At 34.6% G+C, this 72,089-nt stretch overlaps 2 protein-coding genes across 5 annotated transcripts; one reads left to right on the forward strand and one right to left on the reverse strand.

Annotated features, from left to right (window-relative positions):
- The first annotated feature begins 986 nt into the window (after positions 1-986).
- LOC149536771 (UBP1-associated protein 2B-like) lies at positions 987-18,671 on the forward strand. 3 transcript variants are annotated; one of them, XM_089803721.1, is made up of 2 exons: positions 987-2,287; positions 17,693-18,671. In XM_089803721.1, the coding sequence occupies exon 1, from the start codon at positions 1,073-1,075 to the stop codon at positions 2,285-2,287; it is 1,215 nt and encodes a 404-aa protein (XP_089659847.1). In that variant the 5' UTR covers positions 987-1,072; the 3' UTR covers positions 17,693-18,671. The 3 variants fall into 3 exon arrangements, with proteins under 3 accessions (XP_089659847.1, XP_089659845.1, XP_089659846.1); XM_089803719.1 differs by lacking the exon at positions 17,693-18,671 and adding an exon at positions 16,217-16,875; XM_089803720.1 differs by lacking the exon at positions 17,693-18,671 and adding an exon at positions 6,907-7,384.
- A 6,873-nt stretch (positions 18,672-25,544) lies between these two features.
- On the reverse strand, positions 25,545-28,226 carry LOC149536772 (uncharacterized). 2 transcript variants are annotated; one of them, XM_089803723.1, is made up of 4 exons: positions 28,125-28,226; positions 27,389-28,004; positions 26,779-27,250; positions 25,545-26,300 (listed from the first exon to the last, which is right to left on the reverse strand). In XM_089803723.1, the coding sequence occupies exons 2-4, from the start codon at positions 27,917-27,919 to the stop codon at positions 25,744-25,746; spliced, it is 1,560 nt and encodes a 519-aa protein (XP_089659849.1). In that variant the 5' UTR covers positions 27,920-28,004; positions 28,125-28,226; the 3' UTR covers positions 25,545-25,743. The 2 variants fall into 2 exon arrangements, with proteins under 2 accessions (XP_089659849.1, XP_089659848.1); XM_089803722.1 differs by having other exon boundaries at positions 26,779-28,004.
- Between the last annotated feature and the right edge of the window lie 43,863 nt (positions 28,227-72,089).

Below are 72,089 nucleotides of genomic sequence, written 5' to 3' on the forward strand. Positions count from 1 at the left end.
AAATAATCTTTAATAAAATTTTAAAAATATTTATATAACTTAATATATTCATTATTTAAAAACTTATTTTGGTGTTGCTTTTAGCATGTTCTAGACCATCATACACATTGAGGTTAAGTGGCTTGAGGTGGACCCTTTGTCAAGATGCCAACAAACTTAATTGAAGGTCCTTCATGCTATAGAGACAAACATTGTGCAAGTGATTAGCACACCATGCAACTTGATTAACTTCTAATATTTTTTAAATCAATGATTTGGAATCACTCTTTGTAATTCCTAAGAGAATGAACATGTTGAAAAAAATAACTCTAAACTTTAAATATAATGAATTAGGAAATATAATTCAATATAATTGGTAATAAAATCATTTTACACAATCATATCCAAAAGTTAATCAAGATAATTAAAATAGACAAAATATTACTAGTAAAATTATTTTACACAATAATATCATAAGTTAATCAAGAAAATATTTGATAGCATTACATCACTTGTAAAAAAAATGCTACAAACTCACTTAAATAATATATTCATGAGTATGAAATATATTTCACAATGTTGACAAACAATTCATCATGAGATATAATTTAAAATATTGATTAAAAATTCTTACATCGAAGTTGAACATGCATAACTTGAGGAGTTGAAAAATATTTGTGAAGCACTTAGGACTACCCTAACCATTATAATTTCGTGACAAAAAACTCTCATCAATCACACTTAAAATCTATGGAATCTTTTAGTAATCTATATAATGTGAAGCAAGGATTTTCAACATTGTATTAGACTGATAAAATCCATAAAATACTTATCGACTTGTCCCTTGAACTTCTTACAAGTGCGAGTGCTAGTGCTAGTGCTACTTGGAGAAAGGATAAGTTTACCCATTTCTATAACTTTGCCCTAATCACTCCTAATGCCGCACATATATTAAGTCGTTCAAAATTCAGCAAACATATATATGCAAACCTATCGTTGTTTCAAATGAGTCTTACATAGTTCAGCGTCATCAGAAACAGTACTAGTGGAGGGCTTCTAGGGTTTGTATAATTAACCAGTAGAAGAAGCAGCCATGGCGAAGAAGCGCAAGGTTCAAGAGCAAGCGGCAGTGAAAGTCGAAGCACAAGAAAGCGAACAGAACAACAATGGCGACGAGGGGGAGGAAGAGGTTACAAAGCTGCTGGAGCCCTTTAGCAAAGACCAGCTCATCGCCATACTCTGCGAGGCCGCCATGAAGAAACCCAACACGCTGAAAAGCATTCGAAAGCTCGCGGACAAAGACCTTGCGCACAGAAAGATCTTTGTCCACGGCCTGGGCTGGGAAGCCACATCCGATATCGTGAAAGCGGCCTTTGCCGAACACGGCGAGATTGAGGACTGCACAGTTATCAGCGACAAAGCCACCGGGAAATGTAAAGGCTACGGCTTTGTTACCTTTAAGCATATGGATGCCGCACAGAGGTCATTGAAGGAGCCTACCAAGAAAATCGGCAGCCGGATGGTCAACTGCCAGATGGCCTGTACCGGCCCGACGCAACCCCAACCAGTGAAGGAGTTCGTTGGACGGAAAATTTATGTGAGTCCCGTTCCAGCTGATGTAACTGCTGATAAGCTTCTGAAGCATTTTGTGAAGTATGGAGAAATAGAAGAAGGTCCGCTAGGGTTTGATAAGCAGTCCGGAAAATCCAAGGGTTATGCTCTTTTTATTTATAAGACTGCAGAAGGTGCCAGAAAGGCTCTAGAGGAGCCCAACAAGACTATTGAAGGGCATGCGATGACTTGCAAGCGAGCCACGGAGAATAAAAAACAGAAGAGCAATGTGCCGTCTCTGGTTACTGGACCTCTGGACCCTAATGATCTTGCTTTGACCCACGGTAAGGGTTCGATTCTAGGGTCCGCTGCGGCGGCTCAAGGTTTACTGGGAGGGGGATTTCAGTTTAATCAGGGGTTTAATGCAGCCTTTTTGGCTAGTCAAAATCAGAACTTCGGTGCCTTGAATGCTGGGCTTGTTGGTTCCATTAATCCTTCCCTGGTGGCGTCCTTGAATCAGGCTTCACTGGGTTCTGGCAGTGGTTATGGAACCCACCCAAGTATTGGGGGATATGGCGCTGGAGAGGGCAGTGTTAATGCCGGGGTACACGGGCTTTATGGTTCGCAGGCAGGAGCTATGCAAGGTGGATTGACTGGCTATCAAAATTCGCAGTTGAGCCAATCTGCCGCTTTGCCTAGAACTTCGCAAGGAGGAGGCAGCTCGTTGGGAGGAATGCCATCATACCTACCGTATTAGGTTGGCCTTACCTATTTGATTTCATTTTATTTATGCGTCTAATGTATTTTGACGATAAAACCACTTTTAACTACATTGCTTCTATGTGCTCTGCTCTCATTTGGCAACACTTTTTAATCTATTTGCTTGCGTTTTGTCGTTAAAAATCTATAATTCTCTCTCTTGTATAATCACTGTTCAGTCCTATCTGATATTTTTTTGTTGGCGGCCCTTGAGATAGAATGCATGCACTAAAAGTCAACTTTTTTTTTCAGATCTTTGAAAATACAGTGATTTTTTCAAAATCATACTGTTTTGATTTTTTGATTTTTGGTACAAGGTAGGTGCATTTTGTCTGGAGGATAGCCACATCTTTTTTTTGTTTCCCTACATTTTAATAATTTATAAAAATTTATAAATACGGATGAGTAGATCGTGGGGAATGTTGTATAAATAATTATGATTTGATTTGACTCTATGATCTGCACTCAATTGCCACCATTATATTTTTTACCTGTTATATTGGTGCATTATTTACTAGTTTTTTAATTACTACTTTTGAATTTTTAAATATTTCTCATTGATGTCCATTACTAGTTGATTTCATAAAATCAGTTTTGACTATATTGGTCTGTATTTCGTTGTTGACTTGCTTCACTGTTTTTATGGTTGGATTTATGTACTTTGTTATGGATCTGCAAAATCGGTTACAATGTTTTAGTGCCTTTTATATTTCACTATATCTTGATTTTTTTAATGTTAAGCATATAAACTTCTAAATGGCTATGACATGTTAAATCTCGATGTGATTCCATGACTTAGTTATCATTTTTGGTTAGTTCTTTTGGTGTTATGCTTCTTTTTTGATTTTATGATTTTATATTCATTGTCCAGTTCTATTTGATTCAGTTTTTTCATCATTGTTCTCACTTTATTAACTTCTTGTCAGTTATATCGTTTTCATGTATTTTGTTGCTTATTGATTGTATGAGCTTAGCAACTTAAGGATGTGGACTACAATGGTTCTATGAACCTCATCATTTATTTGTTTTGTCACAAATCTGTAAGTATTGTTCACATTCAGTCTTATTGAAATGGTTTTTTTAATCATACTGAACTATTGTTATGATTGTTCTTTTTGGCGTTATGCCACTTGTGTTGTCCCAAAAATTGTATCAGTTTTTTGGTTCTGCCAGAACCCTTGACGAGTTTATATTGGGTTGGGTCTTGCCTGAGTGCGTTAGGGCAGGGTAAAATAAAAAATAAAAAATATAGGTTTTTCAAATTTAAATTGTTAAACATCTTAAAGGCCTGTCAAGTTTAGATTGTGTCAGGTCTTGCCTGAATAAGGCCAAGGAAAAAAATTAAAAAACAATGTTTTTTTTAAAGTCAAGTGGTTTTAAGATGTTGAAATCCTTTTTCATAATTTTTGACATAGCTCATTAATTTTCCAAATTAGATGTATTAATATTACTGATATTTTTTAGAATTTTGGTATCTGCAAAAAAAAATATTTCCAAATTTTCAGATTGCTGTTGATTTCCAGCCAGCCAGCCTGTCAATGATTTTAGTGTATTTGTGGAATAACAGCTTAGTGCTGGTTTTTAATGTTAGCCCGAGGCCCTGAATATCAGCTTGTGGAGGTTGTATGTGTTGTTTATGATCTGCTGAGTCAGTACTTGTGGTTTCTAGCCAGTCAGATGGTGAGTAGAATTCATATTTGATTTTTGGGACACAATATATGAGCGGATTTGGTTAGCTGATCATTAAATGAGAAATCTCTTAAACACAAATAAATCACAAAAACTATTGAAAGGGGAAATACAATTGGTATCAAAGCATTGATTATTCCAGCTTGCTAGGTAAAACTGCCATTTTGGCTGTAGCCACGTGGATGGATTTGAAGACCTACCAGAAGTTTCGGTTAACTATCAATTGGAACAAATGTAGTGGATGGATTTGAAGACCTACCAGAAGTTATAGGTTAACTGTCAATTGGGACAAGCATATGGACAGTCGTTGATCACATATGATTGAAAGATAGAGATAACCAATAGATGACTTTGGTGCTTCTTAAGGAGACATCTTTTGAATTCTTTTGCAACATGAAAATATGAGATCCCCATTAAGGAGAAGATTTCAATAAAATCAAATCAACAAGAATCTCCAAATATAGAGGAAAGAGTTGGAGAGATTTTTCTGTCTTATATTATAGCCCAAAACAATTAGGCAAGAACACAAGGGACTTAACATGCAAGTTCAAGATAAAAATTCTTTGGTGATGAATTTATCGTTGATTTCTAATGGTTGGGTGCCTCATCAAAATAATGAGGGTGCCAAGGATCAAAAGGTTAGTATACCATTTCCTCCTCGAGCGACCCCAAGTTCCAATCTAATTTGTCTTTAATGCAAGTTAGGATGGGGTTCTTGAAGGCTTCACTATGCTGAACTAAAAGTGAATTTCAAATTTTCTCAATTTGAGTATGGTATTGCCACAAATTTGAATTGTACTATAGACTCTCCTCTAACAATATGGCAAAAAGAATTTGAATTGGGTTTGTTCCTATCATCTGTAGAATATTGGTACTGCAAATGCAAATGTTTCAACTTCTCCAAACCTAGGCAACTCTTGGCATTGATGACCATCAATAGTTGATCTCTTTTGATCACTACTTTTATTTTATCTAAATATTATTAATACTATATTATACTTATTATATTAGTAATAAAAATTAAGCATTGACAAATTATCTATGTATTTTGTATATTATACATATGCTAGAAATTGCACCTTTGTGTGTTATCAGTATGTCAAGGGACTAGCGATAGATTTTATTAAAAATAAACATGCATCTACTTTCACCAATCCAATTGTAACTAAGCCATACCTTTAAATTAGGATAGATGATAATGTTCTTTATATAGATAGAATATATGTATAGAAAGAGAAAAGAGGGGGGATGAGAGCTAATAGAGAGAGATTGGGGGAGATGAAAGGGAGGGGGAGAGAGATAATAAACATAGCTAGAAATAGGGAGAGGGAGAAGTAGAGAGTTTGTGTGTGTGTGAGAGAGAGATAGAGAGGGTGAGATAGGGTAGGAGAAATAGGATATATGTACAAGTGAGAGAGATAGGGAGATAGATATAAAGAGGGAGAGGGATTACATAAATAGATAGTGAGGAGGGAGAAAAATAAAGAGAGAATAGAGACAAAGATATTAAAAGAGAGTGCTAGGAGAGGGGGACATATACAAAAAGAGATAGATAAATAAATTCAACAAGAAGTGGGGGAGGGGAGGGGAGGGGAGAGGGAGGGAGGGAGAGAGAGATTTTATGCTACCTTAGGTATACAACCCTAAATTTTTGGCATGAAATGAATAATCAAAATATAATTTCTTAGTCAAAATTTTAATGTACATTTTAAATTGAAATTTAGTTTATCAAATAGATTTAAAAAATATTAATTAAGTTAATAATATTGTAATAAGACAAAAATTATAAATTGAATTAAGACAAATTATAAATTGAATTAATTTTAGTATCATTTGATTATCATATGTAATTGCATAAGAAGATGTCAATACTTGAATAATTTTTTTAAAACTTAATTAAAAATAATCTTGAGAGGAGAAGAAATAGAATAAATAAGAAACAAAGTATAATATCCTAATATGTTATATAGATTAGAAGCTCTATAATTATTAATTTATTCTACGTATCTTAAATAAATAATTATAAATTGAATAATATCTAACATCTTTGAGTTATTATTTGTAATTTTGGGAATCTGATTGGCCTTAAGGCGTTTTGGCATTGCAACATGCCTGAGTAACAAATCAAGCAATAGTGTGCTGCTATGGTATGGGTGGGTAGATTTACCCTTTGAACACTGTAACTCCAGATATCCTACCCAAAAATTTCTATTGGCAAGGCCATTGGCCCTTCCTAAACAAGGATGACCACAGTGCCCTCCAGTAAGAATATGCTAAAAAATTGATTCTTAAAAGATGAAAATTATGATAATGTTTTTCAAAATAATATAAAATCAAGATCAAACATCTTAATAAAAATGATTATTTAGAAGATATTCTTAGTAGACAAGATAATATTTCTTGTTAACATTGGATAATTTTGCAAGATAGTTTTTTCCTTTTTCTAATTAAAAATAATGAATTATATGTACTTTGGTCTTTTTTAATCATATATATTTTAAGATAAATGTAGTCATGATGGTTAAAACTAAGTCTATAGTGCAACATCCCTCTCAATTATAAACCATTCATTTCAAAAGGTAGGTCATTCACTTCATATATAAACCATTATTTATATTCGTGTTTGATTCTTTAATTTCTCTATGATGTCTCATCATCAATAATTGGTTTACTTTATTTGTAGAGGTGTATTGTGGTTGCATTCATTGTGTTGATGATTGTGAATTTTTAGGTCAATATTCAACTTCACTACCAAGAATGTTGTATTGATTTTTGAAGTGAATCCTATCAAAGTGAGATCTCTTGGTTATGTTTTGTATGAATCGACAAGGCGTAGACTTTGTATTATTGATTCATCCATCTTCTCTACCTAGCTAGAGATGTTTTGCGGCTTCCTATTCATTGGTCTAACTGTTCTCTTGTGAACAGGTTTTCTTTCATGTATTATTCTTGAAGAATGGAATGAGATGATATAGCATCGTGGTTCTTCCTTGAGTTGGATGTCACGCGTTTATGGTCTGCATGGATACACATGGCATCTTTATTGTCGATGGTTTGCTGTAGTAATGATGACGATTGCTCAATTTTGATCTCTTATTCAAGCATTACCAGTTCTATTCTCTTAATTCTATATTCTTGAAATGATGGCTTTGTATGATGTGGCTTTTGTTGTTTTTCTTGTTCTCGATGATATGGGTGTGTACTCATGGGTAAGGCCCAAGTGGATTGTGAGTATGATTAGTGATGAGAACTTTATTAGTGGCAGTTTATTTGATGTAATAGATGATCATTTTTATTTCATTGGAACAAGTCTCTTCAAACACAAAATGTATAAATCATATGCCATGTAGTGGGTTGGTGGATTATCAAAGGTGATATGTTTCAATGAGACAATAATTATTGAGCATCTCTTGTTAGGCCGTATTGTAGTTTCTCTTGGTTTCGCCGTGTGTAAAAGATTACCGTGCATGAATAGTCCATTGTGCGTGATACTTTTCTTTAGAATCCCTTTGTTGCTTATGTGATGTTCTGTGACTTCATTATTTGTAGAATTTGCATATAATCTTCCACTATGTGTACAAGATATGTTGGATAACTATTTTTTGTTTTTGATCTCTATTTAATTGATTAATGCTTTAACCATAGTCCAACATATTGTTATCGACAACGAGGGGGAAAAAAGCATTGAAAACTATCGAAGATAAGTCTAAAACTTCTCAAGAAAAGATTAGGTACTAAAAAATAATCCTGATGTAGCCTTCTTTCTTATCTTTGCCCTTCCTTACTCCCCAAATTCGTTTTTCCAATCAAAATTTTTTTTGGGGCCATTCCCCGCCTATTACAAAGTTGTGACCAAAAGTTTTCTCGTCATTGCGAGAAAAAAAAGAAATATCAATGACATTTTACCAAATTCTTTGCATTATTTGAAACTTAATCTGCAAAAACTTATCCAAGATTAGTTGATGTTACTTCTCAGGAGCCAACAAATATCAGAATAAGTAGCCTTATTGTAGATATATATAATCTATATTAAGATATTTTGAATTATGAATGGTAACTGTATTGGTAAGGTAATACTTATTGATTTTTAACAATCATAAGTGAAACTTCTTGTATTATTTTTGAGAGCTTAATTAAGGAACTTTTTTGGGTGTGGTTGGGTTTTCCCCTCGAGTAGGAGGGTTTTCCGAAGGTAAATATGTGTATGTTTTTTGCATTTATATATTCTAGTTCAAAAATCTAACACCTATAGGGAATGTCTGTGATACAATAATATATAATATAAATTATTTTTTGGGTTGGTCATTGCTTTTGGATAGAGCTTTAAGCTAGTGGCGTCACAATGGGGGGGGGGACTCTCATCCTTGTGGTGATGTCACAACTTTTTGACGCATTAGCAGCTCTACTAGATTTGTCTCAACCAAAGAACCAAAACTCGGAATCGGCAAGGCCAACTCAAGTTGTAAATCCGATTGGAATTGGCTATGCATCGGCAAAAGTGAAAAAACCCTTGAAATTTAGAGATTTTAACGATTTAAAACTTATTTCATACAACCTTTATTGAATATAACTTAAAACCACTATAACATCATCCAATAGAAGCTAACATACATAAACGAAGAATATAATGATAAACCCATCACCCATGTAAAATGTGAATTGTAGCTGAACTAAATAGAAAACATAGGATCATATGACATAGATATATGGAATCATAAATGTATGTAAGATGAAGACTCATAAAACCAATGACATTAGTTTATAAATGTATCTCAGAGGACGATCCATGAAATGTATGTCTATTTGTATACAAAATGAAAAAACAAGTCTTTAGTTGCCGTGTGATTGATTTGTTGAGCGATTTTTGGTTGTTTCTGAAGAAATCACCTAAACTGGCGATTCAAGCCAAAAAATTGGCGATCTGATTCACCGAGTCAGGTCATCCATTGACCTTGCACTTGGTAACTCTTGAATCCTCATTCACCCTCCACGCCCAACCACTTTAACCACTATTGACTAAGTTGTGATAATCTTAGTTACCAGTTTGAGTTCGATTTGAAATACGGGTTCGAAGAACCGGTTCGCTGGGTACAACAAAATTTTGGAAAAGGGTTTGATTTCAATTGGGTTTCTTTGTACAAAACATGTATTATGTATATATATTAATATATTAATGAAGCCTAGAAGCATAAGTTAAAATTAGAATGTCACATAGTGATGCAGGAGCATCTTGCATGGGAAAAAAAAAAAAAAAAAAAAAAAAATTGTGGAGGAGAGAGAAAGTGACGAAAATTAGAGGAGAAATAATAAAAAATAAAAAGGAGAAAAGAAAGGAAAAGAGGATTTTTATTTTCGAGGTGCATAGGTGGCATAAATAGAAAAAAAAAAAAAAATAGTTGTCATTACATTAATCGAGGTCTGTAGGTGGCATCTTAGAAGCTTGTGGAAAGTTTCTTAAGTCTTGCATTTAATATTTGTTGTGATCCATAAAGGAAATGTAATTTTCTAATTGGGCCACATGGTGGTGCTTAGTTGTAATTCTAGAAGGCTATGGAAGTTTTAGAAGGTTGTGGATATTGTGTAGGAGGAATTCTAGAAGGTTTTGGATAAATCATGTATTTAATATTTGTTGGGTGCTTAGTTGTATTTGGGTGGGAATTTAATATTTACCTTTTATCCCACATTGGTTGTGTTTGTAATGTCTTGGGTTAGAAGTGCCTATTTAAGCAAGGCTTATTATCATTTGTAATCAAGTTCAAGAAATAGAAGCTCGAGGAGTAGAAGCTTGAGAAGTAGAAGTTGTGGAAGGAGAAGCTTGATATCATCTTGTGGGTGTTGTAAGGATCTTCAAGTATAATAAAATTTCTTGTGAAGCATTTTTTTTAAATTTCTCTTGGTCTCCATATGTTGCTTTCTTGATTGTGAGTGGGTAAGGGTGGTGTGGCCCTTTATCAGATAGCATCATAAAATCATATGATTTAATCATATAAACAACAAAAACACCATAAACTTTAAACTTGTAATCATAGCATCATTACAAAGCATTGTCCGATTGATTGGCCTATCTTAGGCCTTGCTAGACAAGTTGAATGCAAATAAGAGAGCTACTTTGTCAAAAGCTCTGTTTATTACAACAGGCATATAGCAAGCTGAGCTTGGAAACAAGTGTATCATGTTATAAAAGAAACAGAGTTATACCTGCAGCATTGTTCTATCCCTTAATGGTGGATTTATCTTGTTCATGTCTTACCATTGGATAAGCTCATCGACTCCACATTCATGATCTAGTCTAGTCCATTTTGTGCAATTAAAAAATTTCTATGTCAAAGATGCAACCTGGGATGCCTATACGATAACATCTTGCAGGAAAATCATGGAGCTGTTGATACACAACTTTTTTTTTGATACCTAGGCAAATTTTTGATGAATTGGACCCGAATTTGGTACTGGTTCTAACCCAGACCTAATTCGGAGGCCATACCAATGAACCTGGGTAACTAAGGTGATAATTAATGCTGCTGTCATCACCATTATCAGCCACAACTTTATTTCAGTTGCACCCATACAAGTTGGTATGCAGGTGTTTCCAGTCATGTGAGTGTCTTTCACTTTGTGGCTGCTTATATAGAATTTGCTTCTCACAAGGCTGTTTTTATAGCCTTGACATTGCTAACATTTTTTTTGTGTATTGAAAAGGTTCATCTTAAGAGTGAGTTACGTTTTTTTATCATATTATTTGGGATGATCTCTCTTTGAAATCTTATCACATGACTTTCTAGGGTTTATACTGTGGATCATACACTTGGTGGCCAATTTTTTCCAGAGTGTCTAAGGTTGCATACAACTATATCGTGGATCATTGCACACTTGTTGGCCAAATTGTTTCCCAAGAGTCCAAGTTGCTCACTTGACAGTTGTGATTTTTTTTTTAAAACTTTTATTTGACAAGTGCAAGATGCAGATGCATCGGTTTATTGGAATGTGGTCTAGGCTCTATGGACATTACAGCATGATTCATCAGATTGGTATGGTGTTCCTGATATTTTTTTGTGGCCGATAGTCATTAGTTGGATAATAGTTGAAAATTGGGTATCTAAATTTGGCTAACAGTTCAAGCTATAAGGTGACTTGAATCGCCACATCTTATAAAGTTTTAGTTTGATTTAGCATTTGCCACAATATCTGATAGATGTTCAGATTAGATTGTCTAAAATTTACAAGATATTGTAGAAATGTAAATTTGCTAACAGTATATCATGATTATTAGTTACTTTAGCAACTTATTGCTGATATTGGATTGTCATCTTAATTTAAGATATATAATCCAATAGCCCTCATTGTATTTTGTGAGGTAAAATGTAACAACAGTTTGTAATGCCCAAGGGCTATAATTTCCTTGAATCATTGATCTATATTGATTTATTTTGAGCTTCATGAGCATTACAAATTGTAGACACATTTTTCCTCATAAGATGTAACAAGAACTAGATTATATTTTAAATCAACAAGGGCTTTCAGTATCTAGTCTACTGCATAAAATCATCATTTGCACTGGCAGGAAACTACTTTTCCATCATAAGATTTTTTTAATGCAAGGATTCACCAAATGCTTAATGCACCCTAATGTCAAATGAATTTTTATTGATTTAAGCCAATGCCAATAAAAAATATAGTCCTTTTGGTGTTGACTCCGTAGTGCAACGGTAGTGTTGCGAGCTTGTGATGATACAAGTCACGTGTTCAAGCCTTTATAGCCCCAGCATGCATGATGAATGAGGATGGTTGGCTCCACAGCTGTTGATAGCAGTCACTTTAACACAAATGTCTATGGAAAATACCATGTGAAATTGATGGTTCTTTCTCTGTGATAGTTGTGCTTTGAAAGTTGCGAGTAGATTGCCCAAGGATGTTCCTAGGTATGATGTGACTTGCCCATTGTTTGCCCTGCAGCCCGTGTTTCGTGCCTTGCCCTCGAATTGTAGACCATCTTACACAGATGCGATTGGTTAGAAATGTAGTACATAGACAACAACATGAGGGAGATATAAGGTGTTCACAGTGACTGCAATGGAGGGATAAGGAGTTGATACAGAGAGATAAGGAAATGTTGTTGTTGATTAGCTATGGAAAGATGTCCCAGTAAAATGAAAGATTCCCTAAGAGTTCATATCTTTTATGTTGGGGTTTTGTCAATGGCACTGTTATTTGACCATTTGGGCCTGCATCTCTTTTAAAACAAGGAAATTTGGGAAGGTTGGAGTGTCATGTTGCCTCGTCAAAACAAAAAGCCACTTAATATTAAATTATAAGCAATTTTTATAATTAAAAAATTCAAAAGGGGCCTTTGAATGTAATTTGAAAAATAATTACATATGTGGAGGGAAAATAAAATAAATGGAGTGCTGGGTAAAAAGGAAACAATGAAAAAGAGAGTCAAGAGCACAAAGCAAACTATCAGTTTTGAAGGGCTCAAGGAAAAGGCAACCACAAAAGTTATACGAACACAATTAAAGTATCAGATTCATCATTTGATTATTCTTTCGAATTCGGTGTTCAAATCATTCGAAGTCAAAATGCCCTGGGGTGCATCTGTTTGAAGGATGAAAGCCCCATGATGGGTTTGAGGATGAAAACCCTCTTGCTCATGGGAGGCAAGATTCTACTCAAATGAATATTCCATTGGTATTTACACACAAATTATTTGAAGGCATTTTCTAAAATCTTGATATCTTCGTATCAGCTATTAATTTAGTACCGTGAGAAACAAATATTATTATCTCGAAGTTTTTGGATTGCTGTTGAATTTCCGGCCAAACTGTTAAGCAATTTCAGCGTATATAAGCACCAACTTACTAAATAACACACAGTGCAGCAGTTGCATACTAGTTTGGGGGAAATGGTAGGTTCTTGTTGGTGTTTAATATCAGTCCCACACTTTTCAAAGAGGATTGCAGCACTTAGGTCAAGGCTCAGATTATATTTAGTGGGGTCTAGGTCTGCCTCTCTATTCTTTTAGAGACAACTCTGCTGCAGCACCAAAGGAGGCCAGATGTGAATTTTGGTAACACGTTTTATGTGAAAAGGTTGATTTTAGTCACTGCAATGCAGCATCATATTTCTGGAGAGTGGGGTCAATGCAGCTTATTCACCTTAAAAAAGGAGTTGTCCATTTCTAAAGTAATGCAGAGGTGTCAGTGAGAAGTGTAGTGTAAGCTCTTTCCACTTCCCAATCTACCAACTTAACTTGTACCCTTCCCGACTTCTTGCTCCTTTAGGATATTATGTTTGTGACCTATCCAAGGTGATAGGATCCTCTATCAACTCCTCCAAGGTGAGTATTTCTCCAATCAAAATCTTACACCTTTGTGCTTTAGGGACACTAACCCTATTCTAAGCTAGTAGTTGGAACTCTTCACCAGTGACTTCACCAACCTCAATTTACTATTGGGACACCTTCCTTATAATGACCGAGAATCAACCCTTGGCTTGACTCTCCAACTGCCGTACGGTACGAAATGTTCTGTCCTAGAATCCCTTGTAGGTCTCTTCCTCTGGCTCTCTGGACTTAAATCCCTCTTAGATTGTTATCTAACGAATCTAAGGGTAGATTTAGATACCCTTTTGGAAGTTATTGAAGGCCCCAAAGCCTATATTCCCAACTTCACTCCTGCAGCACCTAACCCTTGCAAGGTATACAGACCTAATAGGCCACACTAGGTTTGTTTTTTCCAAAGCAAGTGTTAGATAATGGGTGCATGAAATTGGTGCAGGTTCTCAGACCTCCTCTACTAACCCCAAATAACTCAAATCCACCACTAATTTCCTTCAGTCAATCCAGTTCATCAATTTCTAGTCTTTTGCTCTCAATTCTAGCTGAATATACTCAAACTATTCAGCCTTGGGCATGATGCAAACTTGGTTTACCCGTCGAGCCACTTCCTGAGCTTTAGGAATCCATATGCATACCATCCTAATTTGCATTTTCTAGAATCTTTAGAGAATTCCACTGGTTCAAATGCAAATTAGGACTTAATTTGTGGAATGAGCTCTTAACAACCCTCTTCCTGGACTGCCTTAAGGAAATTTGCTCAAAAACACCTTAAATCAAAACTAAGCTATCTCAAATTAATTGAAATGTCACAATAACACAAAGGAGCTTCAGAGCATCAACTTGGTTTGTAAGGATCACACCAGACACGGCCGTACAACTCAGAAAAACTCTTCATCTTCCATTAAAACAGCATCAAGATCATAGAACCTCTAATCACTTGGGATCAAAGTACCAACCTATAAACACTTCAACTATGAAGTCAAATTGATCCAAAACGTCCTATGACTCTTGGGCTTCCATCTTGCAACTCTCGAGCAACATTTTGTAGTTGCATGAGCACAACATTTTTACATCTTTTGCAACATTTTGCAACTTTTGGACTTTTGAATGGATTCTAACCTATACAACTATCAAAACATGATCACAATGACATGGATTAAATGAATTCCATTGTAAGGACTCAATAAGACATGAAAACACACCTAAAGCAACTTAGAGCGAAAGAGATGATCATAATGGACTAAGGCATATCTAGGCTTACAAGATTGCTTAAGAGATCATTTGACCAAACAAATGCATCTTAAACCAAAATAGGATGATCTTCCAAGATCTATCCAGTTATTACAAACACAAAGCAGTCAATCAGTGACAGTCATGGGTGCACTGCACCATACACCATAAAGCAGTTGAATGAGCAATCTGATAGTGATGGTTTACATAAGCTGTTGCAACTAATTAAATATTGCATTGTGGGTTTATATGTTGGCTTCTCTCTCAAGACCACCTGTGCTGTCTATGATATACCTTATCAGTAATTGTGATTCGGGTGGCTAATTTCCAGCCAACCATATGGTGATCAGTATTTATAGTTGCTGTTTGGGTTATAATATTTGCGTGAGTTTGGTATTCTTCATAGTCAAGTCTTCTGGTTGGCTATCTACAGAAACATAAAATAACCAGAAAACCACCAAAATAATCTATAAGGCTGTAGTCTTTCTCCTGCTTAGGTGCATTATTTTGCTGGACTCCACATTTCCTCTTGGATATTCCCAGTTTCTACTTCCTCAGTAAAACTGGTACTAATTAACAATCGATCTGTTGTTATACAGGGTGCACATATGTTGGTTATGTCCATCCTATATAATATTCCTGATTATTTTCCCGTTCTCATATTATTTGTTATAATATCTGTCACTTTCTATTTGTGTTACCTGTTCTTTCTTGATATATTTATGATTTCACATATAAATATCCTATTCTAAGATCATACATATATATTATAAACATATAAAGATATTAAAAAATTACTCTCTCAATATTTATTTGTTTCCAACTTGCTCAGGGAACCATATTGGCACTAGTTTTCTCCTTGTCAACCATTGATTTCCAACAAGATAGATTTTTTAATTTGTTACTCTATTGGCTGTCTACCTTTTCCTTGAAGAACTGCTCTCTGTCACCTTTGTTGTGTATTGTATCATTTTTTTTGTTTTTACCTGTTTTACACAATTCTGGTTTTTATTTACAACTCCTTTAATAAATGCCATAGGGATATGGATTTTGATATGACCATAAGAAGTGGAGATTCGGAAGCCTTGTATATTTGTATGGGGAAAATATTGTGATATTAATGCTACTATCTGCCAGTGTAGTGCAATAAGTGCACAGACAGGATAGATCTTATGAGACGTGTTATGTCATATGCTTTGAAAGCACCGTATAAGAGGATGGATACTTTGTTTGTAGTTCCAGGCTCTTAACACAAGACTTGAGCCTGCTGCTGCAAGTTCTTCTTCAGAAAGTATAACTTTGGGCCATTTGAGTGTGAGATGTTTGATCCTGCTAGTATTTTATGACTTTTGATTTGCAGGAGTCTTTTTCTAGGTACAATTTCTCAGAACGGTTATATTCTGCAGGATTGTCTGATTTATATTCCAATATGTTAAATTCTATTATCGTTTTCATCGTAAATTCATATAATGTTTTTTATTGTCAGTAATATTGAATTACAGTTGATGGCTGATATTGATAAGACTTTGTAGATGACTGTCTAAAGATTTCAGGACTCCTGTACTAATTCAAGATTTTTTTTTAATGAGTTTAGCAGATTATGTTTAAAGTCTACTCCGGTAAATAATATTTAGATATATTATTTATTAAAGTCGAATTGGTCCATCTAAATTGCAGGACCTGCTATTCCTTTTTGCAATGACTATTTGTATGACAAGGCTTGCGAGTTCAGCATGGACATCTCCTTTTGCTGATAAAAGAAGTTTTCTGTCACTGATGCTGGATAGGGAGGATATCTCCCTCCCATTTAAAAAGAATAATATTTCTTTCTTTTCTCTATGCATTTTCGCTCTCTGATACTGGCAAATATTGATAGAACACTACAACAATCACCTCTAAATATTATTGTTTGGGGGTCCTTTAGGAATATCAGAGGCAGGAATTTGCAATTTTGTGACGACCTGCAATTATTTGTAACATGAGGAGGGATATGGGTAAAAACTTATATAAAAGGGTGAGATTTTCAGCTTTTAAGCATCATAATGGATTGATTCTAGCTGGTTTTCACCATGGTTTTACTTTTATAGATTATGCTGGCAAGCTTTGGGAGCAAATGAAGAAGGTAGAAACCAATGTATTATGACATTGGTTTAAAGCTGTTATATTTATGAATTTGGATAGAGGTTCTGCAAGATTGGAAATATTTAATTTTCTAGAGCTGCAAGATTGGATGACTTGCCTAATCCTCTGATGGAAATCTTAGCAAAACTTCGATTTGAACTTTATATTAGGATATTTGTTAACATGAAATTTAATACTCATTTATTTGATAATAATTACCATGGTATTTCTTAAATGATTGTTCTGTGGGATATAAAGTATAAACAAATTATAATATCATGAAGTTTATTCAATTTTGTTTTCATGCAACATCCATTGCAACTTTGTGTCTTGTCATGGATAAAAGGTAGGACTAGAATGCGGTTTTTATATTTGCAACCTGACCTATCACTGGTCCTCTCTCCTAGATCTTTAAGGCTAGTTGTTCAGGCACTTATTGGAACTTTTTTGTTTTGTCATGGATAATACCAGCATTAGGAGGCAGTGTGACTTGGGCAGTAACGCCAGTATATCAATTGTATTTATAATTAACTGGAATGCTGGATTCAGAGAATATGACAGTTCAAATTTCTAAAATCTTAAGATACTTAAAAGTTATAGGCAGTTATGAGAAGGAACAATGAGTTGTATGAAAATTTGAATCAATCAGACCCTATCATGGGACATTTAAAAGGCGTTAAGTTGCTAAGTGTGTGCGCCCGCACAGACATGTATGCAGATTGATCACTAGAGTCCTTTTGAGCCATAGTTTGGTCATATGTACTTGTCCGGGTTTAAGCATCACTCACTGTTTTGAGAGGTCTTTGTGACATTCAGTAGCAAGCTATGATGACAGTTGCATAATATGTTAATGTATGCTTTCAGATGGTAAGTGCCTATTTTTAAATTTTGTTATGGGCATACAGCAGATCTTCCACCTACTTTTTGTTGTTGGTAACCTTACATTTAACAAATGTTACCTATTTTGCAGACAGTTGCAGACCTCCGTAGTAGTTAGTTGCAGATCTTACAAACTTTTCTTATTGTTCACAGGCAGACCTTCCAAGCAAAATTTATTGGGATGCACAGGAGGAGCCAAGATGAAGAAAAAGCACATTATGTTAATCTGAATCACGTCAATACTATAGTGGGGAACTTTCAAGCCTTCAATTTTAATGAGCTACAAATCATTATGGTAACCCGAGTGGTATCAGTTATAATGTAATATGTGACTGTCACCTGGAAGCCATGATGCATAAAGAACACCATTGAATGATTAACGGTGTCATGGTTGAAAGCATTGTGGGACTGTGATGTGAGATCCCAAGCATGAAATAAATGAGCAACAATACATGTAGTAGGAGAACCTCGACTACAAAATAAACAAGAACACTAATATAGAACAATCAGCTATTAAAAGATCAGCAGAGTGAGGCATTGTGGGTGAAAGGGACTGGGTTGGGAATATCAACCACAAAATAATCTATAACACTGCGAGAATGCAGATGACTGTACGCAAACCTTGACTATGAAATAAACATGATCACAATAATAAAGAACAGCCATTAGAAGAACAACAGTGAGGCTTCGTGGCTGAAAGTCTCGCGGGACAGAGGCTAGGAATATCAATAGTTAGAAAAACAGTTACGATGCAATTATACAGATGATTGTACGAAAACCTCAGACACCAAAAGAGCACCGGCGAGGCCAGGGAAATCTTGACCACAAGATAAAGAAGAGAAAAATATCATTCAGTAACGTCAACCACGATGCATAAAGAAAGTCTAATTCGGTTCACTTATTTGAAGTGGCAATGGCTAACACCAATCGTACAGTTGGTAGCAAAATAACTTCACAATGGTGAACCCTACGCATCACGGCATCGCTTTCACAACCATTTAATGATGTCGGGGAATATTTCCAAACCGCAAAAAATGGTTTTATTTTGTAATGCTGGCAAGGTCTAAGAACAATGGACACATTTTAACAATTATTTATAATATTTAGCATCAAAACACGGCTTTTCGCTTTACTGATAAAGGAGTAGATGCCTAAATCATTAGAGCAATTTAATGTTTTAGCTAGCATGGGTGGAGACCAACCTATATACCATCAACACTATATATTGGTGGTAGAACTTAGACCAGTGTTTTGCGTTTGCGACCTTTCATAGCATAGAACTTACGACAGTGTTTTGCTGAAGTGGCCTCTCATAACAAATGAGAGGATGATAAGTAGGAGATAATTTCCACAGCTAGTCAAATTGTGGTATTGCTATCAGGATTTAATTGTGTGATTTTTGAGTCAAACTCATTGACCCATGTTTTATGAGTAGTGATTCAACATGAATCCATTTCTCATGAGAATAAATGGAACATTTAGCACTCATTGGATGTAGGTAATGCTCACAGGGGTGAAGCATCAGAACTTTTGGGGAGGTCAACCATTCCAGTACTACTCTAGCCTGAGCGCACTTAACTACAGAGTTTCTTTGGGTTTAACCATGGAGGCCATTATTTGTTGTAAGATGAATAAAAGGTGTAGACTTAAACTTTGAAAAAAGCTTATCGCAATAGTACCTAGAGAAGTTCTCTACCTAGATATCAATTGGTTTTAGCTACATTTTAGTTGGGCCATTTGTTCTCATAAAAAGGGTCCATTTGGTAGTTGGAATTAGAATAGAATTGGCATTTGAAATTTTAAAAAAATTCTACTCCATTGTTTGGGTCTGCACAATTAGAATTGGAATTGGATAAAAATAAAATTTGGTATTCGCATTTCACCCCAAAAACAAGGATTCCAAATTCTTCAAAATACTTGTTATTTGGAATTCCTGTTTTAATTTTCATTTTGAATCTCATTTTTTGAAAATTAGGATTTTTACTTAAGTAAAATTTAATTGGGTTTGACATTGGGATGCCCATTTGAGGTTACTTTTTTTTGCACAAATTTTTGAAATTTATTAATTTTTTTAAATGGGAGAAATTTTTTTGCTATTATTTGCTATTATGTTTGGATTAAATAAAATAATTAGTACTGCACATATCTAAATTCTTTCATCTTTTAAATTTTTTTTTTTTTTTTGAATTTGAGCATGTGCGGAGTTGAAAGCATGAATAGGTCAGGTCCTTGAAAAAATTAGAGATACAAATTGTCTTTCTCACTATAATTATTATACTCATTTTTTGAACCATATATTCGTATGCTTAGAATAAAAAATTTCGAATATCAAATATTTCAGATTCCAAAAAACATACTCTGGATTTGAAGTTTTAGAATCTCAAATTAAGAGTTTCAAATTCCCATTCCTAAATCCTAAATCATATTCCGACAAATTTGTTTGAGTGGAACCTTTGCATAACGAGATACCCCACCTCTACTTGGACCCTAGCTCCATCTTGTCGTCCAATGAAAATGGAAAATGTCTAATCGGCTAATAAATCGAGAAATCTTTAGTAAGATAAGAGTAGCTCGAATGAATGATGATCTTATCATAAATGAGTGTGAGAACAAAACAAATAGTAATCTATTTGATGAGCTCCTAAATTAAAAAACGATTGTATCAAGAAAACGTGCCACCTAAATTTTAAATGAAGTAATTCAAGTTTGTAGAATTTTTATAACTGTTTACACCTTGATAAAAATATATAAGAAATGGAAAATAAAGGTTCCAGTAAAGTCAAGAGACCAATTTGGAGCAACACATGCTTTTTACAGAATATAAATGATTGAGAGGTCTCATTTGGCGCGCGCACAAACATTTTTGATGCAAATAATCAAACAATTTTTTCATCTATTAGATAGATATTACCCCAAAATTCAAGTCATTCACTTTATTGAATATTATTAGTTTTTGCCATGGGCATGTTAATGCAAATATGATATTAACACTAATCAATTAAATTAAAGAATTTAAAAGATTATATAAGATTCTAAATGTTTAAATCTTTTTCACATTTTTCATTTTTTTATAAATCACATTTTTCATTCATTCTATTGGTCCATACAATTTTTGGTGGGGGAGAAAATTAATTTTCTTCAACAAAAAATACAAATATTTTTTAACAACTTCATCTTGCATTAATGAATGTATTAATTACAACTTTATCTTTTCCACATTTGTGACAAGTTGATAAGATTTTATTTTTTGAATCATTTTATCTTCCACCTCATCAATATTAATTATCACAATCTATTAAATATTTTTAATTTTTAATTTTAAATATATTTATTATTAATTTTATATTGATGTTTATTTTTTACTATTTGATATAACTTATTCCTAAAACTTGATGTAATGCATAAGTTCAAATTATACTTCTATATATATAATTAATAAATTATATTTTTAATATAATTTCAATATGTTATATCTTTGTATTTGAATTTCTTATTTTTTTATTTAAAAAAATAAAATAAAAGTAGTTAAATTATTACTATTATTTTACTTTTATAAAAATAAATTAAACAACAATATTTTTAAATTATATTTTATAATAGTGTTTGTAATATGTATAATTGATAAGTGTTACAATTTATAAATTATATCATTTATTATTATTAATATTTTTTATTTAAACAATTTATCATTTAGTTTAAATACATTTAAAACTTAAATATATATTTTAATATTAAATTAATAATTATATTTTATATTAAAATTAAATAGTTATATTTTATTTTTGATTTATTACATATATTTATTCATCAACATCAAATTTATATGTATTACATCTATTTATTAATTACAAATGTAAATATTAAATTATATAGATATTATTTCATAATTTAAAATTACTTAATTTTATGAAAATTTTGGAAATACAAAACATTATATAGTAAACTTTCTCTAATTGTATAAAATTAAACAATTAGTTTTATTTATAAAATATTTTTATATTTCAATACATTTCATTTTTTCTTATAGAAATGTGAGTTTTAATATAAAAATAAAATTCTTACTTCCATTAAATTTAAAAAAAAAAAAAAAAAAAAAAAAAAAAAATATATATATATATATATATATATATATATATATATATATTATAACCATGAATTTTGACTATTTGTTTTATTAAGAAAAATAATTATATTTAATTCTCTCTCTCTTTCTCACACACACACGCGCACAAACACACAACCTATGTTGGTATCACTCTATCTTACTATTTTATCTCTCTTCCTCTTCCTCCTCTATATTATCTATCTTTTTTTTTTTTTCTGCATATATGTTTATGTTGTTATTGTTGTATACTACTATTTATCTCTATCTATCTCTATCCTAGTTTTTGTCCAGTGTTAATGATTAAAAATAGTGTGAGTTCCATTTGATAATCAAGATGAGAATAATACATACTTGGGGGAGTTATACCAACTACTTATGGTTCTCTAGTAGCGTGCATGGTATGCTTAAACATATAATGTGATAGTCCAAATGCTTCATCACTTCTTTAAGTTCTATAATTCAAATATTGGTATGGATATCTTTTCTCATTGCACATAATTTAAATTGTCAATGTAGAAGGTGCAAATTTGTCTAAAGCATATGTATTGATCGTAGTATGATATTAAGTACTTAATGCTAAATTGGGGACTTTGGCCTCTTATTCTTGGGCTTAAATGCCCAAAGATATAATAATATAGCACGAGAACTTAACAACAAAAGATGAGCCATCCTATCAAATCACAAGCACATTTCTAGGATGAGAATTTAAGAACAAAATATGAGCAATCCTATAAGATCACAAGTGCATTTCTAGGCAAAAATTAATGCATTCACAATGTTAATTTAGATTCTCACTCATCTACACCTCTACAACCATTATGCGTTAGGCAGGAATTGTGATGCATTGCGTCTCTTGTTAAGATTTGTTCTCTGTACAAAATAAACTAAGTGCAAAAATAATTTTATTCCCAGCAAGATTAACTCAATCTAAGGATAATTCTATTCAGGGCTCTTTTTTCTTCTTGGTAGAAAAGTGAAATTAAAATGTTTGTTACAAAATTCATCCCAATCAAATATATTGAACGAAGTATTGGTACTAAAAATTAGTAGGCTCTAGGTTTGAATAAAAGGTTTTGGACTGTGCAAATGCTTTAGATTGGTGGTACATTCCCAGTCAGTTAATGAGCATTACAATGACAAGTGTTTAATGACTTTAATATCTTTGGTAGTAGATGTTTTTTAGTTGGAGTGGATTGGCAAAATGAGAAGCTTTCAATAGAGAGTACGTCATTTGTTTTTCTTGTGAAACAAGAATTGAATAATCAATCATTTTCTTTTCTTGTCAACATAGGAATTGAGAATAGGAATGTAATATTGGGAATAAGAATGACTATTCTAATAACAGTTATTTTTTGAATGGGTATAATCTCAGTTTAGAGTTTAGAAGTAAAATGAGAATATCTATTCCTATTCCCTATTCCCTATTCCAATTGATGAACCAAATGAAAAATAGAGAACATATTCCAAATTTTCTATTCCTATTCCATCAACTAAATGGAAGAAAACTAGCTTTCAACCTTTTTGGGAAGGTAGTACTGAATTACATTATTTGTGAAGTAGCCTCCCATTTATTTCTTCCCTTCATTTCGATATCTTGCTAACAAGAAAATTCGCTGTGCACAATTGGAGATTGAAATATGAAGTTCGAAATTACGTAGTGGCCTTGATTTCAACTTCGTTGTACTCAATTGGGAGTAGCAAAGAATTTAGAATTGTTTCATTCACTTGAGCCAAGATCATCACTTGGTTGTGCTCAAAAATAGTAAAAATACAGAATTGCGTACTTAACATCCTGTTGCTTTCAATTAGGGATATTGCATGTCGAAAGATACAAATTTGAGCTTTTTCCAAAATGATAACGAATGGTTGCATATATAAAGGCTCCAAATTACCGAATACTACTGTCTCTGTATCTGATGTGTATGTTGACTTCTATTTACCCTGTATTGACTTATATTTAACTGGAGTGTGCAAAAATACAAGACTTTCTTTGCCCTAAACTTCGTCCCGCTCTATCAAGAAAGCATATTGAAAAAGTCTTCTACCGCAAATATTGTTAACTCTGAAGACAATGTATTGGTAGATTATTCAAGTTCGAAACTTAACAATTCAGAGAACTTTAAAAAGAAGACCCATATCATTTGTGCATTCTCATCATCCTCTTGAAAAAAACGGAAACATATATTCAGTTCAGAATTCAGAGATCTTAAGAAAGAAGACCCTTCAATATCATTTGTTCTTCCTCACCATCTACTTAAAGAAAAAAGAAACATATATTTAGTCTTAAAACTCTATTGCAGTTCCTACTACTATTTCGAAAATGCCAATAACTTATGAATAACGAGTAATCGCATCAGTAAATCTTCCCATCATCCATGTATCATGTAGTGCAGGAAGCAGCCAAAAACACAATACATGTTCAGCATTGCGTTGGGGGCCAGCAGCACATTGCTGCAAAATAATGAGAAACTATGCAACAACGAGTAATCACATCAGTAAATCTTCCCATCATCCATGTATCATGTAGTGCAGGAAGCAGCCAAAAACACAATACATGTTCAGCATTGCGAGCAGCACATTGCTGCAAAATAATGAGAAACTATGCAACAACGAGTAATCACATCAGTAAATCTTCCCATCATCCATGTATCATGTAGTGCAGGAAGCAGCCAAAAACACAATACATGTTCAGCATTGCGTTGGGGGCCAGCAGCACATTGCTGCAAAATAATGAGAAACTATGCAACAACGAGTAATCACATCAGTAAATCTTCCCATCATCCATGTATCATGTAGTGCAGGAAGCAGCCAAAAACACAATACATGTTCAGCATTGCGTTGGGGGCCAGCAGCACATTGCTGCAAAATAATGAGAAACTATGCAACAACGAGTAATCACATCAGTAAATCTTCCCATCATCCATGTATCATGTAGTGCAGGAAGCAGCCAAAAACACAATACATGTTCAGCATTGCGTTGGGGGCCAGCAGCACATTGCTGCAAAATAATGAGAAACTATGTAACAAAATTAAATACAAGAAAATTAATTATAAGCCTTTGTAAATCATGAAAAAAAAGTGCAGGGCAACAATGGCATACAACATTGACTCTTCTCACTGGTATTAAAATGTAACCCGTAAGCAATATCATTATATTTTTTTGTCTCACTGGTATTAAAATGTAACACATGCAACATTATTATATATTTATATAAATTTTTAATATTGAAGATCATTTACAAATTCTGCGCTCCTTACAAGCAATAATATATCCTTGGGATTTGGACCAAGGTCTCTACAACGAGGAACTCATTGCTTCAAACAATTAAGTTAAATCCCTTGGATTTATTATTATATTTTGTCATAAGATAATAAACAAAACAGTGGCGTAAAGATGATCAAAGAGAACAGATGCCATCGACAAAAAAATGGCTTAGATTAAAAAGAAAAGCCATTATAAAAGAACAAAAACCACAATCCACCAATAGAAATAACCTTTAAAATACATTTAATATTTCTTTTTGACATGCAAGAGATGATAAACAATATGACAAACAAGGATTGTTGAAGCAAACTCATAAAGACAGGGCAAGCTTTGATTTACCTATATAATTAGTACTTGAGAAAGGGACAAAATACACAAAATAACATTGGGAAGAACCACAACTGGACCACATTCAAAATTTGCCTCCCTGCAATGAAAAAATACAAATCTAGCTAATAATGTAACTGCCTAAAATCTTAAGGCCACGTTATAATCCTTGCATGTATCCTCTATTCATCAATAACCATAGAAGCAGTTCTGTAATGTTGAAACAACAAAGCATATACATATTCCCTTGAATGACTGAAATTCATCAGGATGAAAGATAACAAGAGATGCAAAACAAAAAATTCAGGTGCAGTTTTGAAATCAGTTTTATATTAACATGCCTTATAAAAGCTTGAATCTCAAATATACTTCCCATATAATACAAAAAGTAATATAACCCCTAGATGGAATACAATATTGAACACAGGGGGCAAAATAATTTAATGTTAACTTTCAGATGTCTTCAAAATATAGCTGCATCAGCACATTCACACCATTAGAGCCATCTCATTGCTCTGATCTTCTTGGAAATAAGATCTGGCTTTGGTTGTGCTCTTTTTGCAAGGCTGGTGCATGAGGCTGCCCTGTTTGCTCAGATGGCATCAGTTGGTTGGGAAGCTGAATTTGATAGGCAGGTTGTTGATCCTGTTGCGCTTGGTGAATAACATGTAAACTTGGTTGCTCAAATGGATACGGGGGCTGCTGATCCTGCTGAGTTTGATGAATGGCCTGTAAACTTGCTTGCTCAAATTGAAAGGCGGCCTGCTGATAGTGTTGAGTTTGATGAATATCATGTAGACCTGTTTCATGAATTTCATGGGCAATCGGTTCTAGAAGATCTTGCAGTGTAGAAAGGCTGAATTGCTGGTTTTCACTGCCATTTTTTTCTTCCTTGGTTGCTTGAGAATCATAAATGTATTCATGTGCATTTTGATTAGGTAGTAATGGTGCAGCAGCTTGGGTCAGTTGCTGATCTTGATAGAAATCATGCCATTGATGTGCTGCATGAGAACTGTAATCATGCTTGATGCCCGGAAATTTTACATAACTATGGGTATTCAGTCCTGGAAGACGTATAAACAGTTTCTAAATTAGGGTCGAATGAGCCAATGTGGTTTCATGCTTATTTAGAGAGTATGCAAGGATCTTAGATAGATAGACAAACAAGAAGAATCCCCGCTAAAGCCCTAACACCAAGAATCTTTACATGAAATCTCCAACATATTTTTACACCTCTTTATCCTGTATTTTCCCCTTTTAATACTGTTCAAAAGAATTAACAATTTTACTAGTTGCAGTCTTAATGAATCCAAAATTAAAATACAGTCTACAGGAAAAACAAACTAGACCCATTTTACTGAAATAGAACTAGCTAATCTAAGCTGGCTATTAAAAAACAAAACAATACAAGAATCCAATATTGAAAAGAAAGAGCAATTTTATCAATCACGGTCTCGATCAATCCTAAGCTATTGTATCAGAACTGCCAATCCAAACCACCACACCAGACTTGTCCTATTATAAAGAACTAGGAGTTCAAACCTGCAACGGGCTCTGTTTCCTTAAATGTTTGCCATGGAACCAATGGATCTGTCAACTGCAGAGCTTTTGCACTTTTCTGAAGGAAAAAGGCTTGCATTTGGGGGTCCATTTGCCATTGCCCCAGTTTTGCATGGTGATGAGAACTAGAGGTCCCTTTAGCCAGCTCTGGGAAACTCGGATACAATTGCAGAGCTTTTGCATGATGCTGAGAGCTAGAAGCTTCTGTAGCTAGATTTGAAAAACCCATGTCCAATTCTGAATCATCGAACCAATCAGCATGCGGAACCCCAAATGTATCAGGCCCCATAATTGAATCCTTACCATGTGTAAAAGCCCGATCACTACGGTTCCTTGGAACATTCTGGCCGTCTTCTTTTTGCTTGTGCTTCTTTGAAACTCTTGTACAATGCATATAATGTCCACAGACATTCTTATCAGGTTCCTCTAGGGCCTTCTTGGCTCCTTCAACATTCTTATATGTAAAAACAACATAGGCTTTCAATTTTCCAGATTTCCTATCAAACCCTAGCTGCCCTTCTTCTATTTCACCATATAGGGAAAAATGATTTATAAGTTTCAGGCAAGACATATAGACAGGGACATTACTTACCAAAACCTTTCTTCGCCTGACATTCTTTTGTGACAAGTCAACTGATTCCGCTTGTGCTTGTTCTTGTTCGTCAGAGGCCAGACGGCTAAGCGTTCTTCGGCTGTCGATTTTCTTGCAAGGGTACTTGAGCGCCTTCTCTGCCCCGTCCAAGTGCTTGTATGTGACAAACGCACAGCCTTCAGATCTCTCAAGCTCATCGTCCATCACGACTGTGCACTCCTCGAGTTCGCCGTACTGGGAAAAAATTGAATATAGGGTTTCTTCCGTGGTTCTCGAATGCAGGCCGTCGACGAAAACTTTCTTGTGCGGAAGATTCTTATCAGCCAATTTTCGTATGTTGTCCAGGAGTTCTTCGTCTTTCATGGCAGCATCGCAGAGAATGTCAAAAACCTGGCCTGCACTGAAGGGTTTTAACAGCTTTTTAACCTCATCTTTTTCTCCTCCATCAGACTCCTCATTATCCAAATTTTCAATTTCATCATCTGCTCCTGTTCGCTCTTCTGCTTTTATCTTCTTCGACAAGCTTCCCATCTCTGTATTGTTTTCCAGTCTGATTGTGATGACTTGTGGCGCGAATGGCCAAAAAAAAAAATGACCCAATGCGATCTGAATTTTCCTGCGATAAAATATGATCGTGGTTGTAAAGATGAAAGGAAAAATACAATGGTAATTAGCGTATGAGCCGGTTTATGGAAGGAATAAAGAAAAGTGGATTCAGCCAAAAAAAAACACTGACGTTTTTAACCGGTTCGAACTTGCCAAATCGGAGTGACCGAGCGCCCAGCCTTCCTACAAACACAACCGAACTTTCCGAGGAATCATAGCGCCCAACCCTGTTAGGTTATTTAAGCGTATATTTTATATATATATCTATAGAGAAGAGATATCGACAGGGCAGTGATCTTCAAATTATAAGATAGGGTAGAGGGTGGAGGGTGGTTCTATAGTAATGGTGATCTGTAAAGTCAATTATAAAGAGGATTTTTTGAAAAACATTTTTTTAAGGGTGGATGAAGAGTCATGACTCTTCAAAATCCTATGGGAATAGTATCTTAAAAAATGATATTTATGATAGGAGAATATAATATCTATATTTTATGTCAATAGTTAAATCTTAGAATGGGTGGAGTGGGAGCATGTTAATGTTAACTTTTATTCTTTTAAGTTAAATTTGACAACCATCTACATGTCAAAAGTTTAAATTTTATTATAAAGAACATACTTTTAAAAATAATTTAATAAATACCACATAAAATATTTGTTTAAATTATAATATTTGGAGATACAAATCATTCATTTAAAAAGAAATTAAAATAAAAAACTTAGTAAAAAATAAATAAATAAATAGAGATAAAGGAAATATAAATAATTTTAGATGTAGTAAATTAAATTATTATTATTTTGTAGGGATATTTCTTTAGATAGATTTATCTAAGATATCTATACTAGTTTTATTTAAAATATAACTTGTATGAAACTTAAACGAACTAAAGATCTACTAGTAATCACAAATCTTTGGTATATAACTTTTATATCCAACACAATTTGAATTAATAGAAAAATACAAACAACTATAAAATATAACCTATATTTATTATAAATAGATCTTCTCTAAGTCCTTCACTTTTCATGAAAATATACAATAGATTCTATCTTTTATTTTTGTGATTGGATGAACTATTAATATGAACTACTCTCATGAATGTAGGGAGCTAATGAATGTAGTCTTTTTAACTTTTTTTTAATACGAACAATTAACTACTTTCTAAATTTGTATGTGAAACATTTATTTACAATAGTGGATGTGAAGTTGCAACCATATTGTAACATCCATTGACTCCAACTACAAGCCTAACACTACAAATAAATCAACAACATCAATAAAGTTCTAGATTAAGTAATGTAATAAAATATACCTTCACACATTGTTATGCTTGATTCCTCGTTTCCAATTCTCATTGACTTTCACATGAGGACAAACATGGATAATTAGCAATGTAAGCAAGATAACAATATAAAAGCATGTAGGCATGTAGATACTCAATGTCCTTGGCTAAATGAATGGATAAATCTAATTTTATAGAAGCCTCACAAGTTTGGATTAAGAGGTTAAAATAGGAGGCCAATGGAGAATGAATAAGATTAACAAGTGAATGACTAGATTGATAAAATTAAGAAGTGCATTAGCTTTTTTTGATAAAGATAATAAGTTTAATGAGGGGATATGATAAATAGAGAATGAAAAAGAAAAAACATGAGTCACATGACTACGAATTTGGATTATGATATTTTTGAATAACATTTTTTCATTTTTTCATTCTAATTTCTAAAATTTGATTATTTACATAATTTTACTTATTCCTTTAAAAATTCTTATCATTCTTTAGAGAAAATTAAAAATAAATATCTACAATTTTTTCAAATGGAATTAATTATTATTATGTGTTAATCATGAGTAGATTTGAACCCAAGACCTCCTTAATGAAGAAGTTCACAATTTACCGATGTGTTGTAGGCTCTTGAAGATGTGCTCCATTAATTGCTCTTTTTGCTTCCTCTCCTTCTTTTAGCTCTCGGGTTGTATGTAATTCCTCTTTATTGGTGTGAGGCTTGTCCTCCAATGAACTGATACTTTGCGGAATTATTATATGTTTTTTTGATCTCCTTATACTTAATACAAAAAATAAAATGGAATTAATTAGTTTTTAGTATTTTTTTGAAAATAATATTTGCTTAGCATTGTAATCATGAAATAGTTGATCATTTTTTTTAAAAGTAAGCGTTTATTTTTAAGATTTAAAAATTAATTCATTTATGTAAAAAATATTATGAATCATGAGAGCTAGATAATTAATCATGGTTTAGACAATGTGCAAATCAAATGTGGGAAGGTTGAGAGGAAGAGACAACAAATATTGAAAATGTAGGGAGATTAGAAGGTGATAAGGGGAATTAGCCATTAAAGGGAGCATGTGAGCTTGAGAAATAGTCTAACAATTTATCATTTTAGCTTTGGAGTTCTGTTACCTCAGCAAGGTTTATAGCATGGCTTCCAGAACTTTATCATACAATAATCTAGTGAAGTCTATTTCATCATAAAGATATGTTGGCTTGCATTTTCCAAGTTTCATAACTTAGTTTGCTTCTATTTCTCTTGCATTTTGAATTTCTAGTCTATCATAGCAAATAAGTAGTTTTGCAAGGTTGCTTTGCTTTCATTTTGATATTACATGTACCAACTTGTAGGTGCAAAGCAAAGTACATCATTGTGTTTGTTATTAGCTTTCATTTCATTTCATTAGGCACATTTAAAGCTCATGAATGGGGGTTCTTTCCATTGGTAGGGAAGTATGCTCTTCTCTTTTTAAGGCAATAAGAAACCTTGACCCTTTGGTTTGTGTTAGTACCCTTATAGACCCAAATTTTAAAATCTTAAAATCAATCATTCTACTTCTGATTTACATGTTTATCTCTAACTCACGTGTTGAATACTAGTAAGTTCAAGAATGGGCTTTGTACCACTTTGAACCAGTTCAAACATGTTAGATTGGTACAAATAGGTTCAAGAGGTTCATCGAGTTCAAATATGGCCACATTCAGTGCAGAGGTTCAGAGTTCAGGTTCAAAGTACAAATTCATTGGTTCAAACAAGTTCAACCAGTTTAAAAAGGTTCAATTAGTTCATCTGGTTCACTAGATAATTTGACAGTGGTTCAAAGCATTTCAAAATAGCTCAGGCATTTATATGCAGGTTCATTGTGGTGGCTAGATTGTAACCATTAAATGACATAAGATTGCAAGCCCTTAAGGAAATTTGGAATTTTTGTTCAGAAGTGGAAGTTTGGAGTTGTGTTCGATATGGAAATGTTGTGATGATGATTAGACATTGTATTGAAAATAACATGCTAGAATTTGCATTAGGAGTGTCATATTGGTGGTATAGTTCATTGTGATTTGCATTCTAGTAACACTTTTCTGACACAATTTCAAATTCATAGTTGGGAATTTTGGTCTTGCATTGCTATGATATGAGAATAAGGTTGTTGCTTATTAGTATCATTGGAGTGAACAAAAGGGAATGTTTGGTAGTCTTGAAAGCTACTCACTATTTTTTGGTCATCAGTCATGTCAAACATAGGAAAATAGGTGGGATGCTCAAGCATGAAGGACTCAATCTTGGTGCAAACCCAGTGAATTCCTCATCCATTTAAAATCCATTGGTCATGACCTGAGACACCATACTTCAACCATAGAAGATGGGAAATGTTCAAGGTGAGGCTTCTAGTTACATCACATCAAAGCACTACTCAAAGTGGATTCAAACATATATATTGATCAAACCCAATGTGTATGGGACATAAGGATCCCACTAATCTAGCGATCATGGTTAATACTTTGCATACATTACCAATATTGAATCAATATATTTTTAGTTTGATATTATCATTTGAAATTGGTAAAAAAATATAAACATGGTCATATTCAAACAAATGTCTCCTTGGTGATGTAAGACCACTGTGAACTCCCCTATGTGGCCATTAGAAATCAATAAGGTTCAAAGACTTGATACCTATAGAGATTTATTTGAGTGTCGAATAGACCATTCTCCTTTCTACTTGGTCTCCATAAACATAGGGCGTCACATGGATAAATTGGCATGGCACAAACTGAGATGAGGACTATGGGAGATGTTGTCTATCAAAGATTGTTAGGATGATTAGATCACACGTGTCTTTGGGAGAAATTGAAGGTGCTAAAGTATAAAAAAGTAGGAGCATTCTTATAATGTTCAATAAAACATTATAGTTCTTTCTGAAATTGGGTGTGAATTCCCAATAATAAGAGACACTATGACTATGGAGTTTGAGGTTCAACTATAGCATTATCTCATTCTATAATAATGCTTGTAATTTGAGTAAACATTATGAACAATATAATGATATAAGGAAATAAAGAGGACATAATTTAGAGACTCAGTTGTTGAAACTAATTGAGAGCTCAAAAAAGTCTATTTAACACAAGGGACTTTTGAGGACAGGGGTTCTATATTTTAGCATGCTATGGGAGAATTTGTGCTATGAGTAGAGGGTTTTTGTTTTTGTTTGTATTTGTAATGCAAGAGGGTTCTTCTTCTTTACAATGGCCTATGTGCTATAGATGGAGGATAATTTTTTAATAATTATAACAGAGGGATGGTCTTAATTTTAAGAATGCTCTATAGTATATAGAAAGGGAGTCTTTGTGATTCATTTGATTTGTCTTGACAAATAGGGAGACATGCATCAAATTGTGTATTTATTCATGTTCTTTCATTATAATTCATTAATGTTCTTATAATCTCATCAATAAAAATCTATTACAAGGAACAAACAGGTCATATTCTAAATTTGTGTATTTAGATTACTAATTCTTTACAAAATTGCCATCATTCCTCTTGTGGTTTTTCTATTTGCAAATATGGGAGAATAGTTTGTGTTATTCTCTTTTCTTTGTGTAACTAATAGTCTTCACGTTTATCTCATGTTGATCAGTAAGTGTTAGCACCTTAGGTTCCTTCTAGTTAAACTCATGACTAGCTATGTATTCTTTGAAAATCAAAGGAAGGGAGTTGTAGCTTCTTGTTAAAATTCAGAGAGCATTTGTACATAATTATTGTAAAAGTCTCAATTGTTAGTTATAGAACTTTGTCTTCTTGTTTGGGCATTCCAAAGTCATTTCAAGGATAGTTTTGTGAAAAGACAGATTTGTAAACTAACAAAATTTTGGCAACTCAGCTTAGGATACAAAATCAAAGATCAATACCTAACTCATCTCCTTAGTTTGTATATGATATTTTTATATGCAAGCTTAACGAATCTATGAGTTCATCATGCTAAAGAGAAAGATTGTGCCCAAGAAAATGCCTAATCCTACCCCATAGAAATTCATCAGATAAATGACAAAGTGTTGCAAGATTTCTGGGATAGGTGCAAAGAAAGTATTTCACGAGCTATTAGAGAGAACATCAGCTTTGAAGATGATCATGTGTCCACCCACTTTTGCAAAAGCCTTTGTACACAATTTCACAAACTCAAGGATATGTAGGAGTATGAAAGAAGAACTCACAGTTGATGATGAAGAACCTCCAATAACATCATCTCACTTCATCTCTTACATTTATCCAAGTTTTTATGGTCATGGTATCACTCAAGAGATCTTGAGTAAAAATGATAAAGGTGCATCCAAATCTTTCCTTTCTCCTGATTTAAAAGGTTTCAGATTCAAAAGTGATGATAGCAATCTTATTTTGGAACACCTTATTTGTGAAAGATTTTAGAACAACATGCCACCAGAGTTTGACTCTTTTACTTTTAATGAAGAGGCTAAAGGTAATTATTCATGTCTTGTAATCTATGGATGACACATTGAAGTTTCTTGTCACTTTAAAAAGGGAATTTGTAAGATAGAGACACACATTGGCAAGAACTCTTTTCAGGCTAAAACTCCACTTGAAGAAAGAAATCCTAAAGATGTTTTTAAACATGTAGATAACTCAGTGTGAATGCTGAATAACATCCTACTCATTGAAGAAGAAGAAATCATGGGCAAATTCCAGTCATCTCATCAACTAAAGAAATTTTTCTCAGATTGGCTCACATATTAGTCTAGATCAAGTTGAAAATGAGATGCTTTTGATTAATTCCCTTTTCATTCTTCTACACGTAATTTTGATGGTATAGATTGTGAAAGCAAGGTAAAGTTATATGATATAATGATAAAATAGAAGAATGAAATGTTTGGCATGTTAGAGAGTGACTTGATTCTTGATAGAGATGAAGTAAATTTAAATGTGAGATTTGAACCCATGCTAGATGAATTATTTTTATTCTCTAAAATTAGTCATGATGCAAATGATTATGCAAAGAAAAGTGCTCTTGTCAGCAACAATCACGAGGCTTGCTCTACAACTCATGGAGAGGTTCCCCATTTTTTTTCCTTTAGTTAGAGATGACATTTGACTTGAGGGATTTTATGGGTAAATCTTTGGTAAATAAAGAATGCTATGGCAAGATTTGGTTGTTTAGGAAATAATACTGGGTTGTCAAATTTTGGCATGCTATTAGCTTGATATTCAACATTAAAGAGGTTGCCAGAGAGCATTGTTTTCAATCTACTCCATTGAGGCATAGTTCAATACTCTAGAAAGGCTCCTATTTTTCCCATTCAATGAATGAATTTGTGTAAGTACTTTTATCTTTGGTTCTTTTGGTAGGGGGTTTTCCTACCTATGTACATACTGTAAGTATCTTTTTTGTAGTGTTAGTTTGAGTAATTCTCAAGCTTTGGCTTATTGCTAGTTTTGGTGGTTTATTGGTTTAGTTTTCTTCTCTTTTAGTTTCGACTTGTAGTTGCCCTACTACCTTCCACCTAATTCACAAACAACTCCCTAAATTCCATTTCTCTCTGACTCAATTTTCTCAATTTAGGTACTCATATAATCAATTAGAGATGCTGGAGTTCTATGCTTTTGTATAAAAAAAATAGTCCCCCTGTAGAGCCAATGTTAGTACCCTTATAGACCCTCATTTTAAAACCTCAAAATTAGGCAATCTACCTTTGATTCTCATGTTGGGTACCAATAAGTTCAAGAATAGACTTTGTACCACTTTGAACTAGTTCAAGTAGGATCTGGAGGTTTGTCGAGTTCAATGCAAAGGTTCAGAGTTTAGTTTCAAAGTACAAGTTCACTAGTTCAAATAGGTTGAACTAAATAATAAAGGTTCATTTAATATGGAAATGTTGTGATGTTGATTAGATATTGTATTGAAAATAAGCAAAGGCTCCTCTCTTATATAGTTAAAATCAGAAATCTAGAATGCTTAGTACATGCTAGAATCTGCATCAAGAGTGACTTATTGGTGGTATAGCTCACTGTGATTTGCATTCCAATAACACTTTTTTGACACAAAATTTCAAATCCATAGTTGGGAACTTTGGTCTTGCATTGCTGTGATATGAGAATCGTGTTGTTGCTCAGTAGTATCATTGGAGTGAAGAAAAGGGAATGTCTGGTTGTCTTTAAAGCTACTCACTATTGTGTGGTTTCTAGTCATGTCAAATACATGAAGATAGGTGGGATGCTCAAGCATGAAGGATCTAATCTTGGTGCAAATCCAATGAATTCCTCATCCATTTTAAATGAATTCGTCATGACCCGAGACACCATACTTAAACCATAAAAGATGGGAAGTGTTCAAGGTGAGGCTTCTAGTTAGATTAGATCAAACCACTAATCAAAGTGGATTCAAAACTATATTGATCAAACCCAATGTGTATGGAACATAAGGATCCCACTAATCTAGCAATCATGGTCAATAATTTTTCTTGCAATTGCCCATATATTAGAGGTTCAAAATACATAGGACCATCCCATAACACCTCTTAGAGATGATCAAATACTGCCCCAAATATATAAAATAGAGATCTAATTCATTTTAAATAGCATTAGTAATTGATCAATCACACCTCTTAAGGAATGATAACATTAGTAAATATAAATTATGCTACCAAGCCATAATTTAGTTACATAGTATATTGTAGATTATTACTCAAGTACATAAGTCTGAATATAAAGACGATGTTTATAGAATTGGGAGGCTTCAAATTATGGAAAACAAAATTTAGTGTAGACCATCTCAAATGTCAACTCTTGAAAGCATGAACTCATGGTGTAATATCCGTTGCAATTCTGATTTCTTAATCTAAGAATTTTGTCAAACACTTTGCACACAAAAGATATATTGCATATATAAATTTTGATTTCTTTCAAAATGCCAAACTTTAATAAATATGCTTGCAAAGGACTCCAAAATGTCTAACAATGAAGATGCAAATGTTTTTGTATTTTTCTAAAATATATAACACTGGTTACAAATGAGAAAATATGCATTTACAACAATACAACATTAAGACAACAACTTCTATGATGTTCAATGATGTTCTAATCCCTTATAACAATTTCTAATGTAAAACTTTAATATAAATTAGATTAGAATACCTCACAATTGATTTCTAAATTCTTACACATGCCCTAATATATTCAAATCTATCCTCCATGCAATGCAAAATGAAATGGACAAGAACCCAGAAACCACTGAAGAAATTTGGATTTTATTGTAGCAAGTCACTATAGAAGAGATAATGCTATAACAAATCACTGTAGCAATATTCAACTTATTCTTTCAATCGTACTCCACAATCTAGCCCTAGCCCACAAATTTGGCATAATGAAAAGACTGGTTTGTCTTCTCCAATAGATGCAACCCTTTAGTAGTTCTTTCACCAATATGCTTGAATAGAACACCTGTATGATGTCCTCCCAATACCAAATTCAATGGCTATTTCACTAGCTCAAATGGAGGCACACAAAAGAACTTCATTCTCTAGTGGAAAATGTTGAAACCCTTGCTTATAGCTCAAAGAAATCAAATAAGAAAATAATGGACGCCTAACAATGAAGCTCTCACCTCTATTTATTGTTTTCCTTCACCCTTCTAGAAGGAAATAAAATATTATTTAATTACACTCTCTAGAAGCTTCCCACTTTCCAATACAATAGTTAGTTATGCTTCTAGAAAATTAAATTAATAAAATATGAAGTCACCTTTAGATTTATTTATGTATTTATTAAATTGAATCAAATTTATTTCTCCTTATTTCTCCACTTAACCTTCGGAGAAAAAAAGGCTAAGAACTCCACTAAGAGTCTAAAAGATAGGATTGTTTACAAATACCATTAGTGGAGCAATAATATTCAAATTCATGATTGCAATACTCACCATCATTGTTAGATATGAGATATTTTAATTTCTTACCAGTCTCATTTTCAACCAATCATTTCCATTTCTTAAAAGTTTGAAATACATCAGATTTCTATCTAAGGAAATAAATCCACACTTTTCTAGTTGCATCATCAATAAATGCAACATAATAATGAGAGCCAACAAGGGAAAATACTTGAGATGGTCCCCATACATCTGTATACACAAGCTCTAATTTCTCACTTTTCTTTTCCTTCCCACTCTTCACAAAGCTCCCTCTCTTTTGTTTTCCATACACACAACTTTCACAAAAACCATATTAACACATTTCAGACCTGGTAAAACTTGCTTTGAATGAAGTACTTTCATACCTTTCTCACTCATGTGACCAAGTCTATTGTGCCATAGTGTTGTATTAGAATCTGCAACAATTGTTTATTCTCCCTGCTCAACTACAACAGTTGTTTCTAGACATTCATTTAAATCAAAGTAGAAGGAACAATATGATCTGTAAAAAGATATAAGGTGCCTACTTTCACACATTTTTCTACTACAAGGGAACCTTTTGAAACCTTCCAATTTTTATCATTAAAACTAACTACACAACTCTCATCACTGAGTTACCTTGTAGAAATTAAATTCCTACTCAGCCTTGGAACATGTCTTACCTCATGTAGTAGCCAATGATTCCCATTTTGCAACTTAATCTTAACTTTTCCCTTTTCAAAAATCTAATAGGGTTCATTATCCCCCAAATAAACAATCCCAAAATCCCTTTGGACATAATCAATAAAATAACCTCTATGAGGTGTAGCATGAAATGAAGCCCCAAAATCTAAAACCCATGAATCATCAACACTTTCTAAAGAAAGAAGCAAAGCATCCTCTTCGACTATTTTACATACCACATCTTCCTCCTTGTTTCCTTTTGGTTTATCTCCTTCATTGTTCTTTTGAGTCCAACATTCTTTCTTCTTATGCCCTAGTTTACCATAGTACCAACAATCTCTTGGTCCTCTAGATTGAGACCTCTTTGTTGGAAATACAATAGGGAAGTAAACTCTGAGTGGGGGGGGGGGGGGGGGGGGGGGTGGTGTAATCAACACTTAAAACTTTCAACCTCAAAAACTATTCACCACACACCCATCTCACAATCTATGCATATAAACTAAGATACCAAATTAAACATATACATCCATTGTATGAACGTAAAACATTCAACACATGTATGACACAAGATATTTGGTTACCCAGAAACCCTCCAAAGAGAAGGTAAAACTGGGGTGGGGATCACACACACAAATCTTCACTACTGTAGTAAGAAAGTGTATTCAATGAAGGTTATAATGTTTGATCATGAAACATGATCTACCCTGTGAAAGGTCTACCCTGTTAAAGGCTTATAAGATTGTTAAATATTACCCTATTAAAGGATTTCAACACCTTGTTAGAAGTGTGCGTAGTAAGAGGACTTTAACTTACAATGAAGTAAGCACCCTATTACAAGATTTACAACAACCTGTCAAGACTACTCTGTTAAGAGATTTAATTGATTCACCTGTTAGAATGTCTTAGCAATGATCGTTTGGTTAGCACTTTGTTGCTTAATTTCATATCACCTCTATCTTGATGTGTACTTGATCCTTTAAGATTAGATGTATCTCTACTATCTTTTGATTCCTTTCCTCTGCTCTCCTTTAACTGATTCTGCAATGTAACTCAAATCATAATACCTTAGTCACCATGAATGCTCTGTTTGCACATGCAAACTCTCTTCAATTCTCCTTAAGAATTCATAAAAAGTTTATGGTTTGTCCTCCTTAAGAAGACCTAGGTGACTTAGGGTTAGGTATGAATCAACAATTGTGATTCACCCCTATTGCCACTTAATCCTTCCCTTTTTCTGATTGGATGCATGTAAATAGGGATTCACAATTAAGATTCGTCCTTATCATCTAAGATCATAAAACAATCCTTAAGTTGGCCCAAAAATAGTTTACATACAAGTTTGTGCCATTACAAACATTTATGTCAAAATTGTGTAACTCAACACTTGAAGTCCCTGATGCTCAGCATCAACTGCAACTTCAATGTTGTAACTTGGCCTCTGAATAACCCAACATCCACTCATCACTCACCATTTGAATAGCTCAACACATACCATCTACTCGGTACTTGAGTGACTCAACACTTACTAGTTACTCAGATCATACTAAATATTTATCGCTCAACATATACTACCTAAAAACTTATGCTCGACATGTATTACTTGTTCAACATGAACTAAGTAAATGACTTAAGTATATTGCCATTCATATGTCAAAACCAATCTGAGATTAACACTCTTTCCCTTTGACTTTCCTCTTGATTTCTCGTTATTTCTAGAATTGTTTCCTCTCTCAGTTATTCTGCCTTTGCTTTGTGCATTTAAAACACTTCTTGATGTAGATCCACCTGAGATTTTCCTATGAGTTTCCTCACTCAAAATAACACCAATCACATCATCGAATTTTAGGGTATTAGATCCAGAAACAAAATCACTCACAACCATTACCAAGCCATTCCAGCTTTCAGGCAAAGAACACAAAATCAAGAGAGCCCTAATTTCTTCATCAAAATTAATACCCACAGAAGATAACTGACTAGTAATAGTATTAAACTCATCTAAATGATTTGCAATAGATCCACCTTCTTCCATTTTCATATTAAATAGACACTTCATGAGAAATACCTTATTTGAAGTGGAGGGATTTTCATACAATTTTGCTAGAGTTTCCATCAACTCTTCTATTGTCTTCGCTTTTGTAATGTTAAATGTCATCGATGGTGCTAGGAATAACCAAATACTTCCAAGTGCCTTTCTATCTAAAATCTCTCAGTCCTCATCTATCATAGATTCTTGTTTCTTGGATTTTCTGTCTAATAACTTCCATAAATCCTTCTGATAAATATAGTCTTCCATTTGCATCTTCCATAACTAAAAGTTCTGCTCATTAAACTTCTCCACCTTCATCTTACCCTCTTCTGTCATTGCTCCCACTCAATCATGAGACTCCCACTCAATCGTGAGACTCCCACTCAACTGTAAGACTATCCTGCAGAGGATAATTGAAAAATAATTAGGCTTTGATACCACTTGTTAGGATTAACCACACACATGAATAAAAATTATATGCAAATATAAACAATATCAAGAAATAATAAATTGCACAAAGGAGAACACAAGACACCAAGATTTAACATGGTTCACCCAAACCTTGGGCTACGTCCACCAAACAACAAGTCCAATATTATTATGATCTAGTGATTATAACTTGATTACAATTTGTAATCCCTTACAACTCAATACAGTCACAAGAAGAAATTTTCAAATCACACATAATGAAAATCCCTATCCCTAAGCTCTTTTATACAAGTATTTTTGCCACTTTAGGGTTATAATTAATTATTACATGTTACCCCAAAATCTTGATAAAATAGGGCCAAAAATCCAGAACCCCAAAGAATTATGATGTATGTATAATACTTCCCTAACCAGTCACCACAAACAAATAAACATTACTCTCCGCTCTCCCTGAAATTGCTTGTCCTCAAGCAACTTCAATTCAAGGTGCTGCAAAATCTCCACATTCTCCCATGTCGCATCTTCTACTGGAAAGTCCTTCCATTTCACTAGATACTCCCTTATAATATGCTACCTCAACTTCCTTTCCTTGAAATCAATGATAGCCTCTTGCACCAATACCAATTTTCCCTCATCATCCAAGGGTGGAAGCACTGTAGAAGGAATAATATGGTGTCCCAATGCCTTTTTGAGATGTGACACATGAAAAATATTATGGACTTTGCTCTCTATCGGTAAATCCAACTCGTAAGCCAGCTCTCCAACTCTCTTGATCACCCTAAAAGGCCCATATTAATGTGGCCTAAATTTCTCGACACCACTTTTTTTGAGAGTGGATTGGCGGTAAGGCTGCAACATCAAATATAGCATATCACCTACCTCAAAAGCCCACTCAGTCCTCTTCTGATCAACATACTGCTTCTGGTGATTCTATGCCTTAGTGATATTCTCCTTAAGAGCCTTTACAATGTCCTGACTCTCCTAAAACAAGTCTCCAACACTGGGAACTCTTCTATCTGATAGCAAAAAATCCATGAAATTGGGTGCCTCATATTCATAGTATGTCATGAATGGTGACATTTGGATAGACATGTGATAAGTGGAATTATAACAATACTCACATAGATATATCCACTTAACCCAAGCCTTCTGCTACCTTGCTATGTAACTCGTGAGATATCCCTCCACCCATTTGTTCACAATCTCTATCTGACCATCTGTCTAGGGGTGGTAGCCTATACTCAGAGTGAGCTCTATTCCACATAATCTAAATAACTTCTACTAGAATTGACTCATAAGTTTTTTGTCCCTATTATTGACAATGCTCCAGGGTAAGCCATGCAACTTGAATACCTCTTTGAAGAATAAATCTGCCACCTACATAATAGTGTCTATAGTAGCGATTAGGAAGAAGTGGGAAAACTTTGTAGGTTGGTCAACAACAACATATGTACACTTTCTACCTTGAACTCTTGATAGTCTTGTAATGAAGTCCATGGATAAACACTCCCACTTTCTATCAAGAATCATAAGTGGCCGAAGTAAGCCAACTAGGTAAGAATGCTCCTGTTTATTCTGCTAGCAAGTAGGCCACTCTCTAACATACTACAACACCTCCACTTTGAGCCCTTTCCAAGAAAAATGCTCACAAATCTGCCAATAGGTTCTATAAAAACCTAGATGTCCTACAATAGGTGAGTCATGATAAAAATTTAGCACCAACCTCCTCACCTCTGACCTTGGCACCAAAACAATACACCCTTTATAAATGATGATCTCATTCATAAAGGTGAAATCACTATTTTTGATTGATCCATCTATGAATCCCAATTCTCATGTATCCTTTACATACTCCGTAAGGATCAAATGTCTCCAATCCTCTGATATATTTGTCATCAAGCTCAAGTGGGGTCTTTGTGACAAGGCATTTGCTACTACATTCTGTGTCCCCTTGAAATAGGTAATATCAAATTCACATGCCTATAATTTACTTACCCATTTCTACTATCTGTCATTAAGATCTCGTTGCCCTAGGAAATGTCTTAGGCTATTGTGGTAAGTTTTTATGTTGAATTTTCTACCCACTAAATACTTCCTAAATTTGGCCAAAGCAAGCATTATGGCCAACATTTCCTTATCATAAATGCTGAAGCTCCTCTTAGGCCCCCTAAGCTTCCTAATTTCATAAGAAATCAGGTGCTTGTCTTGCATAAGCACTACTCCAACACCTTCGCCAGATGTATCACAATGCAACTCAAAAGGTTTGCTAAAATTTGGTAATGCTAGTACTAGACAAGAAGTCATCAACTCTTTAAATTTATCAAAATAGTCCTATGCCGCAAGAGTCCATAAAAAACCCCCTTTGTCATCAAGTCCATCAAGGGTGTTGTATGCCTAGAATATCCACTAACAAACCTCCTGTAGAACCCACACAACCCCAGAAATCCTCTCAATTGTGTTAGGTTCACTAGAGTAGGCCACTCAATAATAGCACAAATCTTTTCAAGATCCATGCATATTCCCTGAGCACTGATAATGTGACCCAAATATAATTACTATGATAACCCCAAATTACATTTGGACTACTTTACATACAAGGAATCCCTACTCAGAATGCTCAACACAATGTCTAAGTGCTGCACATGCTCATCCCATGTCCTACTATACACTAAGATGTCATCAAAGAAGACTAACACAAATTTCCTCAGCTGAGGCTAAAAGACCTTGCTCATTGTGTACTAAAAAGTAGCTGGAGTATTAGTTAGGCCAAATGACATAACAAAAAACTCAAAATGGATACAATGAAACCTGAATGTCATCTTCTCTATATTCTTCTCTCTGACTCAGATCTAATGATAGCTTGATCTCAAATCCAATTTTGGAGAAAAAACTTGCTCCATGTAGCTCATCTAATAACTCATCAATCTATGGGATGGGGATATTTTTGATAGACTTCTTGTTCATGACCCTATAATCTATGCACATCCTAAGAGTTCCATCCTTCTTCTTCACCAAAACCACAAAAGAAGCAAAAGACGACTTGCTTGGTCTAATGTGCCCCATAACAAGTAGTTCCTTGATGGTTTTCTCAATCTCATCTTTTAAATTCTTTGTATGCTTGTAGGGTGTGATCATGATGGGTTTAGCACCCTCCTCTAACTCAATAATATGCTCAACACCTCTATCTAGAGGTCTACCTAGTGGCATTTCACTAAAAACCTTGTAGTGCTTGATTCTCAGTTCTTGTATGTCTGGGTGATATTTGGAGTTTTTCTACCCCTATGATGGCATTAAAGTGCAACAGGTAGCCCACTCAACCTGGTCATGTTTCAAAAAGCTCTCCATGTGTTTGCAAGACATCATCCTAACCCCACTATCATGAATGACCTTCAATATGTGGTAGGGTTCACTATAGTGGCAAATATTTTCAAAATGGTGATTGTTGCCCAGTGACCAATGTCGATTTGGTGAAGTTTTTACACATATGTGGGTTGGTGCATCACCCAAAGTTAACCAAATATAAGCCAAACCCCTAGGCCCATTTCCAAAGGATTTATATCATCGGATCGCGTTTCAAAATGAAATAGCCTTTTAGATTATTTTTGACACATGAAAAATTAAACACATTTGCCTATGATTTCCCAGGCGATATTTTTGAATGACCTCAATTCACCCTTGGTTTTGAAAAATATCTTAGGAGAGGGACGACATTTGCCCCCTAAATATATAGATGCGTGTCCACACAAATTCAATTTTGCCATCTATATTATGCATGGATGTATAATGGATGAACCATATTCGCCTTGGAAATTCTAAAATACAAGTTTTTCTTACATAGTCTTTTCCAAATATTTGGCATGACCTATAATATTATTGCATATTTCACCACAAAAGAGTGGTATAAATACATTCACATATCAGTAGGTTATCTCAATTCCAATCAGTATTCAATAGTGAAGTCTCAATTTCTCATACTGCCAAGATCATTACCAAGTGAGCCACGAGTGTGAGGACTGCATTTTAGCCAAAGGTAAGTAACTCAGACCCCTATCTATCCATTCTCTATAATTTTAGTTCATTCTTATATGTAGTAGATACAAGTTAGACTATTAGGGGTCAGCTATCAACTGAGACCAACACAATAACTAGGGAGACTTAGGACATCTATATTTTAAAATGTAGGTCATACAACCAATGAATACTATTTAGATAAATATATGTAATAGACTATAGTTGATTATCAATTTTTGAATAAATTGAATTTTATGACAACCTATATTTCTTCAGAGATGTCGAACATGAACAAGGGTAAGAGTCCTACATGTGGTGGAAGTCAAGAAAGGCCAACCAAGCACACTCACACCTTGGCATCATATTTTGGTGGCTAAAATCAAGAAGCAACATCATCACAAGTGCATTTACAAGATTCCCAACCACTGCCACTACCAGTTCCACTAGCACATATTGAAGAAGTTGGCAAATCTAATATATCAGATCACAATGAACTTGAAGAAGATATTCAGGTAAATAGCCATAGTAGCCAAGATCTGCAGGTCAATACCTAGAGTAGCTAGAATAATATAATAAACTTGGATGATAATTTCAAAGATGGTGACGATGCATGACCAAGGAAGGAAAAAAGGAAAAATAATGCAAAAATTGGTGCAAAATCCAACAGAAATTGGCATTGGGATATATCAATCAGGAATTTTCAAATAGAATGGCCCTCAAAGTATCCATTCATTGAACCTGTACACAATCCAAAAGAAGGTGAGCATTTGGTAGAATGCAGATGCATGATATGCTCAAGGATAAATAAAAAGGAAAAGAGGTTGCAACTAAAAATTGACACCATAGAAAAGCATATGGGTAAAGTTTATTAGAAACAAATCATAGATGGAGTAGAAAAATCAGTTATAAGATGGAAAACCAAGGAGGAATGTCAACATATTAAGAATGCAAAAATCTTAGAATTTCAGGAGAAAATACAAATGAAGCCTATTGAAGTAAAAGGCTCCATGGAATCTCTTATTGAAAAAGCAATGGAAGTTCAAGAAATGGGTAAAGTTATTTAGTTAAGTGCTGTCTTCTATATTTTAAGAAAAGAGTGCACCATGATAGACTACCCATCATTGAGTACTTTATTACACTTTGAAAAAGTTCATTATTATGCGAGGAATCACTAGTTAGTAAACAACAAATAGGAATGGGCAAGTTGTCTTGCTGAGGTTGAAAAGGAAGATATTAGAGAAAAATTAAAGAGTCAAATTTCATTGCATTATCTTTAGATGAGGTGGCAGAAATAGACAATACTTCTTGGATATGCATGCATGTCTATACTGTACACAATTTTATTTGCCATCCCAATCTAATAGATGTTGTTAAAATGAAAGATAATCAATGACAAAAAACATATTTGAACTAGTAAAGAGTTCCCTAATTGAATATGGAGGTATAGATGAAATGATGATTGCCCAAAAGTTGGTGTGTGTTGGAGCAGATGGAGCTTCAGTAATGCAAGGCCACACGAATGGTCTTTTCAAAAAGTTAAAAGAATTTTTTGCTCCTTACATTGTTGGCATTCACTGCATGACCCACATAATAAATCTAGCTTTTGGAATTGTCAACAACTCTCCACAAATATACATAGTTAAAGTTTTAATCAAAGAGATCTATAGGCACTTTTGTCAAAGTCCAAAACGATTCAGGAAATATCAATAGTTTGCTAAGGGCCTAAATAATAGGAGAAAGATGGTTAAGGATAATGATACCAGATGGATCTCTTTAGATGGACCAACTCATCAAGTTTTTTTTGAACATCTATCATTGCTTGGTACAATGGAATCAACTCACGACGATCAGGGTGGTCAATGGAAATATGGTGATCTTCTTGAAAGGTTAAGTAATGTAGAGACACTCTTAACATTAACAACCATTCTCCCCATACTAGAGGAAATGTGAAATATAATGAAGAAGATCCAATAAAGATATGTATATTATAGAATATAATATGTTGTGAAAGTGACATGCACGGCCCTCGTAATCTCTATAAAAATTTAGATTCATTTTCTATGGATGAATTTTTTTTTAGGGTGGATGAGAATCATAGATTTGGATAATCCTAATAATTTTTTAAAGATTGATGGAAAGGGGGAATTATATGCCAATATACGAGGTGTTGAGATATTATTGTATTACTATGGAAGACCTACGCCTAGGAGAAAAGGAAAGAAACCCACACAACAAAAATTAACTATTACAAAGAAAGTGTTTGAACAGATTGTTGAGTCTATAATGAATTCTGTGAAGGATATTTCTTATAAAATCTTTCCTCAAAAATTAGAGAAAGATTTCCTCAGCACAAATTTATTGAATCTGCAAAAAGAGGGGTAAAAATTTATTAAGACAGAAAGGAATACAACAAGGAGAGCTCAACAAGGAGCTCGATCCTGAGCAACAAGATCATCAAATTCTTGCATCATCTCAAAGGACAGTTGCCCCCTATCCCTAATATTCCAACCCGGATCATGACTAGAAGCCCATTTGGCTAAACAATCAGTAGGTCTATTCCATTCTCGCGGAATATACTTGAACCTAATGAACTGAAAAGAGGAAGAGAAGAAAATAATCTGCTTAACAACAGTGGCCAGCTGCCAACTAACATCCTCAAGCTCTTGCGAAGAAAGCATGTTCACCACCACCTGGGAATCAGACTCACAAATAATCTTACTCCATCCCCACAAGCAACACTGTTCCACAACATATAAAATAGCCTGAGCTTCCATGAGATTGTTAGTATAATCACCCTTATGAATTGAGAAGAAAAATTTAACATTCCCAGAACTACAACGAGCCACTCCGCCAATACCAGCCGGACCAGGATTCCCACGAGAAGAACCATCAGTGTTAATTTTTAGAACTCCACAGGGAGGAGGAGTCCAGTGCCCATCCCGGTTAACCCAACCCTTCCTTTGATGGTGAAGCTGCCTGGACATAGAAGGAAACCTATGAGCCACAACCCCATCCTGCAGATGAAAATTGAGGCGATTACAAATAGCAAGATCAATCGGATCCATACCCCCATCAAGCTCACACTTCACAAGAATAGTTTCCTGGAGAGAATGTGATATTTTCCATCAAAGATGAAAAACACCAAGCCGAACATCTTGGAATATGCGACGATTCCTCTCCAACCAGATATGCCAAAGCATGAAAGATGGGCCAGCAATCCAAGCAGCATGGAGAGAAGAAGACTTGGAGGGAGCACTACCCAAGTGAGCCCAAAACTCAAGCAAAGAGGAAGCATGCCGACAAGAGCAACCCCAAGCGCTCCACCAAAGGTGCCATATCTGAGTAGAATAGGAGCAATGGAAGAACAGATGGGAGACAAACTCCTCTCCATTACCACACAAAACACAATAAGAGGGGCCCTGAAATCCACGTTTACAAAGATTATCCCAGGTAAGACAACGGTTGTGAGCCACTAGCCACATGAAAAAATTGCACTTGGACCAAGAAACTTTATTCCAGACTTGCTTCCACCAAGGGACCTCAGCATCCCCAAATAATTGTCTAGTTATCTCCTGATACCCAACAGAGACATGATATTTACCAGACAAGGTACCGCCCCAAGCCAATACATCTGGACCAAGCAAAGAGGAACACTCTCTAGAGGCTAGAATTTGAGAAAGCTCGTGATGATCCATGTCTGTACCTCCAGGAGGCCAATCAGAGGAATGCTTCCATCTATAACCAACAACAAGTCCCAATTGATAAGGAGTCTTGTAATGAGCCACTTTATCCCATCCAACAGCAAGAAAAGAGTCACAAAGAGGATGAAGATGAGGGTATATGGATAAAATGGAAGGGAATCCATCCCAAGCATCAGACCAAAACAAAGCCTGAGAACCTCCTTTACATATCCAGAACAGACCCCTCTTCACCAACATCGCACCTATCTTCAAAGTATGCCAAACCATTGAGCCACGACCTTCAAGAGGAAGTGCAGAAACAAAGCAAGGATCAGCACCATGAAAATATTTATGAGTGATAATACGAGCCCAAAGTTGATGCTGTCCAGAGCACCATCGCCAATAAAGTTTAGCAGCCAAAGCTTGTCTACTCAATAGAGCAGAACGAAGACTAAGACCACCCTCCTTTTTAGGCCTACAAACAATTGCCCAATTAACCAAGCTCCATTTACTACTACGCAAATTACCACTCCAAAGGAATTGTCGAGAAAGAGCATCAAACTCCTTGAGAAAGTAAATAGGTGCAACATGAACCATGCTTCTATAAGTAGGAAGAGCTTGGATAACAGCTTGAAGAAGAGTAACCCGGGCAGTAGTAGAAAGCCATCTATGAGTCCAATGATTTACCTTATCCTGAAGCTTGGTAATCAAATTTTTCCAGAAGAGACGTGGCTGCCTGGAAACAGTAATAGGAATGCCAAGATAAGTCAAAGGAAGTGAACCTATCTGAAACCGTAGGATACCAATAATCCTGTGCTGAATAGAATCAGGAGTGTTAAAAAAGTAAATGAAAGATTTGTGCTCATTAACTTTCTGGCCTAAAGCTGCCAAATAAATGTCCAAAGCATGTCAAAAGGCTTCAGCTTCCTTGATCCTAGCAAGACCGGCAAGAGCAGAATCATCAACAAATTGAAGATGGGAAAGAGAAGGTAAGCCATTACCCCACCGCCAGCCTTGAATAGAATTCTGGGACACCTGATGCTTAATGAATCTGCCCAAGCCTTCAACCATGATGATGAATAGATATGGGGAGAGAGGGTCACCTTAGCGGAGGCCTCTAGAAGCACCAAATAGTTGTGAAGGTTGACCATTAATAAGAATAGAAAAAGAGGTAGAAGTAACGCAACTCATAATCCAACTCACCCAGTTAGAGCTAAATCCAAAAGAAAGAAGAATACTCCTTAGGAAGCTCCATTTAACTCTATCATAGGCCTTAGCCATATCCAGCTTAACAAACATGGCTCTCTCCCTTGAAGTAGCCATAGAGTGAATAGCCTCAGTAGCAATAACCACCCCATCCAAAATTTGTCTTCCAGCAACAAAACCACCTTGTTCTTCTGAGATAATAATGGGAAGCCACCTTTTCAGTCTCTCAGCAATCAGCTTAGTAATAACTTTGTAGACAACATTACATAAGGCAATTGGTCTAAAAAACTCCAATTGATTAGCACCCTCTCTCTTAGGAATAAGAGTCAAGAATGTAGAGTTCAAAGCTCGAAGCATCTGCTTGCTAGCATAGGATTCTTTAACCACCTCCAACAAATCATGATTAATGATGTCCCAAAATTCCTGAAAGAATTCAACTAGAAAACCATCAGGACCAGGAGCCTTCCCCTTAGGCATGCCAAAGACCACCGCCTCCAGCTCTTCCAAAGAGATAGGACGCATGAGATAATCATTCATTTCCTGAGTGATAAGGGAAGGAATACAGGACAAAATAATATTTTTTTCATTATCAGCAGGAGGAGAGTCCTCAGAGAAGAGGGTAGAGAAGTACGAAATAGCCTCCTGGAACAAAGCTGGCAAGGAATTCAGTTGGATACCTTGAGAATTAACCAAAGAAGAGATAGTGCTTTGATTTCGGCGAGATTGCACTGTTTTATGGAAAAAGGCAGTGTTTCGATCACCTTCCTGGAGCCAATCAACTCGAGCCTTTTGCTTCCAAAAAATTTCCTCTCGAAGTTTCCATTCTTCTAGAGCTCTAGAAGCAAGGGATTCAGCTTGGCCAAGATCCTCCGAGAAACCTTGATCTCTAATCTCCCTTGTGATGACATCAAGATTTTCTTGAGAAAGCCTCTTCATAAAGTGAAGATTCCCAAAGCATTCCCTATTCCATATCTTGAGCTGCCTTTTAACATATTGAAGCCTTTTAGAAAATGAGAACATTACAGGACCATATGCAGGGGCACCATCTTTCCACCAACAAAAAAAAAAATCATGAAGAGAGGAGTCACAAAGCCACATCAACTGGAACTTAAAAGGAGGATGCTTCGGAACATAAGCCCCTATAGCAAAAAATTTGATTGGCCAATGATCTGAACCCCTCCAATCAAGGATTTCTGAAGAGATAGTAAGGGTGCCACTAAGCCAGAAGCAAGAAACAAGAAATCTATCCAGGCGTTCTGAGATAGCAGCAACACCAGTCCTGCGATTATTCCAAGTATAGAGGCCATTAGAAGGCTTAACATCAGAGAGATGCAAAAGAGATATGTGTTGCCAAAGAAGAGCAGAAGAAGGCCCCAATCTAGCCAAACCACCATGCTTCTCTTCCAGACTTAAAACTGAATTGAAGTCCCCTGCTAACACCCAAGGATGATAAGGATGACAATTTCTAACATATTGAATATGTTCCCAAAGTTCCTCCTTTCCCACAAGATCAATAGGTGCATACACATTAGTAACCATGATTACCTCTCCTGAGTCTAGAGCAGAAGCTACCATAGAGAGAGCTGAGCGAGAAGACATCCAGCCAAGAGGAGAAATTTTTTGAGGATCCCAAAATATAGCTAAACCACCAGCACTTCCTGTTGCCCCAACACACTGGCATTGGCCACGAGACCAAATACTAGAGGCATGTTGGACCATAGACTCCACAGAGAGCTTAGTCTCTTGGATACAAAAAACATCAGGACTATGATCAACCACCAAGTTATGAATAGCCTTTTGTCTAGGGATGCTATTCAACCCCCTTACATTCCATGAGATAATAATCATCATTGGGTAGATTTGGGAAAATGAGAATCCAAAGGTTTCACTGAACCAGACTCAATCAATATATCTCCTGTGAGTTTAATCTTCTCTTGGTCTGTTTTGCGCCCACTCCTTAGAGGGGGAGAAGAAGAAGCCCGCTTAAAGGGTCGAGGCAGCAACCCCAAGGGGAGAGGAGATCCCTTGCCCTTACCTGATGGTAGCACATCCTTAACCAAGTCAGCCAAAACAACATCATCATCTTCCAACACTGCAGGAGTCACCAGAGCCGCTGTCACAGGAGCTATAGGAACCTCACAATTGTGATATACTACAACTTGAGATGCCCCACAAGCATCATTAGGAATAGATCTCTCATCTGGGCAAGCTGGATCAGAAGAGATAGGAGGAGGAATACCCTCCTCTAGAACCATACTATCCAGCACCTCAAAACGGTTAAAACCTGAATCAGATAATCTTTCTTTCAAAGGTCTCTTTTGACCACGTCCCTTAGCTCGAGGACGAACAGGGGTAAATCCATCCTTATCCTACATTGGAGCCTTACCCTTACCTGTAGCATCTTGTGGATTCATCCCCTTGGTAGTATTAACCATTTGAGATTGTCCTTTCCCTGTAGTATCTGCCAAACCACCAGCATTTCCAGCTGTAGATTGATCCACTCCTTTGAAACTCGAGTTACGGGGGCACTGCCGCAGTAAATGACCATACTCATGACAAATCCGGCAACGAAAAGGGAGGGATTCATAATCTAACTGCTGCACCCAAGAAGAATCCCCTAGACAAATTTCCAAAGAATCTGGTAATTGGTTATTCAAATTAATTTCAACACAAATTCTAGCAAAAGAAATAACCTTTTTATCGAGGGTTTGATGTGCGATCGCAGCTGGCTTCCCCAACAAAGTAGCAATTTGTCGAAGGATGTCTTCATGCCAAAATTCCAAGGGAAGACGAGGCAAGCGAACCCAAACTGGCACTGTTGAAGGGAGATCCTCAACAGAATTAAAACCTGAATGCCAAGGTTTGACAAATAACCCCACATTATTGTAGAAATAAGGGCCTCCTTCAAAAACACGATCACGATCAGACATGCAAGAGAATACAACAAAAAAATAACTATTCCCTGCCAACATAATCTCCATATCGCCTTCCACCTGCCAAGAGCGGCGGATCCATGCCTCAAGAGCGGATAGGGAAATCTAGATTCCAAGAAATTTTCATATCAAAGCATGCTTGGTCCAATAATCAATGTCCTCCATTAAATCCGTTGGAGGAATAACCAGAACAGGGCGATCATGGCTACGCGGAAGACAACCATTAACTTTTTTCAGCTTGGAGCTCTCCTTGGAATAAAACAATTTAGATCGCATTGCATGCATAGTTGGAGAAGAACCATCTGTTCTCACCAACGGAGAAGAAATCCCAGGCCCTGCCATGCAAACAATAAAACCCCCAATCCAAAATTGACTGCAGAAGATCTCCAAAAACACCGACGCAAATTATGTCCAGTAGCTAACAATCCAAACAAAACAGAAAAATAGTAAAGATCAAACACCAAGAACAGGCTAGGGGAAAAACCCTAGCCTAGCCGACAGCCAACGATTCTCAGAGACCACAAATTTATTGAATCAATGTGTGTTGTGTTTCCCCATTACTAGAGTTTAAGAAGTGCTAAAGATTTTTGAGATAAGTTAATGGTTTCTATAGATCAATTTTGAAAAAGAAAAGAAATCAATGGGGTGATTGTAAATGGAGTTTTAGATGAATCTTGTTTGAGAGAGAAGTCATGTCATTTTTCCTATACAATGATGGAACAATATGATCTTATGCAAAACCCTAGAGAAGAAGGACCAGTAACCAAATTTTGGACAAATCTAGCTCAAAGTGAACTATTGAGAGATTCAATATAAGAATTTTTCAAGCTTGTTGAATTATGTTTGACCATGATATTGAGGTCTGTAGAGGATGAGAGATTTTTTAGTACTTTGGGGTTCCTAAATTCAAAGGTAAGAAATAAACTCAACAAGAATTTGGAAAATTTTCTGAGGCTATATACATCCAAATATGAAATCAATACTTTTCCTTATGAAAGGGCACTGAAATTGTGGACGAAGAAATGTCAAAGAAGAGGTTTGGGCAACGTTTCAAACAATGAGATTAGTAACTCAGGCAATGGTGTTGGTAGTGGTAGCTTTGATGTTGAAGTTACAAATTTCTATCAGGATGACGAAGGTATGCCTATTAGAGAAAATATGGAGCATGATGGATTGTTTAAACTTGATGCCGAGGAATCGAAAGATTCAGATGATGAGATGATGTGGCAAGTTTAATAGTTATGATATGATGTGTCAATTCTAAATTATTATCTAAATCTAAACATGATTCATCTAACATGCATAATAAGTTATATCATTTTTTAAATGTCTAATGTCAAAAAAGTAAGTACATTTTAAGTTAGATGATGCCATGATTCATGAATCAAGATTCATTCAAATTTTTCCATTAATATTGTTTTTTTATTTGCATTATTATGCTCATATGATATTTTGTTATGGTACAATGATGATCCTTAATGATTTTGTGAAAATATAGAAAATCAAATGATAAAATTCAATGAATTCAATTTGCAAAAGTTATATTTGAATGCCCAATTTCATAATCATGAGTTAAAAGTACTAAATTTACAACTATAACATTTAGCAAATGACCCTAAATTCCCTTCTATACAAATATAGAAATAAGGGAGAAACAATAGCTTCAGGTCATTTTGCCTCATGGGGAGAGTCTTGGACTCTTAGACTAGCATCAAATTTAGTATCAAAAATATTTTTTGCCTTTGCGTTTGATAGGCATGGTAAGAAAAATACCATTTTATTTCTGCCATGTTTATCCTATTTAAGAAATAAAGCTCAAAATTTAAAATCATATACAAAAATTACAAATAGAAATAAAGTAAACACTACAAAGATGATTAAAATCACTTTCCAAGTGTCACATTATACATACTCTAGTGCCTGATGGATGTCTTATGATATGAAAAAAGATTCAGTCAACTTTTTTAGGATGTTGAAGTTTGCTTCATTTGGTGTTTTAACATTAGTTATGTTATAGTAGATGACCTTTAACTTCATCAGACTTCCATATTTTTAAGATTTACTTGAACACAATGCTACATCCAATAGTCCATTTAGATTCACCAATGGTTTGATGCAATTCAAAATGCCTTTGGGAGTTGAATATCGAGGAAACTAGACTACTTTAGACATCACTTTTGTTGTGATATGGAGCCTAATTAGAATAAGAGGTTTATTTGATGTGATTTCCCTAAAAATTATTTCTATGGGGGTTTGAGGAAGCACCCCAGGTGCACTCCCTATCGCAGTACAAGGTGGGATCCCGAAGCCAAAAATGCCCTTATATTGTAAAAGGGATCAACTACTATTTTTCTGTTATTCTAGCCCTAATTTTGTAAGTGAAAAAAGCTTGTATAAAAGGCTTAGGGTTAGGGATTTCATAATGAATGATGATATTGTGGCTTCTTGCGGTGGTAAGGGATTATTGAGATGTAAGGGATTATGGATTGTAATCAGGTTGTAATCACTAGATAATAACAATATTGGACTTGCTATTGGTGGATGTAGTCCAAGGATTGGGTGAACCACATTAAATCTTGGTGTCTTGTGTTCTCTTTTATGTGATCTACTATTTTCTGGTATTGGTTATATTTGCATGTAACTATTATTTCTGTCTGAGGTTAATCCTAACAAGTGGTATTAGAGCTAGACAATCATCATTTTTTTTTAGCGATCCTTTGCAGGAAGGTCTCATGATTGAGTGGGAGCAATGGAAAACAAGGGTAAGTTGAGGGTTGACAAGTTTAATGGGCAGAACTTTTAGTTATGGAAAATGCAAATGGAGGACTATCGTTATTAGAAGGATTTGTGGAAGCCATTGGAAGGAAAAACCAAGAATCAAAGATCTATGAAAAATGATGATTGAGATCTTTTGGACAGAAAGGCACTTGGAAGCATTCGATTATGCCTAGAACCATCAGTGGCATTTAGTATTACAAAAGTGAAGACAACAAAAGAGTTGATGCAAACCCTAGTGAAACTGTATGAAAAGCCCTCCACTTTAAAAAAGGTATTTCTCATGAAGTGTTTATTTAATATGAAAATGATAGAAGGTGGATCTGTTGTACATAATTTAAATGAGTTTAATACTATTACTAGTCAATTATCTTTTGTGGATATCAATTTTGATGAAGAAATTAGGGCTCTCTTGGTTTTGTGTTCTTTTCCTGAAAGCAGGAATGACTTGGTAATGATTGTGAGTAATTTTTTTTCAGGATCTAGTACCCTAAAATATGATGATGTGATGAGTGCTATTTTGAGCGCAAAAATTTGTAGGAAAACCTTAGGTGGATCTACATTAGGAAGTGCTTTGAATGCACAAAGTAGAGGCAAAATGACTGAGAGAGGAAATAATTTAAATCGTAGGAAATCAAGAGAAAAGTCAAAGGGGAAGAGGTCTTAATCCAGAGGATCGAGAGATTACTGGTACTATGGGAAATTACTCGAAAGAACAATAAAGGAGATAAACCAGAAGGGAACAAGAAGGCAAAGGTGGTAAGTAACAAATCCTAAGAGGATACTTTGCTTCTATCTTTAGAAAGTGTTGATGATTCATGGGTTTTAGATTTTGGTGCTTCATTTCATGCTACACCTCATAGAGGTTATTTCATTGATTAGGTCCAAGGGGATTTTGGGCTTGTTTATTTGGGGGATAATGAACCTTGTTAGATTGTTGTAAAGGGAAAAGTTAAGATTAAGTTGCAAAATGGGAATCATTGGCTACTACATGAGGTAAGACATGTTCCAAGGCTAAGTAAAAATTTAATTTCATCAGGGAAACTTGGTGATGAGGGTTGTGTAGTTACTTTTAATGATAAAAATTGGAAGGTTTCAAAAGGTTCTCTTGTAGTAGTAAAAGGTGTGAAATTAGACACCTTATATCTTTGTACATGTCATATCGTTCCTTCTACTTTAATTGTTTAAGAGAAAATGAATGTTCAGGAGAAATTGCTATAGTTGAGCAAGGAGAACAAATTGCTACTGTAGATTCTAATACAACGTTGTGGCACAACATACTTGGGCACATGAGTGAGAAAGGCATGAAAGTACTTCATTCAGAGAAAGTTTTACTAGGTTTGAAATGTGTTAATATGGATTTCTATAAAAGTTGTGTGTATGAAAAACAAAAGAGAGTGAGTTTTGTGAAGATTGGGAAGGAAAATAAAAGTGAGAAATTAGAGCTTGTGCATATAGATGTACGGGGACCAACTCAAGTATCTTCCCTTGGTGGCTCTCATTATTATGTCACATTTATTAATGATGCAACTAGAAAAGTATGGTTTTATTTCCTTAGACAGAAACCTGATGTATTTCAAACTTTTAAGAAATAGAAATGCTTGGTTGAAAATGAGACTGGAAAGAAATTAAAATGTCTCAGGTTTGATAATGGTGGTGAGTATTGTAGTCATGAATTTGAAGATTATTGCTCCGCTAATGGTATTTGTAGATAGAAAATTGTTCCAAGGACTCCATAGGAAAATGGAGTGGCTAAATGCATGAACATGACTATAATGGAGCATGCAAGAAGCATGAGGTTGCATGTAGGGTTTCCCTTAAAGATGTGGTTGGAGGCTATTAATACTACTGCATGTTTGATTAATAGAGGTCCCTCTACTCCTTTGGGTTGTGATATTCCAGAGGAAGCATGGATTGGTAAGAAGGTGAGTTATTCTTTTCTCAAAACCTTTGGTTGTGAATCATTTTCTCATATAGATTCTAAAAAATAGAGCCAAGCTGGAACCTAAGTCAAAGAAATGTGTATTTGTTGGATATGACATTAATGAATTTGGTTATAGGCTTTGGGATTTTGAAAATTGTAAAATTATAAGCAGTAGGGATTTCGTATTCAATGAGAAAGTGTTGTACAAAGATCTATTACATCAACATAAGAAGAAATAAAATGATTATGTAGTGCTAGCTGATACTCCAAAGACTGATGTTCCAGCAATTCCTCATGATGTGCAACAACTGCAACAACAAATAACAGACACCCCAGTTAATGTTAGATAGTCAACAAGGATGAGTAGAGCTCCAAAAAGATTTTCTCCTTCCTTGTATTCTATTTTACTTGCTGATGCTGGTGAACTTGAATGTTATGATGAAGCTGTGCAAGTGGATACAAAGATTCAGTGGGAGTCTGCAATGAAAGAAGAAATGGACTCTTTGCTGAAAAATAAGACATGGAATTTATGTAATTTTCTTGCAGGTAAAAAGGCTTTACAAAATAAGTGGGTTTATAGGTTGAAAGAAGATGATAAAGGTAAGAAATTTTTTAAAGCTAGGTTGTAAAAGGATTTTCATTGAAAAAAGACATCGATTTGGATGAGATATTTTCTCCTGTTGTTAAGATGACTTTTATTCACACTGTTTTAAAAGTATTGTGGCTACAAAAGATTTTCATTTGGAGCAACTTGATGTTAAAACAATCGTCCTTCATGGTGATTTGGATGAAGAGATAAATATGGATCAGCCACAAGGATTTGAGGTCAAAGGTAAGGAGAACTTAATGTGTAGATTGAAGAAAAGTTTATATGGCTTGAAGCAAGCACCTCGGCAATGGATTTTATAGTTTTATGGATGAGCATGGACATATCAGGTGTCATTTAGATCAATGTGTTTATTTTAAGAGGTTGGATGATGAAAGCTACATTATTTAATGTTTATATGTTGATGATATGCTTGTAGTTGGGTCTAACATGGATCATATTAAGGGGCTGAAATACCAATTAGCACATGCATTTTCTATGAAGGATTTGGGGGCAGCAAAAAAAATCCTTGGTATGAAGATTTGTAGAGATAGGAAGAACATGAAATTGAAATTCTCTCAAGATGATTATATTGAGAAGGTGTTGCAATATTTCTCTATGTAGAATGCTAAAGCTGTCAGCACACTTTTACCTAGTCATTTGAAGTTGACTAAGGAGATCTGTCCCAAGACACAAGAAGAGGAGGATAAGATGTCAAAGGTTTCTTATTCTTTAGTTGTAGGTAGCTTGATGTATGTTATGGTATGTACTAGGCTAGATATTGCACATGCAGTGGGAGTTGTTAGTATGTATATGAATCATCCAAGGATTGAGCATTGGAATGTAGTTAAATGGATTATCATATATTTGAGAGGAACATCTAGTAGGTGTTTACACTTTGGGGCCTCTACTACTAATTTATAGGGCTATGTTGACTCAAATTTGGTAGAGAATATTGATATCAGGTGGATTACTATAGGTCATGTATTTACTATTGGTGGGGTAGCCATGAGTTGGATTTCTAGGTTACAAAAGGTTAATGCTTTATCCACTATAGAGACAGACTACGTTGCTACTATAAAGGCAACTAAGGAGATGATATGGCTTCAATTCTTCTTGGAAGAATTGAGACACTCTTAGAAGGATAATTATTTGTTATAGATAGTCAAAGTGCAAAGAATTTAACTTTGCATTCAAGGATAAAACACATACAATTGTGGTACCATTTCATTTGGTTAGTTTTGGATGATGGACAGTTAAAGTTGGAGAAGATGCATACAGATGATAATCCAACAGACATGTTTACAAAGGTTGTGACAAGGGAGAAGCTGAATTCCTTTTTGGCTTTGGTTGGTCTTCTCGAATGAACAAATTAAAAGAACAACAGAGTCCAAGGTGGTTTGATATATTCTAGTGGGAGCTATAGGTGTAGTAGTGCTATGATTAGTCTCCAAGTGGGAGGTTATTGTTGTGGAGTTTGACCAATCTCCAAGTAAGAGATTTTTGTGATATGGAGCCTAATTAGACTCAGAGGTTTATACATTGTGATTTCCCTATAGATTATTTCTATGGGGGTTTGGGGGTAGCACCCCCAAGATGGGGTCAAGGGGCAGTGCCCCTGTGAGGTCCTAGAGTAGCACCCCAGGTGCGCTCCCTATCACAATATAGGGTGGGGTCGAGGGGCAATGCCCCCATAGGAGTTTTTAGGGCTAGCACCTTCGAAGCCTAAAATGCCCTTACATTATAAAAGGCATTGGCTACTATTTTTCTATTACTCTAGCCCTAATTTTGTAAGTGGAAAAAGCTTGTATAAAAGGCTTAGGGTTATGGATTTCATGATAAACAATGATATTGTAGCTTCTTGTGGTGGTATTGAGCTGTAAGGGATTATAAATTGTAATTAGGTTGTAATCATTGGATAATAATAATATTGTACTTGCTATTGGTGAACGTAGCCTAGGGATTGGGTGAACCACGTTAAATCTTGGTGCCTTGTGTTCTCTTTTATGTGATTTACTATTTTCTGGTATTGGTTATATTTGCATGTAATTGTTATTTTTGTTTGAGGTTAATCTTAACAATTTTGGCCTCCAATTCTTCTTGGTAAGCTTTCCTGCTAATGAATGTTGTTAATGAATTACTAGAGCAAAAAGTAGGCAAATCAAGACTTGTCATTAATTTTTCTTTGTCATCCATCTTGGTGAGTTTTCTCCCAATTGAGTTTAAATATTCCTCTCCTTCCCTTATACTCTGGCATTTTTGAATGATAGCTGATGTCTTTATTGATGCACTAACGTGGTCATGAACCCCTTGGTTGGCCAATTACCTATAACTATGTGTGTTGATTATGTGTATAATCTATCTTGAAGTCTTCTCGAGCTTAAAAAGGTCATTGCTCTTCTCAATCTTCTCTTTGACACTCCCATAAATAGCTCAAAAAATTTGATGCAATTCAAACCAATCACACAACCTATCAGTATCTGCCATAAATTTATCCACATTTTTTCTTTAATTAGCTTGACTAAATTTTTATTTTTTCATTTAAGTCAAATAAGTTGTTCTCTAAGGTTTTGATTGTTTTATTAGCCTTCTGTACCTCTTGCACCATTTGTGAAAGTTGATTTTTACTTTGTTTCTTTATTTCCTCTGCTTTCTCTTCCCACTAATTTTCTTTTTCCTTCTTATTGTCCAATTCCTTATTTATGTTAATGATTCTATGTCCACTAGACTCCAAATTTTTGAAACTATCTACTATAGATGCTCTTTCATCCTCAAGTTTTTTATTTGTTTCTTGCAATTTGCCTCTGAGTTCTTTTATTTTTTCATTGGCTTCCATATTAACATGGCACAGAGTATCATTGAGTTTCTTAATACTCTGTTCCAATTATTCCTTCAAAATCTTGAGTTCTGCTTCTCTCTCTACATTTACATCTAATAGCTTTTTATTGCTTTCTTCCAATTGTTCCTTTAGAATTTTCATTTTTGCCTCCATATTTTTAGGCTAAGGCTATGCACTTGGTCCTTGAGAGGAAGTACTTATAATCCTTTTCTTTATTTCTTTACACCTGCTATCTACTGCTTTCTCCTTTGCCTTTGTATTTTCCAAGTCTACTTTTAGCTTTTTAATTGCCTTCTCTAGCCCCCCCCCCCCCCCCCCCCCCTCTCTCTCTCTCTCTCTCTCTCTCCACCTTGAATAGTGAACTATAGATCATAGAGTTGGTCTTTTTTGCTACACTGACTTTGTCCACATTTTTTACTTTGGAAAAATCCATAGATTGTGTGCTAACATGAAAATATGATGGATTTATCTCACTCTTTGGTAGATTATTATCTAGTCATGGGGGAAAAACAATCATAAACTCATTGTTTCTTTATTGCTATTATATGTTGGAAACATCCTACTTGATGTAGGTTCTTGAGAATGAACCACCTCAACTGCATCCTTCTTGAATGCCTTATTATTTTTTCTATTAATCTTTGTGGTTTCTTGAAAATTTGATGCAAAATTAATGAATTTAAAATTTGGGTCTACTGATACAATACAATGCTTGAAAGGAGAAAGATCACTTGCACCATTGTACTTGTCTCCACTAATGCCTAAGGTTGTAATATTTGTATTTTGAGGATTACCAATACCAATGGCATTACCCCTTCCTAATCCTACCCCACAACTACTAAAACGTGGAGTTTTTGGACTGTTATGAAGGTTTTGTGTAAAGGGAGTTGAGACTAACATTGTTTCAATATTAGTATTTGAAATCTTTTGCTTCTTTGCACAATGACCTTCAACTCTAGGGGCAGGGATCTTGTCAAATTTTAGTCACATCATACCTTTTCAAGAGGAAACAACTTGGGAGGTTATATATCTATCTTGGATGAAAAATTGCATGGGTTCACCTTTTTTTTGAACTTGATGGGTCATCTGACTCATCTCCAATGTTTGGTTTATGACCATGTTTTGGTACATCTGGTATTGGGAGTGGATACCAATTTCCCTGACCTATTATGCCCAACTCATCATCATCTAGATAATCCATTTTTTTAATCATATTTGCCCCTATGCAATACTTTTCCCTTATCTACTAATTAAGTACAACATATTGTCTAGATGTTGTTGAATCAAATGTACTACTATTTGGAGCAGTGGAACCGGTGGTAGTGCTTATGGCTATGGATAAAGGATCCTTACAAACCTAATACTCATTGACTTCATTAGCTACATTACATTGTGCTGCTATTGCATCTAGATGCTCATTATCCCATAATATTCTAAATGTTTATCCTTAGGCAAGTCTTCAAAATCTGTGGAGGTGTTTGGTTTGCCGAGATTCTTCCTCATCTCTCAAAATGCATTAATTTTTTATCGACACCACTTTGCAGCTACACAATCATGATTTATGGCATCTAGAAGATTTTTTTACTTGGATGATCTACTTTCTAGTAGAAATTATAGGATGTCACAGGTTGCACTTTTTCTTTCTATCTGTGCAATCCTTTAAATTGTGTTGACAATTCATGTATTGAAATATTTATTTCACTAGAGCATTTTTCCATCTCTATTTTGACCTCTTCCCATGAGTCCCTATTTTTAAATCTTTCAATCAATGACACACTCTCATGTTGACATATGCTTGCAGAGTTCCCATTCTATACAAGCTTTGTACCAATTATGTTTAGTGGGTCATGCTGCCAGTGCCTGACAACATGAAATTTCAAAATTGCAAACAATTCTTGTACCATATTGAATGCTCTCCTCTCAAATGTGAACCCTCAACATCTAACAGATAAGGAAAAATGGTTTTCTTTTGCTGACCATGAAACAACACATTTGTGCTTTCCATTTGCCATAAATATTCCAATGCAAATACCCTCTCTGTCACATGTATAGGAAGTTTTTTAGGGTTCTACAACTAAATCATAAAATCTTAATAAAATTTACTCTTTGATAAAGTACCAGTTGCCAATTGAACTTGACTTCCTAGTTGAATTAATCATTTACAAGACACATGCAATCTAGGTATTGAAGTGCCTATAATTTTATGATAAAGTGGTGCAAAAAAGAAGTCTACAAAGTGGTTGTAGTTCCCTTGGGGATCACCCATCCTAATCAAAATTTTCCATTCAAATATTGGTTTACCAAAATTAATTTGAAGCTTGTTTGTTTCAAAAATTTGACGATGCTTTGATAACAAAGGATAGCACAAGTAGGTTGTCTATCTAAATGTCTTCTATGACAGTGGGTCTACCCCTCTTTTAATCATTAACAATTTTTCATTCATGTGATGTACAATGTGCCCAATATCGTTATATCTTATGGGCTATTTTAGATAATTTGAATATTGAAAATCATTTCCAAAACACTGGCACCCACTTTCTCATTACTTTCCAAACCTAAACACATTGATAATTGAGATAAAATATCCTAAACCCACTACATAAAAATATCCGATTCATAAGGAGGTTTATGATCACAAGGAAAATTGAATGCGTCTACTAACCCTTTGATATAATAATGTCTTTTATCTAAACCTAACTTGTCATATGTTTCTACCAATTTTTCCAGGTTAATGTGGGTTGGGTTTTGTTCTTCAAACCCTAGGTCCAATAGTCTAGCAAATTCACTTTGCGTGATAAACACAATTACCTCCTACGCGTTTTGATTCACAATTGCCTTTCTATTTTAATCATATTTTTTAGCACAAACTATTATAGATTTTGGACAAGGGAATACTTGAGGGAACCCCAAGTGGGCAATTCCACCAGTCCACATTGCAACTTTGTTTATGATAGTCCCTATCATGGTGTTCGATTTAATATATTTTGATTCTTTTTGTGCATCATTCCACTTATCCTCAATTGCATATCTAATTGCCTTAATACTCCTTCCATAGATAACAAGATCCAAAATGTCATGGAATTCATTAGTAGAACCTGGCATTTTAACAAGTTTGTGCATGTCAAAACCTAGTTTCTGGGTCCCCTATATTTTCTTTTGGGTTACAATTCCACTGCCAGTGCTACTCATTTTGTATGTTTTTGTCATCGTTGAAAAATTTATAGAACTATACAAAAACACAAATTACAATATATAGGCACAAATAACATTTTAAACCTAAATTGTATTTTTAATTTTTAACTTTTCAAGTTACCTAGCCACTAAAAAGTAAACAATTTAGGCTTACAATGCATGATAAATTGGAAATTAAACCCTGAATTTTATAGATGATACTAGTTACAAAACTATCAATAAAAAATGTGTTCAGGAATCAGGATCTTAGTTCTTACCCAAAAAATTGAAATTGTAATTGATAACTATTTTCTGTGATGTTGTGAGTTGTCTAAGAAAACTAGGTTTCTGATGCTCGCAACTCCATTGCTTTTACTGAATCTTGGTCCTTGGATTGGTAATTTGTGCACAAAAAAAAAATCCAAGTTTGAATAATAAAAACTAAATCTTATGGTATGTACAAAAGAAAATTACTCAAGCATGTGTTTGATATTAATTCTAATGTACATTGTATAGTGGACAATTGCTATTATAATTATTGGTGAAACCATAAATATACGATGTTACAATATAATTCAGGATTAACTCTAATAGTTATTTCTAATTTATGAAGACTTCTTTTTGGGGGAAATTTTGAAACAAAATTGAAGATAGCCAAATTTGACCTGAAATAAATCTTGAGTCATTGATCTTTGATGCTCCAACGATGTTAGCCATCAATCTTTACATGTCCCATTACCACACCATGGTCTACATCAATGCCACATGTCTTCTTTCTAACCCGATTTGTGTATGGAATGTGTCTTCTTTCCGCAACATTTGAGAAAGTAAGACTACTCTAGCTAAAATTGGCCCAAAATATGACTAGGGCCATTTGATCTTTGTCGATCAAATGATCTGTATGTTGGAATACTTTAGAATAACTGAGGAGGGGGGCAAATCAATTATCTAAGGTCTAGATGTATAAATAAAACTTTTCATAGCTTAGTGAATAAATAAAACATTTAAATTCATCATGTATGCATCCATAAGATTATGCAATCACTTAAAACTTGTAGGTTATTGCTAAATCAACTTGTAGAAATGTAAACATGAAACATAACAGATTCATCAACACACTTGACACAATGATTTATGTGGAAACCCAATTTTGGAAAAAACCACCAATAACATGCTACTCTTTTTCACTCTTTTGAAGTGATGCCCTGTGAAAGGCCAACCCTATTAAAGGTTACAATACACACTATTAAACGTGCCCCTATTAAAGGATTTCAATCGCATTATTAAGAGTGAGCCTAGTTAGAGGACTTTAGACCATTCATTTGGAATGTCACCCACTTAAAGGATTTACAAATGACTGTTAGGTTAACCTTAATCCAAAGGATTTACCATATATTGATACAATTATTAGAGAGTAAAAATAAGGCTTGATCTAATAACAACTTACAACTCCATTTGTAGATTACAGATCACTGTTTCAGTCTTTCATTTTGCTTGGCCTTCACTCATTTTAGCTTTGATAGCTTGTTCACTCTTCAAGAATTCATATCCTTAAGCCTTCTTGCTTAACATGTCATTGTAGACTCTTCTCTTAGGTCACTTGATGAAGCAAAACCCTTGACTCCTTGTCTCTGTTAGGTTCTTACACATGACAACCTTTTCTTCTAACCAGCCCTTCCTATAAATAAAAAATTAAGATCTTTTGCCGCTCATTCTCCATCATTCAATTTAGGGTTAGGATAGATTAGGTAGGATATAGTGAATCTATCAAACATTCCATATCTTTTCTAGAAACTTCTCCTTGAATCCTCTTTGAATTTGCCTAAAAATGGTTTACCTTGAATTTAGTGCCTCTAGCTCATTAATCTTATCTTCTTCCTGGTTCACATAATCCAAGAAAAAAAACTTATTGGCTCATATCCATCAAATTCACTATCTTTTAAATAATGCAACAACTCGACATTATCTAGCTTCTGATGCTTCGCACATACTACATTGCTTGGCATCCTCTATAAAATTACTTAGCACGAACTAAAGTTTACTATTGCTTGACATCAACTAAACTTTACTTGGCATCCACTGTTATCCTCAACATACACTAGAATAAGCATTTACTTGGCTCCAACTATTTTTCTGCTCAACTTGCACTGACTTTTCTGAACACCTACTGTCCACTCGGTCAAGCTTGGCAAACAAACTTTGTGTAACTCGTTCTTCTAAATTTTCTTAGTGTAACCAGCCTTTGTAACCTCAAGTAGATTATCAATGCATCATGTTATCACTGTCTTACCTAATTCTTGCACTCCTTTACATAATCATAACTTAACCTTTCCTCTAGGTGCTATTGTTACATCTTTTGATCAAATCCTCTTCATCAATCAAATAAGTGATAGTACTTAAATCATATAAGTAGTTGTCTTATCAACAAATAGTAGGTTTGACATCAGTGACAAAAAAATGATTGAAACATATTGATCCTACTTGTATATTCTCAAAAATCTCCCTCTTTTATTGTTTTCAATTTATTCTCAACAATCTCCCTCTTTGGCATTGATGGAAAACCAAACTGGTCAACCATACTCACTAGATTGAAATAGCAAGACAATACCAAAGATAAAATGATTCCATGTATTGAAATCTCTCCCTCTATCAACAACTTCCATCTTCTGAATAGGTTACAAAACTCTTCCTTGTAACTCCCTCTGAATTTCTTCTTATATCTCCCTCTTACTAGGTAGATGTTAGGATTCCTCTATCTTTGTTCTCTTGATCAACAACTATCTCCCTCTAAGGTCAGTAAATCTCTCCCTTGATCAATCCCTTGATCATCAATTATCACCATCTGCTATATTCTCCCTCTTTGACAAAAATGCCAAAGACTTGTCATCTTAACATGTAGAAATGGGCTTCTTTAGTTCCTTTAGTTTCTGCCTCTGTCACCTTGCTTGTGATTGATTTGTAGTTTCAACTCTTTGATTACTTTAGGCAGCTCCTAAAGTAAGATCCTCTACATCAATGTGTAACATATGGACATCAAATTTTTTGATGTAGGGCACTCCTCTTGTTACTTAGATAGCCTTTGAGTACCTCTTAGATACTCATGAGTATCCTTAGGTAATGCTTTTGTGAAGATATCAACAATTTTCTCTTTAGTGTTATCATATTCCATCTTCACCTCTTTATCTTGAACTGATTCTCTCAAGTAATGCTACTTGATTGCAATGTACTTAATTTTTGTGTGCATCACAAGATTCTTTGATATATTGATAGTACTTGTATTATCACAATTAAGTATCCCTAGTTTTATGATCTCTTCCTTCATACCTTTAAGTAACTATTTGATCCATACAATGTTTGTACAATTTATAGTAGCAACAACATATTCAACTTTAGCAATAGATTGTGAAGTGTAGTTTTATTTCTTGCTAGTCCATGTAACTAGCCTCTTGCCTAAGAAAAATGCTCCTCCATTGGTGCTCTTTCTGTCATCAATGTTTCTAGCCCAATCAACATTAGTGTAGGCTCTAAATTCAAATTTCTTATTCTTCTTATAGTGTAGACCATACTCCTTTGTTCCTTTCAAATATCTCATTATTCTCTTTACAACCATCAAGTGATTCTCTCTGAGAGTAACAGAGAACCTTGCAACTATCCCTACAGATAATGTAATTTTAGGTCTACTATGAACTACATATTGCAATTTGCCAATCATAGACCTGTACAATGTTTGATTCACTTGAGCTAAATCATCATTCTTTGACAACTTGTGTTCTATCACCATAGGTATACTTACTAGTTTGGAATCCTCCAATTTGAAAGTTTTCAATATTTCTTTGACATAATTTGACTGAGTGATGTATATACCATATTTCTACTGATATACTTGTTAGCATGTATGCTGATGCTATAGGGGAGTATTACAGAACATTGATATGATGTATAACTATATTTTTCATTGATGACAACATAGTAATAAGTTAGTAAAAAAAAGGCAAAGCAACAGACTATTATTTTTGAATTAAGGAAAATACATTGAATATGTATTTATGCATAGTTACCAACATATACTATAGCATGTATGTGGCATGTGGGCAAGTCTGCAAAACTTGAATTGACAATGTACAAAAGAAATTGATGATTTATAGAGAACCGTAGGGAAATAGAGCATTGGGAAAATAGTTTCTATTGTATGATTGATATAACACATTGTATTTGGAATAAAGTGTTATGTAGTTAACCAGAGGTAGTACAATGACCACTGATGATGTCAAAAAGTGTGTAGGTATGAAAGTTGCACGTGTAAAATTTTGTGTATAACTACGAGCTAACAACATTAATTAAATGTGTCTTTCATTTAATTAACTTATAATAAAGTATGGAGCCAACTCAAGGAATTAATGTTGAGTGTGGTATAAAGGAGAGATGGTTTTCAAGTTTTAGATATCATCATTGGAAATTAAGTAGCAGAGAAGACTTGCAAATTTTGAAGTAGAGGAGCAGAGCAATCTACTAATGTGTGACCTCAAGAGTTACTGTTGATGGGTTCAGAGTTCTAGATCTGATTGCATGATCTGAAGGTGAAGAAGTCTGACATACTAGATAGAGGAAGAAACAAAATATTATCTCACATTTATTATTCTAAAAAGAATAGTATTGAGATCAATTGAATAGTGGGTTCATTGATATGATCCTAAAGCTGTTTGGACAGTGGGTTTAACTACCTTCTACAACTCCTAATAGGGTTGGAATCTCCTAATAGGGATTCAAGGTCTCCTAATAGGTTCTCTTTGTACTAAGTGTTGTAATAAAATCCTAATAGGGTCCATCCTCTAACAAGGAATATTTAGAATAGTACATTATTTTGTGAGCATCATTCCCATTAGGGTTTTCCCTTTGATTAAGGTTTTTCCTAGTCAACATATCTGGTGTAATTGTGTATGCAAATTTCTTTATGATTGCTATTTACTTTGGCTAAATAATTGAGAATTATTTAAGATTAATATATAACTGATTCACCCCCTTCTCAGTTATATTGATGGTCTACTATTTCTAACAATTGGTATCAGAGCTTTAGGTCCTTGAAGGGAAGTTTAACAACTTTGGGAGATCCATGGTGAATCTATTCAGAAAGGAAAGTCCTAGATTTGATGGCACAAACTATGATAGTTGGAAGGATAAAATGAAGACTCATCTCTTGTGCATGGGTCTAGGCTATTGGCTTGTAACCAAGACATCTAAAATAATTGTAGAAGAAGACAATCTTGAAACCTGTACCGAGGAACAAAGAGAAGTGTTTATGTGTAACATAAGGGTAAGAGAAGCAATACTATTAGTGTTACCTGAAAGTGAGTATAGTTAGGTAAAACTACTCAAAACATCTCATGAAATTTGGAAAGCTTTAGAGGCTAATTATGAGGGTGATACACATGCAAAAAGGGTTGGATTGCAAAATTTGTATTGCACTTTCCAAGATGTTAGAATGATGGAAGGTGAATTTGTAAGAAGCTATGTTGGGAGAATATCTAAGATTGTTGTAGGAATCACATCTCATGATGGAAAAAAGTTTGATGATGAAGTGATATGGAAGATTTTGAAAAGTCTAACACCACCTTTCAAGATAGTAGCATAAATGATTCAGTTGATGATACCCTGTACTACTAATTTCACCAAAGAGACATTGCTTGGTAGATTGGAAGCTGCAAAATTTGATTTGAAATAGTCTGGAGAATTGGAAAAAGTTGAGACAATATTTAGTGCACTAAATATCAAACCTGGTTTAGCAAGAGACACAAAAATGCAGGGAGACATTGCCAGCAATAGCAAGTCCATTGAAGAAAAGATCCAAGAGGGAGTAGCTCTTCTTGTGGAAAGAGAAAAAGATGGTAAGAATATCTTCAAATGTTGGACATGTAATGAATATGGTTATTATGCATCTAAGTTTCCTAAAAGAGAAAGAAAGTACAAGGGAGGTTCAAGTCTAGAAGACCTAGAAATTGTTTATATGCTAATGGAGAAGAAGAAGAAGAAGAGGAATTTGATCAAAACATGAGTGAAGACAAATTAGAGTTCATAGCTATAAAGGAGGATGATCTTGATAGAGAAATTAGAGAAGAAAGTGGACTGATCTCACACTTTGAAAAGAAATATTGGATCATTGATAGTGGTTGTTCACATCACATAATTGGTGATATGAGCAAGTTTGTCAAATTTAGAAGCCATGATGGAGGAATTGTCAGAGTAGGGAACAATATGGCCAGTCATATTATAGGCATTGGATCTGTCACACTAGATGGTAAAACATACATTGATGATGTTTACTTTGTTGATGGATTGAAGCATAACCTATTGAGTGTTGGAAAACTTATGGACAAAGGTTACCAATTATAGTTTAGTAATAACACATGCATTGTCAAAAACAAGGAAGAAAAACTACTTGGTACTGGCACAAGAACTAGAGGTAATGTATTTCAATTAAACTCCACTAAAATAACATATTTTTGTAGCTAAGATTGACAATAGTTGGCCATGGCATAGAAGATTTTGTCACATTAACTTTGATAACATTGTGAAGGCCAACAATACACTTACTGTAAGAGATTTACCTAAGATCACTAAGCCCATTGATACTATTTGTAAGGAATGTATTTTGGCTAAGTAGAAGAGAGTCTCATTTCCTAACAAGTATTTCTATACTATACAAAAGCTAGAATTGATTCATACATATCTGAATGGTCCTGCAAGAACAAGAGGATACTATGGAGAGAGGTACTTTATGATTTTTGATGATGATTTAACTAGAATGATGTGGGTAGTTTTTCTTAAAGAAAAATTAGAAGCATTTGAGAAATTCAACATATTTAAGAACAAAGTTGAGAATGAAATTGGAGTCAAAATCAAGAGCTTAAGATCAGATAGAGGAGGAGAATTCACCTCTAGAGAATTCAATATCTATTGTGAAGAGCATGGTATCGGGAGACAACTATCTTCACTCCATACACCTGAGTAGAATGGGATTGCTGAAAGAAGAAACAAATCAATTGTTGAAGCAGAAAGGGCTATGTTATTTAAGAATGATGTACCAAAGACCTTCTGGATAGAAGCAATCAATACAACAATATACACACTGAATAGAGTGTAGATTAGGAAAGATATGGACAAAACACCTTATGAGTTATGGTTTGGTCACTTACCATCAGTCAAGTACTTCAGGATATTTAGAAGAAAATGTTACATCAAAAGAGATGATGATATCAATAAGTTTGATCCAAGGAGTGATGAAGGTATGTTTCTTGGCTATTCATAAAAAGTAAAGCTTACAAATGTTTCAACTATAGAACAAAAATTATAGTAGAGTGCACAAATGTTAAAATTGATGAAAAGTTTGACACCAAGGAAAAGATAATGGATTATAACTCTAATGGAGATGATTACTCTGGAATGACTAACAAAAGTAATGAATTATTTCTCAAGAATAATAATGACTTGCAGAATAATGTGCAAATTGAAGATGTAAGAGAATAACAGAGCACAGTGCCTAAAATAAGAGTTGAAGCAACAACTCCTACCCTAAATAGGAACATGATAAGACATCATCTTACTAACTATATAATAAGTAGTAAAGAAAAGGGAGTAATGACAAGGAGCATAATTAATGAAGAACCATGTCTAATATCTCAAGTAGAACCAAGAAGCATAGATGAATCAATCAAAGATGATCATTGGATAAGAGCAATGGAGGAAGAACTCCAAAAGATAATTAAAAATAACACGTGGGAATTAGTTCCTAGACTTAAGGACAAAAATATGATTGGGACAAAATGGGTTTTCAGAAATAAAATGAATGAACAAGGAGAAGTAATAAGGAATAAAGCAAGACTTGTATGCAAAGGCTACTCTCAGAAAGAAGGAATTAATTATCAGGAAACATATGCACCTATAGCAAGGATGGAAGTAGTTAGAATGTTTCTGGCATATGCAACAAACAAGAATTTTAAGCTCTATCAAATGAATGATAAGTCAACATTCTTGAATGGAGAACTTGAAGAAGAAGTTTATATTGAACAACCAAAGGGTTTTCCTTTAATAGAAGAGAAGGATATGGTTTGCAGACTAAAGAAAGTATTGTATGGATTAAAACAAGCACCAAGAACCTAGTATGAAAGGTTGGAAAAATACTTAACAAAGCTTGGATTTGCTAAAGGAACAACAGATAGTAACTTGTACTTGAAGAAAATAGAAGATGGTTTGCTAATAATCATTGTATTTGTTGATGACATCATTTTTGGTGGAAATGATGAAGCTGGTAACAAATTCTTAGAAGACATGAAGAATGAGTTTGAGATTAGCATGATAGGAGAAATGAAATTTTTCTTGGGATTGCAGATTGTTCAAAACAAAGAAGGTATCTTTATCTCTCAGCCCAAGTACTTAAAAGATTTGTTGAAAAGATTTCGTCTAGAAAATTATAAACTTGTTGGAACTCCTATGGTAATCGGTCACAAGTTATCAAACAAGGATGAGACACCTACCATTGAACAAAAGAAGTATAGATCTATGATTGGAGGATTGCAGTATCTGACTCATAGCAAACTAGATATAGCTAATGCAATTGGAATTGTGGCCAGATTTCAAGTTGATCCTAAAGAATATCACTAT

This window comes from Cupressus sempervirens, chromosome 10 (assembly GCF_028749045.1).
Source record: "Cupressus sempervirens isolate cs-2001-9-10 chromosome 10, ASM2874904v1, whole genome shotgun sequence".
Taxonomy (NCBI): Eukaryota; Viridiplantae; Streptophyta; class Pinopsida; order Cupressales; family Cupressaceae; genus Cupressus; species Cupressus sempervirens.

Excerpts from the sequence above, each read along its gene's own strand:
- LOC149536771 (XM_089803721.1), top strand. The coding sequence starts at position 1,073 with ATGGCGAAGAAGCGCAAGGTTCAAGAGCAAGCGGCAGTGAAAGTCGAA.
- LOC149536772 (XM_089803722.1), bottom strand. The coding sequence starts at position 27,919 with ATGGGAAGCTTGTCGAAGAAGATAAAAGCAGAAGAGCGAACAGGAGCA. Across the intron at positions 26,301-26,778 it reads GGAAACAGAGCCCGTTGCAG|GACTGAATACCCATAGTTAT; the intron begins GTTTGAACTCCT and ends TACGTCTTCCAG.